We start from the raw sequence: 72,089 nt of genomic DNA on the forward strand, positions 1-72,089 counted from the left end.
AATTATAAAGATTAGTTATTAGTTATATTTGGATAAATAAATATAAAAATATTGATATCCTTAACGATTACTTTAAAGTTTATAATGACTAATTGATAATGTTCATGATCTTTTTAGAATTAGGATTATAATCGTGGCATGGATAAATGTTCAGAATTTTTGTGGACACCTGTTTAGGATGATTAATTGGGCTGATCATGACGTTTGCTACTAGTACTATTACTAGTACGATTGTTGCACCGCTTCTTAATGCGGTTTGTACTCATGCTTAAAGACCTGAAAAGATCACTATGTGTGAACTTTAAACGTTGACAGTGAAAGATATTCTCTTTTTCCTGACTATTGAACCTTGCGAGGTTCTCGACTGAACCTTGGGGTGTTCTCGACAGAACCGATTTCCAAGTTGCGGAAGGGAACATGATGCTCAAATTGTGAGCGCGATTAAAGTTTGGAATCATTTGAATTCCTTGTGCATAACTATTTCTTGAATACATGAACATCTTATTTAGCTCTACAAATAAGTCCCAATAAAGAAAAGAAAACGAGAGTGAATCTGTTGAAAAATCTTGATTAAATAAACCCTGAGCTACCTTGAGGCTTGAATGGTTTGAATTTTCTAAGATGCCTAGCTTGTTATGTATCACTCATAAATAAATGGTTTTAGACGATAACGCATATGTTTATTAAAGTGTTATCTTTTATGTACTTCAGATTGTAACTTGTTTGCAGGTAATATAATTTGATTATCTTGCTGAAATATAACTCATTATTTGCTTATCTTATTTGAATTTTTAGTATGAATCTTGCTGAAATACATCATCAATTAAATGGTAAAGACCTATGTATTGTAGATAGTGGTAACATACACACTATGATCAAATCTAAGAAATATTTCATTGATTTAAATCAAATGAAGGAATTATAAATACTATATCAGGTCCTGCAAACTTGAAGGAACAGAAAAGGCAAAAATTCATATTACCAAATGGTACAAATTTTCTGATAAACAATGCATTGTTTTCTCAAAATCAAAGAGAAATTGATTGAGTTTCTCTGATATATATATCATAATGGATATGATTATCAGTAAATGATAACAGATAATGAGAAATATCTATGTAGCACCGAAAAGCGCATATGATGAAAAGCGCAGCGCATATGATTAAAAGCGCATATGATAAAAAGCGCATATGATGAAAAGCTATGATGAAAAGCGCAGCGCATATGATTAAAAGCGCATATAATGAAAAGTGCATATGATTAAAAGCGCATATGATAAAAAGCGCATATGATGAAAAGCGCATATGATGAAAAGCGCAGCGCATATGATTAAAAGTGCATATGATGAAAAGTGCATATGATGAAAAACGCAGCACATATGATTAAAAGCGCATATGGTGAAAAGGATATATGATGAAAAGCGCATATGGTGATTAATAAAAAAGCACATACGGTGATTAATGAAAAGCACATATGGTGATTAATGAAAAAGCATATATGGTGATTAATGAAAAGCACATATGGTGATCAATGAAAAGCACATATGGTGATTAATGAAAAACACATTGAGAAAGAATCACCAATGTTTCTTGAAAGAATTCAAGGTGATATATATGGGGACATGCAAATTTACATGCTGCGATATTATTTCACATTAGACAAAGTGCAACTCATAAATATTCTCCCCTACAACTTGATTTTGGCAGAGAGCCAAATATTTCCCACCATTAGAACATTTGATTGTGCAATGTATGTTCTAGTTGCACAACCATAACACACTAAAATGGGTCCTCAAAGGAGGATGGGGATATATATATTAAATATGAAACATCTTCAATTATAAGATATATTGAACCTATAACGGGTGATGTTTTTACAGCACGTTTTGCTGATTATCAATGTTCCCTAGATTAGGGGGAGAAATGAAAAATAAAGAAAAATATGTTTCATGGTGTGAACATAAATTAATGTATCTTGATCATCGCACAAAAGAATGCGAAAAGAAAGTTAAAAAATAATGCATATGCAAGAACTTGCAAATAAATTACCTGATGCATTTACAGATACAAAAAGGGTGACTAAATCATATATACCAGCAGTAAATGCTTCAGCTAGAATTGAAATTCTAAAAGCTGGAAATGTCACTCATGAGTCTTTGCCACGCCTGAAACGTGGGAGACCAATTGGTTCCAAAGATAAAAAATCCCTGAAAAGAAAAATCAGCTGATAATGAGATAAAAGAAAGTGTTCAAGAAGAACCACAAATCAATATTCCTTCTGCAGAGGATATTGATAAATGTAAATACATAAATTGCAATAAATTATGCAATAATATGGAACCGAAATGAAATGAAAAATCTTGATGAGAAATTTTCATTTAATGTTGCATATGACATCATGAATAATGATGATGATCCAGAACCAACATCTATGGTTGAATGTCAAAATAGACATGATTGGGCTCAATGGAAAGAAGCAATACGAGCTGAATTAGAATCACTCAATAAAAGAAAAGTTTTCGGATCCATCATTCTCACTCCTAAAGATGTGAAACCTGTAGGATACAGATGGATTTTTGTCCGAAAAAGAAATGAGAAAAATGAAGTTACAAGGTATAAAGCTAGACTTGTAGCTCAAGGTTTTTCTCAAAGACCGGGAATTGATTATGAAGAAACTTATTCTCCTGTTATGGATGCAATTACTTTTAGGTACTTAATCAGTCTGGCAGTTTCTAAAAATTTAGAAATGCATCTCATGGATGTTGTGACTGCTTATCTATATGGATCACTTGATAGTGATATATATATGAAGTTACCTGAAGGATTTAAGGTACCAGAAGCATCAAATGCAAAACCCAAAGAAATGTATTCGATTAAATTACAAAGATCTTTATATGGGTTAAAACAATCGGGACGTATGTGGTATAACCGATTAAGTGATTACTTGATAAGCAAAGGGTATACAAATAATCTTACTTGCCCTTGTGTTTTCATTAAGAAAACAACATCCGGATATGTGATCATAGCTGTTTATGTTGATGATCTTAACATCATAGGTACAAATAAAGAGATCCATGAAGCCATTCAACTTCTAAAGAAAGAATTTGAAATGAAAGATCTCGGAAAAACCAAGTATTGCCTTGGTTTACAAATTGAGCATATGCCTAATGGTTTACTTGTACATCAAACAACATATACTGAAAAGATTTTGAAACGTTTCAATATGGACAAGGCAAAACCATTAAGTACTCCTATGGTTGTTAGATCACTCAATGTTGAAGCTGATCCATTTCGTCCATGTGAAGATCAAGAAGACATTCTTGGACCAGAAGTACCATATCTTAGTGCAATTGGAGCTCTTATGTATCTTACAAATTGTACAAGACCTGACATTTCTTTTGCAGTTAATTTGTTGGCAAGGTTCAGCTCTGCTCCTACCAAAAGACACTGGAATGGGATCAAACACATATTTCGATACCTTCGAGGAACTACTGATTTAGGATTATTTTATTCTAACGAATCAAAACAAGATTTGGTTGGTTATGCAGATGCAGGTTATTTATCTGATCCACATAAAGCTAAATCTCAAACTGGATATGTATTCCTAAATGGAGGTACTGCAATATCATGGCGTTCTCAAAAACAAACACTTGTTGCTACATCGTCAAATCATGCCGAAGTGATTGCATTACATGAAGCTACTCGAGAATGTTTTTGGTTGAGATCAATGACACAACTCATTACTGATTCTTGTGGACTAGAACGCGATAAAAGTCCAACAACTATCTATGAAGATAATGCAGCTTGCATAGCACAGATGAAAGAAGGGTATATCAAAAGTGACCGAACAAAACACATACCACCTAGATTCTTCTCATACACTCAAAATCTCATTAAGGACAACCAGATTGAAATGAGATATGTGCAATCTAGCAAAAACTCTGCTGATCTTTTCACGAAAGCACTTCCAACTGCTATTTTCAGAACACACGTTCATAACATTGGCATGAGACATGTTCAAAAGATGTAACAGCTGAAGCGATGTCTACTTGAGGGGGAGTCAACTCCATGCTGCACTCTTTTTCCCTTAGCTAAAGTTTTTTCCCACTGGGTTTTCTTTAGCAAGGTTTTTAACGAGGCAGTAATTTATAGTTGATCTTCAACAAAATAAAATTGCTATCCAAGGGGGAGTGTTATAATAATAATAATAATATAGATATGGATAGTCAATTTTGGTGTATACATATAGTCAATTTTGGTACACAAAGTATGTATTTTTATATTGAGATTTTAAGCTATAAATACTCATGAATGCAAGCATTAAACTTGCACCATTTCTCACACTTACAAAGTGTTTCTTTCTTTCTCTCCATTATCATCTTTGTTCTTACACTTCATTATTAGTATTCTAAATCAAGAATCAAATCACTAAAGGTAGTTATAAGCCTACTGAATTATAACATCAAGAATCAAACCACTAAAGGTAGTTATAAGCCTACTGAATTATAACATCAAGAATCAAACCACTAAAGGTAGTTATAAGCCTACTGAATTATAACAATTATTATTATTATTATTATTATTATTATTATTATTAATATTATCATTATGATTAATATTTTTATTATTTATATCATTGAAATAGTTATTAGTATTATTATTATGATAATTATTATTATTAGTATTATTATCATTAAAAATTGATATTAGTATCATCTAACTATTATGACTAATATTATTATCGTTATTATGAATACGATATAAAAGACGACTAAAAGATATTTTACAAATTGATTAGAAAATAATGATTATGAGTATCATGATGAAATTAAAATATTATAAGATATTGAATTAGATAAAATTATCGTTCTTATTATTTTTATCAATTTATTAAAAGAATTATTAATATTATCATTTTTACTAAAATTATCATTTTTAATAGAAATATCATTGTTATTATAAAATATCATTATTATTATCAGCTTAGTACTATTATTAATAAAAATTATAATTTTAATTTCATTTTTAGTAAATATAAATATAGATATTTTATTAGCAGAACAATAATAACTATTATTACAAAATAATACAAATTATAATTATTATTGTTATTATCGTTATTATTTTATCAAATAAATATGTAATACAAAGATATTTTATTACACGTAATATAATTACATGAATAATACCTATCATTATATTTCTATGATATTAAATGAACTTTATAAATTTATTTACTTAAAATACATAAAAGTATATTTCTATTTTAATATAAACTTTTATTAATAAATGACTTTTATTAATTACTTTAACAAAATCTATTAAATATATTTAAATATATATAAGTTGAATATATTTAAGTTATATAATAATCATGTATGGATTTTGGAAACCATTTTGGGTCAAATTAACTTTTGTTGACTTTTGCATATTTAGTCTCGAGCATTAGGATTGTGGTACACTATGACATAACCTAATTTGTTAGACAAATATTGACCAATATATAAATATATATAATTAATATAGGTTCGTAAATCCGAGGCCAACCCTGCACTTGTTCAATGACGTTATATGTATTTTTACTACGAAATACAGTATGGTGAGTTTCATTTGCCTTTTTACCCTTTATATTTTTGGGCTGAGAATACATGCAAAATTTTTATAAATGTTTTATGAAATAGACACAGTAATTAAAACTACATTATATGGGTGAATGATCGAAGCCGAATACACCCCTTTTGCTTGGTAGCCTAAGAATTAGTAAACTGATCTACTAATTGACGCGAATTCTAAAGATAGATCTATTGGGCCTAACGAACCCCATCCAAAGTACCGGATGCTTTAGTACTTCGAATTCATTTTTATCATGTCCGAAGGATTTCCCGGAATGATAGGGGATATTATTATATGCATCTTGTTAATGTCGGTTACCAGGTGTTCACCATATGAATGATTTTTGTCTCTATGCATGGGACGTATATTTATGAGAACTGGAAATGAAATTCTTGTGGTCTATTAAAATAATGGAAATGAATGATTATGATAAACTAATGAACTCACCAACCTTTTGGTTGACACTTTAATGCATGTTTATTCTCAGGTGTTAAAGAAATCTTCCGCTGTGCATTTGCTCATTTTAGAGATATTACTTGGAGTCATTCATGGCATATTTTGAAAGACGTTGCATTCGAGTCGTTGAAATTCATCAAGATTATTATTAAGTCAATTATAGTTGGATGTATTATGAAATGGTATGCATGCCGTCAACTTTCGTTGTAAAGAAAGTTTGTCTTTTAGAAACGAATGCAATGTTTGTAAAATGTATCATATAAAGGTCAAATACCTCGCGATGTAATCAACTATTGTGAATCGTTTATAATATATATGAACGGGTCCTTTCAGTTAGTATCAGAGCGGTGGTCTTAGCGAACCAGGTCTGCATTAGTATGTCTAACTGATAAGTCGTTAGGATGCATTAGTGAGTCTGGACTTCGACCGTGTCTGCATGTCAAAAGTTTTGCTTATCATTTTTAGTCGAAAATCATCTACTTATCATCTTTAGGAAATTACCTGCTTATCATTATTAGTCTAGACACGTCTTGCTACATTAATTGCATGAGTAGTGTATAGACAAAATTCATATCTTAGCGTATCTGCTAAATCATATCTTATCGTATCTGTTACTTTAAACTTTGCCTGACATATCCCGCAAATTCCTCCGTAATCTACGAAATCTTTTGTTCTATATCTATGGATATTCTATGTAATTAGAATACCATACGATAACCGAAAATCATTTCATATCGGAAAAAAATCCTTATTCAATCGTACGAAATGGAATTCATCATTAATTCAAGTTCCTCGGATTCCGAAATGGAATCCCACTCCAGCTCCGAAAGCAGTGTGACCGGAATGGATCAACCAATTAGCCATCATCTATTCTGGATGAATTGGGGATGGGTTCGTAGCCTCCTTAATCATTGGAGACAAGAAGAAGGTGATCCATTTCATCCACCACATTGCCCTCTTGGCGAAGAACCTGAAGCACTTACCGGCGAACCTGTTCGAGACACCATTTTCTCTCTCATTTCCAGAGTATCTCGTCACGATTACATACTACATCAAATTTTAGATTTTATTTATCCGCTCGTCCAAACTGACAATCACCCCGGTGTAATAGAAGAAGTCAACGAGCTTCGCGCTCGGGTAGTGGCTTTAGAGAATGTGGTGCAAAGGTTACAAACACCAGCAGCAGCACCAGCAACATAACCAGTACCACCATCATCAACGCCACCAGTACCATTACCACCTCCAACCACAACCGCGTCGTAAACCTCAACTTCACAATCTATCCCACGAGCATCAACATCATACGCTCTGTAGATACCAAGAGATACCACCAACAACAAACGATGAAGTGTTGATTCATAACTTCATTGGAGAAACATTTTGCAACGATTATATAATCTCTAAAGTCTTAGAGATTATCTATTCTAACCCTAACCAAAAATCAGATGACTGAACCAAAATGATAGAAGGAAGAGTAGAAACCCTGACAAGAATGATGCGTGATTCACAAGCTAGACTTGTTTTACCAACAGCATCAACAGTACCGTAGCATCACCAGCACCATCAGTATCGTCAGCTTCATCAGCCCTAGCAGCACCTATAACATCACAAGCTCCGACAGTTCAAGAATCACCATGGACATTATTACAAATCAACAACAAGTATGTCATATCAACAAGATATGAAGTATTAACTCATTTCCACTGAAGGATTTATATGTATATCTTATATATATAAATTTCCAAACCATAATAAATCTTTCCGTACTAAGCTATTATGTGTGAATCTTAACTACGCAGTTAATTCATATTACAAATATACAATAATGTACGTCCTTCGCCCGCAACTTAACTATCATTAACTACAATCTCTGTCTCAATTCAACAAATTCCAATTTCTAATAAATCAAGTATATATTTGATTTTACACTTTCATCATCGATGTAACCGAAACTTTTCAGATAACATCATTCGTACTTTGCGAAGTTCACAAGAATTTAACGAAAACCAACATCACGCCTCAACAAATAACGAAGTATTGATTCATAATTTTAATATTATTGAAGAAATACTTATGTAATCTCTAAAGCCTTCAAGGGATTATTCAATTCTGGTTCCAACCGTAAATCGAATGAGTTTAATTTAGTATTAACTCATTAAAATCTATGTTACATCTGAGTAGAATATATACATATATATTTTCATAAAGACTGTAATAAAATTCTTATGTACAAAATATTAATTGTGAAATTTGTTTAACGGGTAGGTAATACCCGAGAGATATATATATTCACAATTAATATGTTACATTCTTCGAATCAGATTAAATAAATTATCAACTATACTTCATACTTTCACAATAATATACATTCCTTTATAGAAATCAAAACAACCATACTCATTCAAACCCAATTACATATTCTGATTTTGAAACCTCAGAATTCAATTCGAGATATAACCGGTACCATCACTTTTAGATTCCTACATATTTCAAAGCTATACTTTGACTTCGAAACTGTGTTAGAACATCAAATGTATATTAACAATTACAATCTGTGTTTAAACCCTTCAAAAATTTCTGAAGACACTTTAAATAATGAGCAATCGAGATGATGATCCAACCACATATTACTCACAATTATGTACTTAAAAAGCTCTCGAAACCAAAGTCATAATTCAACACAAATTTGTGTCAGATCCTTTGGCATTTATTAGCAAAAATAACTTTGCAATTCCTTTTCAAAGTAGCAAATTCTATCACAGCTCCAGCAAGACAACTTCGATTTTTCATTCGGAGTGGTCTTATCATAATCTTGATATATATGATTACCCTTTTATTACCGGAGAACCTTTCATGTTCCACCACATTAGCAATAAACTTATTCACAACTTCACTGATCTTTGACCTTCCAAAGAATCATTATATTTACCGAAACCCCATCATTTACTCATTCGCATCTAGTAACGAGAATTGTCATACGAATCATCGGGAATTAGCAATCAGTATTTTGAAATCTCGTAGCATGTCTATGCCAACAGTTATATGTGTACGTACAACGTCTATCTCCAAGGCTTACATAATTCGAATGTGAAGTTTTTGAAAAACACCCTGAACTGCAGGATAATTCTCGAAATGTTGATGAAGCAGCAAAAACTATAAAACGACCTTAACAGTAAAAAGTTTGATGATAATGAATAGTGTGCTGGCAAAGCGCAGAAAAAGAGAAATTTTAGAACTGGAAAACGGATTGAGCAAAGTATGAAAGAGGTTGTGGACAAATCATAAGGACGAAACTTACATTCAAAGAATCCAAATGATTCAGTATTTGCTGAAGTCATTAACAAATATCTTGCTCCTGATCATAAAACCCTGCGGATAATATTCTTCATCATCCTCTGATATTAGAAATCCTAAAATATCATCATATCTTTCATTATAAATATCCTCCATATTTCTGAAGATATTTTCATAATTATTCTTATCAAAAATCATTTACCTCTTCGCGCTATCTGTATTACATCATAAAAGAAACTATTTTAGTTTCTAAATTCTGAAACATTCGAGTTTAAAATAGGAATATTTTTGAAGTAGTGTTGGGAGCTGAAGCATGAGTTAGTATAATATAATGACACTTGATCAACGTGATTATATTACAGTAAGTCGTGCTGAGTTTCTAAATGGAACATGATGATTCACAGATCATAACATCATCATGTATCATGTTACACGACTCTTGTATTCTCTTTAACCTCTAAAATATCAAGAAAATATTTCTTGATGATTCGGCCTTTTCCGAGGTATTCTAGCAATTTGACAAGTCAAGATCGTGCCATTACAATTTCCTTCTTAGAACATTGACAATGTTCATTCCGAAATTCATATTTGCGAATTATGGACCATTATAAGTGGAACTTACTCGCAAGAAGAAGAAACAAAAGGACAAAGCTCCGAAACAAAAATTGGGGTATAAATCGCAGCAAATAAAAGAAAGTATTAACTGGGGATGACAATGATTATAGAAGACAAAAGCAGGAACATCGAAGTATAAGGGAAGATATAAAACCCAACAACCACCCAGAAATTATAAACCGTATATGTCGATGCATATAGCAATATAAAGACACGGGAGAACTAGAAACACTATAAACCCAAGAGTATAGTAGAAGTAAATAGATTCTTCCGACAGTAGATGAAAAAGAAGAATGACCGATATGAAAGTTAGAAGTATATCGAGAATCAGAACTGGATGGAGCATATTGATGAGTTCTTTAAAATATGAGTTGAGGGGGAAAGAATAGAAGGTGTGAGTTGTAAGGAAATGAAGGAGGTGGATTTATAGGAAAATCTCCGACAGAGCAAATCAAAATGGATGATCGCATTTAAAGCGGATCCCAAATTTCCTTAATCAAATCCTATTACGAAGATTTTCTCCAAATCTATTGAACTTGGAAATCCACCCTATCTACGTTAAAAGATATGACGAATCTATACCTACTCATTTCACTCTTTTGGTAATAGCTTCACTCGTACTCTTTATTAAATCAAATAATTTTATCCATATTACTCAATGATGATAAAACCATAATCTTCAGCTTATATGCGTCATGAAAACATACTTATTGTCAGCCATGACCATCCCAATCAAATTTCGGGACAAAATTTCTTTAACGGGTAGGTATTGTGACAACCCGGAAATTTCCGACCAAATTTAAACTTTAATCTTTATATATTCCCGACACGATAAGCAAAGTTTGTAAGTTGAATCTCAAGAGTTTTAAACTGCGTTCATACATTCATTTAACCTCGACCAAATTCCAAAGATTCACGAACCATTATAGGAACGAATATGATTATATATGTATATATTATAACTTGAAAACATTAACAAAGTATTAGACATATAATACTTTACATAAACGTATTTGTTTCTTAATGTATTCAAATAGTTATCGATGGAATTAAAAGATATATCAAATGATTAATTCATCAGTTACCTTGAATTATGATTATGAGTCTCTGTTAAGAGGTCCACTTTGATTCAGAAAACCTTTTCTTTTTAATGGTATTCGGAATAATTGGTAAAGTGATTTATTAGAAAGAACAAAAGTGTCAATTAATGGGAACTAGACAAGGGTTAGTGGAGATTCCCGTTTGATTTTCAATTTATGCTTTACAATAATTGTCTCGTGACTTTTGATAAGATAAACTATTAAACTTGTATATTAATGAACGTGGAAGTAATATTGTAGAATATAGATAACTTAGAAGATGGATATCGACAAGTTAAGTAAATTAACGTTTTACATTTAAATGATTTTATACGTTTACCTAACCTTTAGACTTTATATCACGTTGCACCAACAAACATTAAAAACTTGAAACCTATGAAAAGTATATTTAATCTTACTTCTCTAAAATGTTTTACGATATAACAACTTCTACTAATATAACCTTTTTAGCAAAATGATTCTTTAATATACTTAGTTTTGAAAAACAAAGTTTTCATATTTATTTATTATTGTTTCAAACGTACAAAAACATTTTTTAAAGAACTTTATTAGTGAAACGTTTTATAAAATAAATTGTTCACAGGTTTTAAGGAACTAATTAAAGCTTGTATCATAAATTTTATATATATATATATATATATATATATATATATATATATATATATATATATATATATATATATATATATATATATATATATAATTTCAAAAACGTAAAACGTGATATGACATGATATTTCTGTTACTTAAACGTTTTGAACTTTAAAATATAATTAGATAGATATTTCAATTATATATGAGATATACAAAATTATATTTTAAGTAAGAATATATATATATTTTACAAACGCGTTAATGTATAATTTAAAACGTTTCGATATTATTAAATGTATTTTAATAATCAAACGAGACTTTGATTTATAGAAGCAAATAACCACAACACTCAAATGCATAAGTTACACTTTGTGTAATATTGTTTGTTAATGATTTAAGACTATATTTTGATAAGGGTACACGTCGCGTAACGTAAAAAGCTAGTTTTCTAAACGTACGAAAGTGCGTTCGATAAACCGAAAGTGGTACATGAGTCAAGTGACAACGTACGTGTCATTTGAGTAAAAATTACATTTTTACTATGCTCGTAAATATAATATAATATATATATAATTATATAAATTAAATATATTATATATAAAATATTAATATAAACCGTTGGCACAACAAGTTAAGCGATTATGAGCTGTCTTTAGGGGCCATGCGATCGCATGGAATCCCCCTCACAAAACCATGCGATCGCATGGGGTGAGCTAGATGGCCAAGTGTGTTTAAAAGCTTGATCGTCTCATTTTCTGATTCATTTTCATTTTCAATCTCTCGCATATCTCTACATATATATATATATATATATATATATATATATATATATATATATATATATATATATATATATATATATATATATATATATATATATATATATATATATATATATATATATATATATATAATTTAAATATTTTTATTATTATTATTATTATTAATCTTTATATTATTTAGTATTAGTATTAGTATTAGTATTAGTATTATTAGGTAGTGTTACTAGTAGTATTATACATAAAATATTACGACGAGGTCATGAGCGAGTTGTTTTCAAAATGATTGTTCGAGTGGGATAGGGCTAAGGAAATTATGGGTTATAGCTATGTAGGTGATGGGTATGGTTCATGGGTATGCTCGTGAGGTCAATTTAGTGTTTATCATCTCCGTTGCGTCTACGTACCTTTCCTGCAATATTGAATCTCAATATTGATACGTGAGTACTCATAATTTAACTTTTATATATTAATAGGGTATCCCTGACTAGTGCTCGAGAATATAGGATTATGCATGCTTGTACTTTTGATATTGTCAGTAGATAGGATATGTTGAATCCTGAACTAGTTACGTATGTGGTTGAGATAAGGTATAAGATATGCATGTCGTTGGAAAACTAGCGAAAAATTAAGAACTTTTCATTTAGAACTCGAATGATTTCGATGAACAGATTACAAATTATAGTCAACTGAATTTTAGTATTATTGTTAAAATGATTATTACTACTATCGTCGTTATTATCGTCGTTATTATCGTCGTTACTATTTTTATCTATTAATTATTATTATTATTATGATTAATAATATTATCATTTTTAATATAAGTATAATTAGTAAAAGAATTTTTTTATTATTATTAATATTATTATTATTATTATTATTATTAATATTATCATTATGATTAATATTATTATTATTTATATCATTAAAATAGTTATTAGTATTATCATTATGATAATTATTATTATTAGTATTATTATCATTAAAAATTGATATTAGTATCATCTAACTATTATGACTAATATTATTATCATTATTATGAATACGATATAAAAGACGACTAAAAGATATTTTACAAATTGATTAAGAAATAATGATTATGAGTATCATGATGAAATTAAAATATTATAAGATATTGAATTAGATAAAATTATCGTTCTTATTATTTTTATCAATTTATTAAAAGAATTATTAATATTATCATTTTTACTAAAATTATCATTTTTTAATAGAAATATCATTGTTATTATAAAATATCATTATTATTATCAGCTTAGTACTATTATTAATAAAAATTATCATTTTAATATCATTTTTAGTAAATATAAATATAGATATTTTATTAGCAGAACAATAATAACTATTATTACAAAATAATACAACTTATAATTATTATTGTTATTATCGATATTATTTTATCAAATAAATATGTAATACACAGATATTTTATTACATGTAATATAATTACATGAATAATACCTATCATTATATTTCTATGATATTAAATGAACTTTATAAATTTATTTACTTAAAATACATAAAAGTATATTTCTATTTTAATATAAACTTTTATTAATAAATGACTTCTATTAATTACTTTAACAAAATCTATTAAATATATTAAAATATATATAAGTTGAATATATTTAAGTTATATAATAATCATGTATGGATTTTGAAAATCATTTTGGGTCAAATTAACTTTTGTTGACTTTTGCATATTTAGTCTCGAGCATTAGGATTGTGGTACACTATGACATAACCTAATTTGTTAAACAAATATTGACCAACATATAAATATATATAATTAATATAGGTTCGTGAATCCGAGGCCAACCATGCACTTGTTCAATGACGTTATATGTATTTTTACTACGAAATACAGTATGGTGAGTTTCATTTGCCTTTTTACCCTTTATATTTTTGGGCTGAGAATACATGCGAAATTTTTATAAATGTTTTACGAAATAGACACAAGTAATTGAAACTACATTATATGGGTGAATGATCGAAGTCGAATATGCCCCTTTTGTTTGGTAGCCTAAGAATTAGTAAACCGATCTACTAATTGATGCGAATCCTAAAGATAGATCTATTGGGCCTAACGAACCCCATCCAAAGTACCGGATGCTTTAGTACTTCGAATTTGTTTTTATCATGTCCGAAGGATTTCCCGGAATGATAGGGGATATTCTTATATGCATCTTGTTAATGTCGGTTACCAGGTGTTTACCATATGAATGATTTTTGTCTCTATGCATGGGACGTATATTTATGAGAACTGGAAATGAAATTCTTGTGGTCTATTAAAATAATGGAAATGAATGATTATGATAAACTAATGAACTCACCAACCTTTTGGTTGACACTTTAAAGCATGTTTATTCTCAGGTGTTAAAGAAATCTTCCGTTGTGCGTTTACTCATTTTAGAGATATTACTTGGAGTCATTCATGGCATATTTTGAAAGATGTTACATCCGAGTCGTTGAAATTCATCAAGATTATTATTAAGTCAATTATAGTTGGATGTATTATTAAATGGTATGCATGCCGTCAACTTTCGTTGTAAAGAAAGTTTGTCTTTTAGAAACGAATGCAATATTTGTAAAATGTATCATATAGAGGTCAAATACCTCGCGATGTAATCAACTATTGTGAATCGTTTATAATGTATATGAATGGGTCCTTTCAAACCCGTGACACCATGGTGGTTCCCATTCGGCCAAAACCCCGTCCCCACCCCTTTTATTTTTAATTTTTGCAAATTGAGGGGCTTATGTGCTAAATTGTAACATTAGGGCTTAATATAAATACTAAGTAAAACCCTAAATTACTAAAAACCCTCCCCCCATTATTTTCAGTCGACTTTTTCTTCTGGCTCCTCCCTCCCCATCTTCGATCAGCCATCACCATCCCATCACTTCAATTTTTGCCCAATTGATAAAACTTTCTACACGAACGTTGCAATTCCCTTCGACCTCTACGCGTTGGTATAAACGATTTCTTGATCAAAGGTATAATTAGCTAAACCCTAATCTTAAAAATCTAATTTTTATTGATGTTTCATAGTTATGTTGTGTGATGACCCGGAAAATTCTGACCAAATTTAAACTTAATCTTTAACGTTTCCGACATGATAAGCAAAGTCTGTAAAACTGAATCTCAAAACTTTTGAACTATTCAATTACCCTTCATTTATTCACGATGATGCACGAATAATTATATGTAAATAGATACATATACTATAACTTGAAAACGTAACAAAGTGTTGAATATATGATACTGTGCATTAAACTTATTGATTTGATTATCTGATTGATATATTTAACTACGGAGTTAAAAGAGTATGCCAAACGATTGAATTAAATGATATTTATTGAGTCCCTTAAGGATTATGATATTATTACAGGTCTCTGTTGTGAGGTCCACGTTGATTTGGGAAATCATTCATTTTTAACGGTATTCGGAATAAATGGTAAATTGTTTATTTAAATAACGTAATTTGGACACATACAATAATAAGGAATATTAACTGTTAATAACTTGCGATATGTATTTTAAAACGTGTTTATTAATATTGAAAATATATATTTAACAATATGATAAAATGTAATATTAATTTGGTTATAAAACGTTTGATAATACTATTATATTAGTAAATAACAAGAAGTTGATTTATAGAATTAAATGACCAAAACACGCAAGTGTATAAGTTACAATTCTATTGATATAGTTTATGGATAATTTAAGTATATAATTTGACAAAGGTACGTGTCACGAAACATAAAGAGCGAGTTTTCTCAGTGTATGAAGGGACATGATGATGTTATGACGTACAACTTATCGGAACAAAAGTTACAAGTTAACTACACACGTAAATATAATATAATATATAAATAATTATATAAATTAAATATATTATATATATTATATTTAAATATGTCGACAAGCGTTAGAACAAAAACATGTGAGCTGGAAAAATAGGGCCATGCGATCGCATGGCAGTGGCCTTCAAACCCATGCGATCGCATGGGAGGTCTGGCCAGGAGAGGTCTATAAATCTCGTCGATTTCGGGCTCAGTTTACACACATATATATTCATTTTACTCCGTATTTATATTATTATTATTATTATTATTATTATTATTATTATTATTAAGATTAATATTATTATTAATCTTATTATTATTAGTATTATTAATTAGTATTATACATAAAATACTAGGACAAGGTTATGAGCGTGTCACTTTCAAAAATGGGTTTTCGAGCGGGATAGAGCTAAGGAAACTATGGGTTATAACTATGGAGGTTATGGGTAATGTTCATGGGTATTATTCGCAAGTCAAACCTATTTTTTATCATCTCTGTTGCGTCAACGTACTTTCCTGCAATATTGAATCACAATATTGAAACGTGAGCATTCATATCTTATCTTTTATATATTATTTGTCTATCCATGTCTAGTGCTCGAGTATATATATTTATGCATGCTTGTATGCTAAATTTCGTCGTTAAACAGTTTATGATGAATCACGAATTAAATACATATATTACTGATAAAAGGTATATGATATGCATGTTTTTGGAAAGCTGGAGAAAAATCAATAACTTTTCATTTAGAAATCGCGTAATTTCGATGAACGAATCAAAAGATATAGTCAACTAAATTATGATTGGCGTTAATTGGAATTGCTTTTGAATCTGCAATTAATATTTAAACAACTTGTTTATAAGATTGATAAATTGGATTTTTGAATATTACCAACCGAGTAAATGAATCCTTATATAAGGTACGTCTCGTTTTGTTGAACTATTGTCAAAATTGACCTTTTGAAACGACTTTGGATAACTTTTGTATGTCGATCTCGAGCATTAGGATTGTGATTGTTGAAATGTCCCGTTCTTATTGATTAAAAACGTTCCATATTAATTGATTTCGTTGCGAGGTTTTGACCTCTATATGAGACGTTTTTCAAAGACTGCATTCATTTTAAAACAAACCATAACCTTTATTTCATCGATAAAGGTTTAAAAAGCTTTTACGTAGATTATCAAATAATGATAATCTAAAATATCCTGTTTACACACGACCATTACATAATGGTTTACAATACAAATATGTTACATCGAAATCAGTTTCTTAAATGCAGTTTTTACACAATATCATACAAACATGGACTCCAAATCTTGTCCTTATTTTAGTATGCAACAGCGGAAGCTCTTAATATTCACCTGAGAATAAACATGCTTAAAACGTCAACAAAAATGTTGGTGAGTTATAGGTTTAACCTATATATATCAAATCGTAATAATAGACCACAAGATTTCATATTTCAATACACATCCCATACATAGAGATAAAAATCATTCATATGGTGAACACCTGGTAACCGACATTAACAAGATGCATATATAAGAATATCCCCATCATTCCGGGACACCCTTCGGATATGATATAAATTTCGAAGTACTAAAGCATCCGGTACTTTGGATGGGGTTTGTTAGGCCCAATAGATCTATCTTTAGGATTCGCGTCAATTAGGGTGTCTGTTTCCTAATTCTTAGATTACCAGACTTAATAAAAAGGGGCATATTCGATTTCGATAATTCAACCATAGAATGTAGTTTCACGTACTTGTGTCTATTTTGTAAATCATTTATAAAACCTGCATGTATTCTCATCCCAAAAATATTAGATTTTAAAAGTGGGACTATAACTCACTTTCACAGATTTTTACTTCGTCGGGAAGTAAGACTTGGCCACTGGTTGATTCACGAACCTATAACAATATATACATATATATCAAAGTATGTTCAAAATATATTTACAACACTTTTAATATATTTTGATGTTTTAAGTTTATTAAGTCAGCTGTCCTCGTTAGTAACCTACAACTAGTTGTCCACAGTTAGATGTACAGAAATAAATCGATAAATATTATCTTGAATCAATCCACGACCCAGTGTATACGTATCTCAGTATTGATCACAACTCAAACTATATATATTTTGGAATCAACCTCAACCCTGTATAGCTAACTCCAACATTCACATATAGAGTGTCTATGGTTGTTCCGAAATATATATAGATGTGTCGACATGATAGGTCGAAACATTGTATACGTGTCTATGGTATCTCAAGATTACATAATATACAATACAAGTTGATTAAGTTATGGTTGGAATAGATTTGTTACCAATTTTCACGTAGCTAAAATGAGAAAAATTATCCAATCTTGTTTTACCCATAACTTCTTCATTTTAAATCCGTTTTGAGTGAATCAAATTGCTATGGTTTCATATTGAACTCTATTTTATGAATATAAACAGAAAAGTATAGGTTTATAGTCCGAAAAATAAGTTACAAGTCGTTTTTGTAAAGGTAGTCATTTCAGTCGAAAGAACGACGTCTAGATGACCATTTTAGAAAACATACTTCCACTTTGAGTTTAACCATAATTTTTGGATATAGTTTCATGTTCATAATAAAAATCATTTTCTCATAATAACAACTTTTAAATCAAAGTTTATCATAGTTTTTAATTAACTAACCCAAAACAGCCCGCGGTGTTACTACGACGGCGTAAATCCGGTTTTACGGTGTTTTTCGTGTTTCCAGGTTTTAAATCATTAAGTTAGCATATCATATAGATATAGAACATGTGTTTAGTTGATTTTAAAAGTCAAGTTAGAAGGATTAACTTTTGTTTGCGAACAAGTTTAGAATTAACTAAACTATGTTCTAGTGATTACAAGTTTAAACCTTCGAATAAGATAGCTTTATATGTATGAATCGAATGATGTTATGAACATCATTACTACCTTAAGTTCCTTGGATGAACCTACTGGAAAAGAGAAAAATGGATCTAGCTTCAATGGATCCTTGGATGGTTCAAAGTTCTTGAAGCAGAATCATGACACGAAAACAAGTTCAAGTAAGATCATCACTTGAAATAAGATTGTTATAGTTATAGAAATTGAACCAAAGTTTGAATATGATTATTACCTTGTATTAGAATGATAACCTACTGTAAGAAACAAATATTTCTTGAGGTTGGATGATCACCTTACAAGATTGGAAGTGAGCTAGCAAACTTGAAAGTATTCTTGATTTTATGAAACTAGAACTTTTGGAATTTATGAAGAACACTTAGAACTTGAAGATAGAACTTGAGAGAGATCAATTAGATGAAGAAAATTGAAGAATGAAAGTGTTTGTAGGTGTTTTTGGTCGTTGGTGTATGGATTAGATATAAAGGATATGTAATTTTGTTTTCATGTAAATAAGTCATGAATGATTACTCATATTTTTGTAATTTTATGAGATATTTCATGCTAGTTGCCAAATGATGGTTCCCACATGTGTTAGGTGACTCACATGGGCTGCTAAGAGCTGATCATTGGAGTGTATATACCAATAGTACATACATCTAAAAGCTGTGTATTGTACGAGTACGAATACGGGTGCATACGAGTAGAATTGTTGATGAAACTGAACGAGGATGTAATTGTAAGCATTTTTGTTAAGTAGAAGTATTTTGATAAGTGTATTGAAGTCTTTCAAAAGTGTATAAATACATATTAAAACACTACATGTATATACATTTTAACTGAGTCGTTAAGTCATCGTTAGTCGTTACATGTAAGTGTTGTTTTGAAACCTTTAGGTTAACGATCTTGTTAAATGTTGTTAACCCAATGTTTATAATATCAAATGAGATTTTAAATTATTATATTATCATGATATTATCATGTATGAATATCTCTTAATATGATATATATACATTAAATGTCTTTACAACGATAATCGTTACATATATGTCTCGTTTAAAAATCATTAAGTTAGTAGTCTTGTTTTTACATATGTAGTTCATTGTTAATATACTTAATGATATGTTTACTTATCATAGTATCATGTTAACTATATATATATCCATATATATGTCATCATATAGTTTTTACAAGTTTTAACGTTCGTGAATCACCGGTCAACTTGGGTGGTCAATTGTCTATATGAAACATATTTCAATTAATCAAGTCTTAACAAGTTTGATTGCTTAACATGTTGGAAACATTTAATCATGTAAATATCAATCTCAATTAATATATATAAACATGGAAAAGTTCGGGTCACTACAGTACCTACCCGTTAAATAAATTTCGTCCCGAAATTTTAAGCTGTTGAAGGTGTTGACGAATCTTCTGGAAATAGATGCGGGTATTTCTTCTTCATCTGATCTTCACGCTCCCAGGTGAACTCGGGTCCTCTACAAGCATTCCATCGAACCTTAACAATTGGTATCTTGTTTTGCTTAAGTCTTTTAACCTCACGATCCATTATTTCGACGGGTTCTTCGATGAATTGAAGTTTTTCGTTGATTTGGATTTCATCTAACGGAATAGTGAGATCTTCTTTAGCAAAACATTTCTTCAAATTCGAGACGTGGAAAGTGTTATGTACAGCCGCGAGTTGTTGAGGTAACTTAAGTCGGTAAGCTACTGGTCCGACACGATCAATAATCTTGAATGGTCCAATATACCTTGGATTTAATTTCCCTCGTTTACCAAATCGAACAACGCCTTTCCAAGGTGCAACTTTAAGCATGACCATCTCTCCAATTTCAAATTCTATATCTTTTCTTTTAATGTCAGCGTAGCTCTTTTGTCGACTTTGGGCGGTTTTCAACCGTTGTTGAATTTGGATGATCTTCTCGGTAGTTTCTTGTATAATCTCCGGACCCGTAATCTGTCTATCCCCCACTTCACTCCAACAAATCGGAGACCTGCACTTTCTACCATAAAGTGCTTCAAACGGCGCCATCTCAATGCTTGAATGGTAGCTGTTGTTGTAGGAAAATTCTGCTAACGCTAGATGTCGATCCCAACTGTTTCCGAAATCAATAACACATGCTCGTAGCATGTCTTCAAGCGTTTGTATCGTCCTTTCGCTCTGCCCATCAGTTTGTGGATGATAGGCAGTACTCATGTCTAGACGAGTTCCTAATGCTTGCTGTAATGTCTGCCAGAATCTTGAAATAAATCTGCCATCCCTATCAGAGATAATAGAGATTGGTATTCCATGTCTGGAGATGACTTCCTTCAAATACAGTCGTGCAAACTTCTCCATCTTGTCATCTTCTCTTATTGGCAAGAAGTGTGCTGATTTGGTGAGACGGTCAACTATTACCCAAATAGTATCAAAACCACTTGCAGTCCTTGGCAATTTAGTGATGAAATCCATGGTAATGTTTTCCCATTTCCATTCCGGGATTTCGGGTTGTTGAAGTAGACCTGATGGTTTCTGATGCTCAGCTTTGACCTTAGAACACGTCAAACATTCTCCTACGTATTTAGCAACATCGGCTTTCATACCCGGCCACCAAAAATGTTTCTTGAGATCCTTGTACATCTTCCCCGTTCCAGGATGTATTGAGTATCTGGTTTTATGAGCTTCTCTAAGTACCATTTCTCTCATATCTCCAAATTTTGGTACCCAAATCCTTTCAGCCCTATACCGGGTTCCGTCTTCCCGAATATTAAGATGCTTCTCCGATCCTTTGGGTATTTCATCCTTTAAATTTCCCTCTTTTAAAACTCCTTGTTGCGCCTCCTTTATTTGAGTAGTAATGTTATTATGAATCATTATATTCATAGATTTTACTCGAATGGGTTCTCTGTCCTTCCTGCTCAAGGCATCGGCTACCACATTTGCCTTCCCCGGGTGGTAACGAATCTCAAAGTCGTAATCATTCAATAATTCAATCCACCTACGCTGCCTCATATTCAGTTGTTTCTGATTAAATATGTGTTGAAGACTTTTGTGGTCGGTATATATAATACTTTTGACCCCATATAAGTAGTGCCTCCAAGTCTTTAATGCAAAAACAATCGCGCCTAATTCCAAATCATGCGTCGTATAATTTTGTTCGTGAATCTTCAATTGTCTAGACGCATAAGCAATCACCTTCGTTCGTTGCATTAATACACAACCGAGACCTTGCTTTGATGCATCACAATAAATCACAAAATCATCATTCCCTTCAGGCAATGACAATATAGGTGCCGTAGTTAGCTTTTTCTTCAATAACTGAAACGCTTTCTCTTGTTCATCATTCCATTCAAATTTCTTCCCTTTATGCGTTAATGCAGTCAAGGGTTTTGCTATTCTGGAAAAGTCTTGGATGAACCTTCTGTAGTAACCAGCTAGTCCTAAAAACTGGCGTATGTGTTTCGGAGTTTTCGGGGTTTCCCACTTTTCAACAGTTTCTATCTTTGCCGGATCCACCTTAATACCTTCTTTGTTCACTATGTGACCGAGGAATTGAACTTCTTCCAACCAAAATGCACACTTTGAAAACTTAGCGTACAATTCTTCCTTCCTCAATACTTCTAACACCTTTCTCAAATGTTCACCGTGTTCTTGGTCATTCTTTGAGTAAATAAGTATGTCATCAATGAAAACAATGACAAACTTGTCAAGGTATGGTCCACACACTCGGTTCATAAGGTCCATGAACACAGCTGGTGCATTAGTTAAACCAAACGGCATGACCATAAACTCGTAATGACCGTAACGTGTTCTGAAAGCAGTCTTTGGAATATCATCTTCTTTCACCCGCATTTGATGATACCCGGAACGTAAGTCAATCTTTGAATAAACAGACGAGCCTTGTAGTTGATCAAATAAGTCATCGATTCTCGGTAGTGGGTAGCGGTTCTTGATGGTAAGTTTGTTCAACTCTCGGTAGTCGATACACAACCTGAATGTACCATCTTTCTTCTTGACAAACAAAACAGGAGCTCCCCACGGTGATGTGCTTGGTCGAATGAAACCACGCTCTAAAAGTTCTTGTAATTGGCTTTGTAGTTCTTTCATCTCGCTGGGTGCGAGTCTGTAAGGAGCACGAGCTATTGGTGCAGCTCCTGGTACAAGATCTATTTGAAATTCAACGGATCGATGTGGGGGTAATCCCGGTAATTCTTTCGGAAATACATCGGGAAATTCTTTTGCAATGGGAACATCATTGATGCTCTTTTCTTCAGTTTGTACTTTCTCGACGTGTGCTAGAACAGCATAGCAACCTTTTCTTATTAGTTTTTGTGCCTTCAAATTACTAATAAGATGTAGCTTCGTGTTGCCCTTTTCTCCGTACACCATTAAGGGTTTTCCTTTTTCTCGTATAATGCGAATTGCATTTTTGTAACAAACGATCTCCGCTTTCACTTCTTTCAACCAGTCCATACCGATTATCACATCAAAACTCCCTAACTCTACTGGTATCAAATCAATCTTAAATGTCTCGCTAACCAGTTTAATTTCTCGATTCCGACATATATTATCTGCTGAAATTAATTTACCATTTGCTAATTCGAGTAAAAATTTACTATCCAAAGGCGTCAATGGACAACTTAATTTAGCACAAAAATCTCTACTCATATAGCTTCTATCCGCACCCGAATCAAATAAAACGTAAGCAGATTTATTGTCAATAAGAAACGTACCCGTAACAAGCTCCGGGTCTTCCTGTGCCTCTGCCGCATTAATATTGAAAACTCTTCCACGGCCTTGTCCATTCGTGTTCTCCTGGTTCGGGCAATTTCTAATAATGTGGCCCGGTTTTCCACATTTATAACAAACTACATTGGCATAACTTGCTCTGACACTACTTGCTCCGCCATTACTCGTTCCGACACCATTTGTTCCTTTCGTTCTATTAACCCCTGGTCCGTAGACCTCACACTTTGCCGCGCTATGACCATTTCTTTTACACTTGTTGCAAAATTTGGTGCAGAACCCCGAGTGATTCTTTTCACACCTTTGGCATAGCTGCTTCTGATTGTTGTTGTTGTTGTGGTTATTATTGTTGTTGGGATGATTGTTGTAGTTGCTGTTGTTGTTGTTGTTGTTGTTGTTGTTGGGCCGTTTGTTGTAGTTGCGATTGATGTTGCGATTGTTGGGATAATTGTTGCGATTATTGTTGTAATTGCTGTTGTTGTTGTATTGGTGATTCTTATCACCGTTTTCCTCCCACTTTCTTTTGACTTGCTTCACATTGGCCTCTTCAGCAGTCTGTTCTTTAATTCTTTCTTCAATTTGGTTCATGAGTTTGTGAGCCATTCTACATGCCTGTTGTATGGAGGCGGGCTCGTGTGAACTTATATCTTCTTGGATTCTTTCCGGTAATCCTTTCACAAACGCGTCGATCTTCTCTTCCTCATCTTCGAATGCTCCCGGACACAATAGGCACAATTCTGTGAATCGTCTTTCGTACGTGGTAATATCAAATCCTTGGGTTCGTAACCCTCTAAGTTCTGTCTTGAGCTTATTGACCTCGATTCTGGGACGGTACTTCTCGTTCATCAAGTGCTTGAATGCTGACCACGGTAGTGCGTACGCATCGTTTTGTCCCACTTGCTCTAGATAGGTATTCCACCATGTTAACGCAGAACCTGTGAAGGTATGCGTAGCGTACTTTACTTTGTCCTCTTCAGTACACTTACTTATGGCAAACACCGATTCGACCTTCTCGGTCCACCGTTTCAATCCGATCGGTCCTTCGGTTCCATCAAATTCCAAAGGTTTGCAGGCAGTGAATTCTTTGTAGGTGCATCCTACACGATTTCCTGTACTGCTAGATCCAAGGTCATTGTTGGTATGTAGCGCAGCATGTAATGCGGCTATGTTTGAAGCTAGAAAAGTACGGAATTCCTCTTCATTCATATTCACGGTGTGTCGAGTAGTCGGTGCCATTTCCTTCAAAATAGTTAAATGGAACAAGTTAATCATACAGAATATTAAGAGTAGTTAATAGTATTTCGTAGCATAATATGAACTCATTTATAAAAGCTTTTTCTTCATATTAGCGTTTTATAAGTTTAAATTCGGGTAGTACCTACCCGTTAAGTTCATACTTAGTAGCTAATATACAATTCAACTACTACAATTCTATATGAAAAACTGATTATAATAATATTTCGCGTTCAAACTTTTATACAGTATTTTACAAACTTACAATACCGCTTATTTTACATAAAGCATGAAATATAGCACACAATAACTTTGATACAAGATAGTTGTGAAGATAATTCTAGCTAGTACACAAGTCGTTCAGCAAAGGCAATAAAGACACGTAATTCATACGTCCAGAAACAAGTCATGCATTCTGGTTTTACTAGGACTACTTCCCATCCTTGGTCTTGTGCAACATAACCGTTATGGCCGTTGATAAGACAGCGTGTTGTAACGTCGTCAAAGGGACGAGGGTTACGTAATGTCCAACAGTCCCGTAATAATCTAAAAACCTCATTTCTTACCCCAATTACCGACTCCGTCACTTGTGGAAACGTTTTGTTTAATAGTTGTAGCCCGATGTTCTTGTTCTCACTTTGGTGAGAAGCGAACATTACTAATCCGTAAGCATAACATGCTTCTTTATGTTGCATGTTAGCCGCTTTTTCTAAATCACGAAGTCCAATATTCGGATATATTGAGTCAAAATAATTTCTTAACCCGTTGCGTAAAATAGCATTTGGGTTCCCCGCAATATATGTGTCAAAGTAAACACATCGTAACTTATGGGTTTCCCAATGTGATATCCCCCATCTTTCAGACGAAAGTCTCTTATAAACCAAGACATTCTTGGAACGTTCTTCGAATGTCTTACAAACTGATCTCGCATTAAATAGTTGTGCCGAGGAATTCTGGCCGACTCTAGACAAGATTTCATCAATCATGTCTCCGGGTAGGTCTCTTAAAATATTGGGTTGTCTATCCATTTTGTGTTTTTAAACTGTAAAATAGACAAGAGTTAGATTCATAAAAAAATACTTATTAATACAAGCAATTTTTACATATATCATAAAGCATAAGAACACTATATTACATATATTACACCACACGAATACAACTATCTTATTCCGACTCGCTCGTTTCTTCTTCTTCGGTTTTGGTTCGTTTTGCCAAGTTTCTAGGGATATATGATGTTCCCCTAATACGAGCCATCGTTGTCCACATTGGTTTAGAAAAACCTGGTGGTTTAGAGGTTCCCGGGTCATTGTTACAACTTAAGGACTTCGGGCGTTGACGATACATATAAAGTTCATCGGGGTTGGAATTAGATTTCTCTATTTTTATGCCCTTTCCCTTATTATTTTCTTTTGCCTTTTTAAATTCAGTTGGGGTAATTTCTATAACATCATCGGAATTCTCGTCGGAATCCGATTCATCGGAGAATTGGTAATCCTCCCAATATTTTGCTTCCTTGGCGGAAACACCATTGACCATAATTAACCTTGGTCGGTTGGTTGAGGATTTTCTTTTACTTAACCGTTTTATTATTTCCCCCACCGGTTCTATTTCTTCATCCGGTTCCGATTCTTCTTCCGGTTCCGATTCTTCTTCCGGTTCCGACTCTTCTTCCGGTTCCTCTTCGGGAACTTGTGAATCAGTCCACAAATCATTCCAATTTACATTTGACTCTTCATTATTATTAGGTGAGTCAATAGGACTTGTTCTAGAGGTAGACATCTATCACATAATATCAAACACGTTAAGAGATTAATATATCACATAATATTCATATGTTAAAAATATATAGTTTCCAACAAAAATGTTAAGCAATCATTTTTAAAGAAAACACGGTCGAAGTCCAGACTCACTAATGCATCCTAACAAACTCGATAAGACACACTAATGCAAATTTTCTGGTTCTCTAAGACCAACGCTCTGATACCAACTGAAATGTCTTATTGATTAAAAACGTTCCATATTAATTGATTTCGTTGCGAGGTTTTGACCTCTATATGAGACGTTTTTCAAAGACTGCATTCATTTTAAAACAAACCATAACCTTTATTTCATCGATAAAGGTTTAAAAAGCTTTTACGTAGATTATCAAATAATGATAATCTAAAATATCCTGTTTACACACGACCATTACATAATGGTTTACAATACAAATATGTTACATCGAAATCAGTTTCTTAAATGCAGTTTTTACACAATATCATACAAACATGGACTCCAAATCTTGTCCTTATTTTAGTATGCAACAGCGGAAGCTCTTAATATTCACCTGAGAATAAACATGCTTAAAACGTCAACAAAAATGTTGGTGAGTTATAGGTTTAACCTATATATATCAAATCGTAATAATAGACCACAAGATTTCATATTTCAATACGCATCCCATACATAGAGATAAAAATCATTCATATGGTGAACACCTGGTAACCGACATTAACAAGATGCATATATAAGAATATCCCCATCATTCCGGGACACCCTTCGGATATGATATAAATTTCGAAGTACTAAAGCATCCGGTACTTTGGATGGGGTTTGTTAGGCCCAATAGATCTATCTTTAGGATTCGCGTCAATTAGGGTGTCTGTTTCCTAATTCTTAGATTACCAGACTTAATAAAAAGGGGCATATTCGATTTCGATAATTCAACCATAGAATGTAGTTTCACGTACTTGTGTCTATTTTGTAAATCATTTATAAAACCTGCATGTATTCTCATCCCAAAAATATTAGATTTTAAAAGTGGGACTATAACTCACTTTCACAGATTTTTACTTCGTCGGGAAGTAAGACTTGGCCACTAGTTGATTCACGAACCTATAACAATATATACATATATATCAAAGTATGTTCAAAATATATTTACAACACTTTTAATATATTTTGATGTTTTAAGTTTATTAAGTCAGCTGTCCTCGTTAGTAACCTACAACTAGTTGTCCACAGTTAGATGTACAGAAATAAATCGATAAATATTATCTTGAATCAATCCACGACCCAGTGTATACGTATCTCAGTATTGATCACAACTCAAACTATATATATTTTGGAATCAACCTCAACCCTGTATAGCTAACTCCAACATTCACATATAGAGTGTCTATGGTTGTTCCGAAATATATATAGATGTGTCGACATGATAGGTCGAAACATTGTATACATGTCTATGGTATCTCAAGATTACATAATATACAATACAAGTTGATTAAGTTATGGTTGGAATAGATTTGTTACCAATTTTCACGTAGCTAAAATGAGAAAAATTATCCAATCTTGTTTTACCCATAACTTCTTCATTTTAAATCCGTTTTGAGTGAATCAAATTGCTATGGTTTCATATTGAACTCTATTTTATGAATATAAACAGAAAAGTATAGGTTTATAGTCCGAAAAATAAGTTACAAGTCGTTTTTGTAAAGGTAGTCATTTCAGTCGAAAGAACGACGTCTAGATGACCATTTTAGAAAACATACTTCCACTTTGAGTTTAACCATAATTTTTGGATATAGTTTCATGTTCATAATAAAAATCATTTTCTCAGAATAACAACTTTTAAATTAAAGTTTATCATAGTTTTTAATTAACTAACCCAAAACAGCCCGCGGTGTTACTACGACGACGTAAATCCGGTTTTACGGTGTTTTTCGTGTTTCCAGGTTTTAAATCATTAAGTTAGCATATCATATAGATATAGAACATGTGTTTAGTTGATTTTAAAAGTCAAGTTAGAAGGATTAACTTTTGTTTGCGAACAAGTTTAGAATTAACTAAACTATGTTCTAGTGATTACAAGTTTAAACCTTCGAATAAGATAGCTTTATATGTATGAATCGAATGATGTTATGAACATCATTACTACCTTAAGTTCCTTGGATGAACCTACTGGAAAAGAGAAAAATGGATCTAGCTTCAATGGATCCTTGGATGGTTCAAAGTTCTTGAAGCAGAATCATGACACGAAAACAAGTTCAAGTAAGATCATCACTTGAAATAAGATTGTTATAGTTATAGAAATTGAACCAAAGTTTGAATATGATTATTACCTTGTATTAGAATGATAACCTACTGTAAGAAACAAATATTTCTTGAGGTTGGATGATCACCTTACAAGATTGGAAGTGAGCTAGCAAACTTGAAAGTATTCTTGATTTTATGAAACTAGAACTTTTGGAATTTATGAAGAACACTTAGAACTTGAAGATAGAACTTGAGAGAGATCAATTAGATGAAGAAAATTGAAGAATGAAAGTGTTTGTAGGTGTTTTTGGTCGTTGGTGTATGGATTAGATATAAAGGATATGTAATTTTGTTTTCATGTAAATAAGTCATGAATGATTACTCATATTTTTGTAATTTTATGAGATATTTCATGCTAGTTGCCAAATGATGGTTCCCACATGTGTTAGGTGACTCACATGGGCTGCTAAGAGCTGATCATTGGAGTGTATATACCAATAGTACATACATCTAAAAGCTGTGTATTGTACGAGTACGAATACGGGTGCATACGAGTAGAATTGTTGATGAAACTGAACGAGGATGTAATTGTAAGCATTTTTGTTAAGTAGAAGTATTTTGATAAGTGTATTGAAGTCTTTCAAAAGTGTATAAATACATATTAAAACACTACATGTATATACATTTTAACTGAGTCGTTAAGTCATCGTTAGTCGTTACATGTAAGTGTTGTTTTGAAACCTTTAGGTTAACGATCTTGTTAAATGTTGTTAACCCAATGTTTATAATATCAAATGAGATTTTAAATTATTATATTATCATGATATTATCATGTATGAATATCTCTTAATATGATATATATACATTAAATGTCTTTACAACGATAATCGTTACATATATGTCTCGTTTAAAAATCATTAAGTTAGTAGTCTTGTTTTTACATATGTAGTTCATTGTTAATATACTTAATGATATGTTTACTTATCATAGTATCATGTTAACTATATATATATCCATATATATGTCATCATATAGTTTTTACAAGTTTTAACGTTCGTGAATCACCGGTCAACTTGGGTGGTCAATTGTCTATATGAAACATATTTCAATTAATCAAGTCTTAACAAGTTTGATTGCTTAACATGTTGGAAACATTTAATCATGTAAATATCAATCTCAATTAATATATATAAACATGGAAAAGTTCGGGTCACTACAATTGTAACATCCCGCATTTTTCCGTTAAATTATTTTAACGCCCGTCTTTTTCTTTTTAAAAATACCCTTCGTGTCTAGATTCGTATCCTTTGTTAAGTAACATTTTAAATATTCTCGTTATCGGATTTTAATATCTCCCGTACTCCCGTGAAATTTAAAATAATTCGTTCGGTTATTTCCCGCACCCGATTCATGGTTGAGGGACCAAACTTGCCAAGGGTTCAAACCTTTGACTAGGTCAAAGGGTCAAACCCTTTCCACCCTTTCATTATCACCTCCTCCATTTTATTACTTCCTCCATTTTCTCTCTAACTCCAAACACAAAGATTCATCATCCATTTATGATCTAGCGGGTATTTTGCAAAACAAATTACATATTTGAGCTCCTTACAACTTCCTCTTCGTTTTGGTACCAACTTCATCTCATTTGGGTAACATTTCTAAAACACTAGATTTCTTTAAATTCGTGTTCTTGACTTATAAAGTAGTTAATTAGTGTCTATGGCTCATTGTGATGTCGTGTATGTAATTTGTATGCTCGATTTGTTGTTTTTGGTGTAACTAGTTCATTATGAAAATTGCTTGCTAAATCTTTGATTTTGGATGATTAAAAGTTGTTTAATTGTTAAAGTTCATGTATTAAATGTGTTACTAGCGTCATTAGCTTCAATTTGATGTGTAGGTTGATTAAGAAAACTTCAAAAACATGATTATTGATTTTGAGATGTTTGACTAGGGTTTGATAGTTCTTGACATGAATTTTTGGATGCTTGAATGCCATGAAATGTTAATTGTTAGTGTTTAGTAGTAATGTATGCTTCATTACCTTCAAAACGGCATATCACATGTGTGAATTGGATTCCCGAAACTTAAAATGCATTTGATGAACTTGAAACTTTGAAAATGGATTCTTAATGATCACTTGACGGAAAATCGGTTATTGAAATTGATGTTTTTGTTTGATGAAACGTGTTTAGTTGTTTTCCTTGTCAAATTACCTTTCCAACGATATATAGTATGCATTTTGGATGTTTTCGGTTCATAAAATATGTTAATTTGAGTTTTGGTTCGTGACTTGGTCTATTTTTCTGCAAACAGCAAAAATTCCAGGTATGCGCGCCGTGCAACCTCAGCGCGCCGCGCAAAACAGAAATCCCAGATATTTGCCCCCTTTAGTTGAGTTCTGACCCGGATTTACACTAGGGTGCGCGCCGCGCAACCCATAGCGCGCCGCGCATATGCCCAGCTCATTTTTGTTTTTATTTTTCCTTTCACAAAATGTTTCCCGCTTAACCGTAACTCCGATTAACATGAAACTTGGCCATTCTGCTCATAAATGATTTCTCATCATGGGAAAATTGTCGGATACCCGACCCCGTTGAAACTTGACTTTGACCAAGTTTGACTTTTAGTCAAACTTAACCAAACAATTATACGATCGTTCTAACATGCTTAATTACTTGTATCGTGCATGAAACTTGACTAATTGATTCACATGCTACATAATCGAGTCGTAACGAGCCATAGGACTAATTGAACATCTTTGACCGTTTGTGTTTACCGTTATTGATATAACCTATATGTTTAGGTCAAGACTAGCTTTGTCTTTGCACGCGTTTACTTGTTGAAGTACTTTATTAACTCTTACACGCAAGGTGAGATCATAGTCCCACTTTTTACTCATTTGAACTTACTTTTGGGATGAGAAAACATAAACGATTCTTTTGAACTAAGTGAACACAAGAACGGGAAAACAAACATTCTACATACGAGTTTAGAACAAAATCCTCAATTCAATTATCATTAGTTACATTTGCAGGGTGTAAGTGTAGGCGTGAACTTATGTTGTATGGCCATATGGGTTTGACAACCCTCATCTTTGACGGTTCGCTACCGTCTACGGATGAAATATATTTTCGGGAAACAGTGTTGTTCTAGCACTAATTAATGGGGTATTCAACGGACGGAATGTTAAGCTTTGATAATTGGGTGCTCGTGAATATTAACTTTAGAATGTATTACTATTATTTCAACTTTGCAAACCTTGTGGTTCGACTTACTTACTTTTACTCACTTACTTACTTAAACCTATGATTTCACCAACGTTTTTCGTTGACAGATTTCTATGTTTTTCTCAGGGCTTGCACGATATGTGAAACATGCTTCCGCTCACTATTTGATACTTGCATTGGATGTCGAGTATACATGCATTTCATGGAGCGTCTTTGACTTTACTTTAAACCGTGTCGCCTAGATTTCATTTGTACTTATAACCTTGTAACTTAACCTATGGTTGAACTATTCTTGTAAACTTTGAAAACAATCTTTATTTTGAAATGAAGGCGACATATTTTGGTCAAACGTTGTCATAAAGACTTATGACCAGGTAATGGGACCCACGTAGACGACGCCGTCACTTGACGATTTGTCGGGGTCGCTACAAGTGGTATCAGAGCCTTGGTTGTAGGGATTTAGAGTTCATTTGTGTCCACCCCGAGTCATAGGGTACATAGGTGAATCTAGACTACAACCGGCATATAGACTGAAGTAGGAATTACTTGACTATTTGTGCATTTATACTCGAACTCTTCTATCATATCTAACTCGTATTCGATCTTGATCTTACGTTGATAAATTTTGTTGACGCGCCACCTTGACTTTATAAAGTAATGTTAAATGCACATGTAAATCAGGGTAATATAATTTCCGGGATTATATTACGGTGATTCACATGGACGTTCCGACATTATGACGTAAAGAATTTAAGGCGAGTTAAGGAAAAATTTCCTCTCTATCCTTATTCCATACTCCGGTTAGTATTGTTGAAAATACTAACCAACGATATTCTTGTGTCATGAAGGAACAATGGCTCACCAAGGTCAACACAATACTCCTCTCGAAACCCTAGAACAAGCTCTTCAATGAATGATAACCACCGCCGTGGGTACGGCCGTGGCCGATCACTTTTCTAACAACAACAATCATGGAGCCGGTAATTCAATCGAAGGTTGCTCCTACAAGAACTTCATGAAGTACAATCCTCCCACTTTCGATGGAACTGGGGGACCGGTTACTCTCACCCGATGGTTTGAACAAATGGAGACCGTTTTTAACACAAGCGGTTGTCAAGACCAAGATAAGGTCAAGTTTTCCACCCTCACTTTCACCGGTATTGCTCTCTCATGGTGGAACACGTATGTACGATTAGTGGGAAGCGATGAAGCCCACACACTCTCTTGGACCGAATTAAGAGAAAGAATGATCACCGAATACTTCCCGCGCGACGAGACTCGAAGGCTCGAACAGGGTCTAAGGAATTTAAAAACGGTCGGAAATGACCTCGAAGCTTATAATCAACGGTTTATCGAACTAGTCTCAATGTGTCCAAATCTCACGACTCCCGAATCCCTAAGGGTCGAACTTTACATGGATGGCCTCCCTAAGAGCATTCAACACGGGGTAATAATATCCCAACCCCCTAACCTACAAGAGGCTTTAACAACGGCCCGCCAAACTTTAGGAACGACGAATGAAATGAAAGCACCGACACCAATGGTCGAGAGCCACCCGAGTAACAACAAAAGGAAATGGGAAGCCTCGCAACCAAGCAACCACAACAATAATAACATCTCCAAGAAGCCTTTCACCCTCGGCCGCAAGAAGGGGTACGCCGAAAATCTACCTTATTGTAACAAGTGTCGCAAACATCATTTTGGTGAGTGTGGCAAACCATTTTGCATCAAGTGTCACCGAAGTGGCCATGTGGCCCATGCCTATAAGAGTACCGCTACCGTCGCTCGAAAGGAGCCCAATGCGCCCACGACGGGTGTTTGCTTTGAATGTGGCCAACCGGGTCATTTTAGGAGTGCATGCCCAAATAAGAAAATCAACCCCAACGCACGCCGTTGAACTTTCAACATCAACGCCTAGGATGCCCGAGACGACGATGGACTAGTCACGGGTACGTTTCTTCACAACAAACCGTATATTTCATACTTATTCGATTCGATTACCGCTAGACGTTTTACAACCGAGACTTTGACCTGTACTCTTTACATTTCACCTTTTTCCCTAGATACTACTTAGACGATTTAAGTGACTAACGGAAAAATATTGTGTGCCTATAAATTTTATCGGAGGATATGTGTTAAGAAATTGGACTCGGCACCTATAGAACTAAGGAACTCAAAACCTATTCATTAAGGAGAAATTGCTTCCCTACAATTTTGTGTAGATTATTGTGAACTAAGAAATTTTTGGTTGAAACCGATACCCTCTCCCTCGCATCCATGACCTCATGATTAATTGCATGAATCTCGTATGTTCCAAATCGACCTCCGTTCCGGTTATCATCAATTGGGGGTTAAGGGAGACGATGTCTCCTAAGCCATTTTTTTTTCCGAACTCGCAACGTTAGTTGTAAATCTCTCTTAGTACCGTTTGATTTATTTAGGACTCCGTCCGTATTCATGAACCTCCTAAACCACGTATACAACTTATCTAGACAAATCTGTTATCGTATTTATAGATGACATCTTAACTTATTCAAGTAAAGAAGGAAAACGAACAACATCACCATCTTACGCTCGAACTTTTGAGAAAAGAGCAACTCTATACCAAATTCTCCGAGTGGGAATTTTTGTTGAACGAAGTCCAATTTTTCTAGACCATGACGTTAATGGTCAAGGCATTACAATCAATCTCGAAATCAAGCCACATGTAATCAGGAAACTCTCCCAACTCAGACTTGTATTCGTAAAATCTTAGATCTCGCCTGTTATCACCGAAAATTCATTTCTGACTTTTCTCGTGTTACACGACTTTAACCTCGTTAACTCACTAAGGAAAACTTTAAACCTCTCCGTGTTTGAACCTTAAACGTAATTTTGCATGCAAACCTTTCTAGCTAAATTCGTATAGCACATAACGGAACTCAATATGGAAATAATTCTACTTAAACGCCCGAAAGGCATACTCTCTCGACTCGAAATCAACGGAACTGAAATTCGTTATTTTTGCACGAAGAATTCGAATACATAATTGTTGATCCGATCAACTTTTCTCGTCATCACGTACCACACTACGTACCTCTGTTATTCCACCGTTACCGTCTGATATTACTGGAACTTAAGATAACCCGCAATCCAAGGATACATCACTCTTATTTGACATAACGTCCTTGTGTTTCTGATAATCGGCCAACTACTATTCAACCCCGAACTATACAACTACGTGTACTATCTCGATTTTCTTTCAAACTTCAACTTTTGACAATTAGATGCACAATACGGCGACCTTGAGATGTAAACTCATCCTATTCTAAGACCTCATTTCACTCCTATCTTTATCGCTCGCACTTCCGTTTAAGGAAACTCCTTGTGACATTTCTCCATGGATAGAGAAACTCCTCATATTACCTTAACATTCACCACGAGGGTGAATAGTCCTAACGAACATATTTCGAACCCTAACTGACTTGTTCAAACATATCTTAAGAGATTCTATTCCAGTACGGTGTATCTTCATCATTTATCCTGTATCGAAATACTCGTTTCACTTCTAGTGTTACAAGAAACCTTGGGAACTCGCTTAGACACATGTACCGCGTATCTCCCACAACCGACGAACCGAGCAAACGTACGATTCAATCTTGGAAAGACATGTTACAGACTGGTATTGTTACCTTTAGTAGTTCCTCTTACAACGACAGCTATCACTCGTATATTAACGCCGCACCTCCGAAACCCTATATGACCGCAAATGTCATACCCCTGTTCATTTAACCAAAGCATGTGGCAAGCAAATCACCGAATCCGAACCCCATCAAGAAACAACAATTGAGATCGTTCAAGTCCGAGAAGGGCTCGAGATGACCCGTAGTCGCCAGAAGAGTTATACCAAACTTAGATGAAAACCTCACAAATCCCAGTGTGTAACCACGTAATATTGAGAACCTGCACCTTGGAAGGGTGTAATCCGTTTCGGGAATCAGGGAAAGTTAAACCCGCGACATGTTAACCCTTTTGAAACCTTGGGGCGTATTGGAACCGCTTCCTACCGTTTAGAACTTCCGACTCAATTAAGTTTCCGTTTACCCTACATTTCGTGTAACAAACTTAGAAACGTGTCCTGCGGAACAGGAACGTGCAATCCTGCTAGATACATCAACTATCGATGACAAACTACTCTTCATAGGAAAACCAGTTGAAACCAGGGATCGTAAAAACCAAACCTTAATACAACGTGAAACCTTTAGGTTAACGATGTAAGTGTATAAATACATATTAAAACACTACATGTATATACATTTTAAAACACTACATGTATATACATTTTAACTGAGTCGTTAAGTCATCGTTAGTCGTTACATGTAAGTGTTGTTTTGAAACCTTTAGGTTAACGATCTTGTTAAATGTTGTTAACCCAATGTTTATAATATCAAATGAGATTTTAAATTATTATATTATCATGATATTATCATGTATGAATATCTCTTAATATGATATATATACATTAAATGTCTTTACAACGATAATCGTTACATATATGTCTCGTTTAAAAATCATTAAGTTAGTAGTCTTGTTTTTACATATGTAGTTCATTGTTAATATACTTAATGATATGTTTACTTATCATAGTATCATGTTAACTATATATATATCCATATATATGTCATCATATAGTTTTTACAAGTTTTAACGTTCGTGAATCACCGGTCAACTTGGGTGGTCAATTGTCTATATGAAACATATTTCAATTAATCAAGTCTTAACAAGTTTGATTGCTTAACATGTTGGAAACATTTAATCATGTAAATATCAATCTCAATTAATATATATAAACATGGAAAAGTTCGGGTCACTACAATTGTAACATCCCGCATTTTTCCGTTAAATTATTTTAACGCCCGTCTTTTTCTTTTTAAAAATACCCTTCGTGTCTAGATTCGTATCCTTTGTTAAGTAACATTTTAAATATTCTCGTTATCGGATTTTAATATCTCCCGTACTCCCGTGAAATTTAAAATAATTCGTTCGGTTATTTCCCGCACCCGATTCATGGTTGAGGGACCAAACTTGCCAAGGGTTCAAACCTTTGACTAGGTCAAAGGGTCAAACCCTTTCCACCCTTTCATTATCACCTCCTCCATTTTATTACTTCCTCCATTTTCTCTCTAACTCCAAACACAAAGATTCATCATCCATTTATGATCTAGCGGGTATTTTGCAAAACAAATTACATATTTGAGCTCCTTACAACTTCCTCTTCGTTTTGGTACCAACTTCATCTCATTTGGGTAACATTTCTAAAACACTAGATTTCTTTAAATTCGTGTTCTTGACTTATAAAGTAGTTAATTAGTGTCTATGGCTCATTGTGATGTCGTGTATGTAATTTGTATGCTCGATTTGTTGTTTTTGGTGTAACTAGTTCATTATGAAAATTGCTTGCTAAATCTTTGATTTTGGATGATTAAAAGTTGTTTAATTGTTAAAGTTCATGTATTAAATGTGTTACTAGCGTCATTAGCTTCAATTTGATGTGTAGGTTGATTAAGAAAACTTCAAAAACATGATTATTGATTTTGAGATGTTTGACTAGGGTTTGATAGTTCTTGACATGAATTTTTGGATGCTTGAATGCCATGAAATGTTAATTGTTAGTGTTTAGTAGTAATGTATGCTTCATTACCTTCAAAACGGCATATCACATGTGTGAATTGGATTCCCGAAACTTAAAATGCATTTGATGAACTTGAAACTTTGAAAATGGATTCTTAATGATCACTTGACGGAAAATCGGTTATTGAAATTGATGTTTTTGTTTGATGAAACGTGTTTAGTTGTTTTCCTTGTCAAATTACCTTTCCAACGATATATAGTATGCATTTTGGATGTTTTCGGTTCATAAAATATGTTAATTTGAGTTTTGGTTCGTGACTTGGTCTATTTTTCTGCAAACAGCAAAAATTCCAGGTATGCGCGCCGTGCAACCTCAGCGCGCCGCGCAAAACAGAAATCCCAGATATTTGCCCCCTTTAGTTGAGTTCTGACCCGGATTTACACTAGGGTGCGCGCCGCGCAACCCATAGCGCGCCGCGCATATGCCCAGCTCATTTTTGTTTTTATTTTTCCTTTCACAAAATGTTTCCCGCTTAACCGTAACTCCGATTAACATGAAACTTGGCCATTCTGCTCATAAATGATTTCTCATCATGGGAAAATTGTCGGATACCCGACCCCGTTGAAACTTGACTTTGACCAAGTTTGACTTTTAGTCAAACTTAACCAAACAATTATACGATCGTTCTAACATGCTTAATTACTTGTATCGTGCATGAAACTTGACTAATTGATTCACATGCTACATAATCGAGTCGTAACGAGCCATAGGACTAATTGAACATCTTTGACCGTTTGTGTTTACCGTTATTGATATAACCTATATGTTTAGGTCAAGACTAGCTTTGTCTTTGCACGCGTTTACTTGTTGAAGTACTTTATTAACTCTTACACGCAAGGTGAGATCATAGTCCCACTTTTTACTCATTTGAACTTACTTTTGGGATGAGAAAACATAAACGATTCTTTTGAACTAAGTGAACACAAGAACGGGAAAACAAACATTCTACATACGAGTTTAGAACAAAATCCTCAATTCAATTATCATTAGTTACATTTGCAGGGTGTAAGTGTAGGCGTGAACTTATGTTGTATGGCCATATGGGTTTGACAACCCTCATCTTTGACGGTTCGCTACCGTCTACGGATGAAATATATTTTCGGGAAACAGTGTTGTTCTAGCACTAATTAATGGGGTATTCAACGGACGGAATGTTAAGCTTTGATAATTGGGTGCTCGTGAATATTAACTTTAGAATGTATTACTATTATTTCAACTTTGCAAACCTTGTGGTTCGACTTACTTACTTTTACTCACTTACTTACTTAAACCTATGATTTCACCAACGTTTTTCGTTGACAGATTTCTATGTTTTTCTCAGGGCTTGCACGATATGTGAAACATGCTTCCGCTCAATATTTGATACTTGCATTGGATGTCGAGTATACATGCATTTCATGGAGCGTCTTTGACTTTACTTTAAACCGTGTCGCCTAGATTTCATTTGTACTTATAACCTTGTAACTTAACCTATGGTTGAACTATTCTTGTAAACTTTGAAAACAATCTTTATTTTGAAATGAAGGCGACATATTTTGGTCAAACGTTGTCATAAAGACTTATGACCAGGTAATGGGACCCACGTAGACGACGCCGTCACTTGAAGATTTGTCGGGGTCGCTACAGTGATACACTATGACCTGACCTAGCTTGATAGACATTTATTGACCAACATATGTTCTCTAGGTTGAGATCTACGGTTATTTGGTATTCCGAGTTTCGGTCACATTTCGGTGAACGACTTTATATGCTGCTAAGGTGAGTTTCATATGCTCCCTTTTTAATTGCTTTTGCAATATATATTTTTGGGCTGAGAATACATGCAATTTATTTTAAATGCAATGGATATAAGTACATACTAAATTCTACACCGAGTTTGAACCGAAAATCCCTTAGCTTTGGTAACTAGTAACTGCCGGTTATAAGAACCGGTGGGCGCGAATAGTTGTATATGGATCCATAGGGCTTGACATCCCCGTCTGTTCCAGGTATAGAAACCCTAGCCTGAACTATATAACAGACGTATGCTATTTGAGTTTAGTACACGTTGGATTGCGTGTATTGTAAATGTTGGTTGCATGTATGTTAAAACAGGGGTACTTATTATAGACGTTAAAGTTTAGTTACCAGGGTGCTCAATCTTGTAGAATATTTTGATAAATATTTCTGGATGAAACAACTGAAATCTTGTTATCCACCTTTATATACAGATTATACGATACATTAAAACTATGAACTCACCAACCTTTGTGTTGACACTTGTTAGCATGTTTATTCTCAGGTTCCCTAGAAGTCTTCCGCTGTTTACTTATATGTTAGACAAGCTTTGTGCATGGAGTCATACATGCTTTATTCAAGAAAACGTTGCATTCACAAAACCATCATCATGTATCTATTTTGACTGCATTGTCAACGGAAGTATTATTGTAAACTATTATTTACGGTGATTGTCAATATGTAGAAATCATCAGATGTCGAAAAACCTTGGATTTAAATATTCATTATGGTATACCTTTTCCAAAGAATGCGATGTTTATAAAACGTATCATATAGAGGTCAAATACCTCGCAATGAAATCGATGAATGACGTATTCGTCCATATGGATTTGGAGCGATCGTCACAGTTGGTATCAGAGCGTTGGTCTTAGCGAACCAGGTCTTGCATGAGTGTGTCTAACTAATAGTTGTTAGGATGCATTAGTAAGTCTGGACTTCGACCGTTTCTGCATGTCCAAAGTTTTGCTTATCGTTTCTTGTCAGAAATTACTTGCTTATCATTCTTAAGCCTAGATACGTTTCCTGCATTTATTGCATACATAGTGTACAGACGAATTTGTATCTTAGCGTATCTATTACTGTAAACTTTGCTTGACATCTTTCGAAAATTCCTTTGTGATTTATGGAATTTTGGTATTATATATACATATGTAAATTATGTATTGATGAGTACCAATCTAAATTCTATAATCTATTTCACATCAAAAATCATCTCCCTAATTATACAAGATGGATCCCGTATCTAGTTCAAATTCCTTAAACTCCGACAACTATTCCGATATGGATATTCACCTGAATTCCGAAGACAGTGTAACCGGAATGGATTAACCAATCAGCCATCACCTATTCTGGATGAATTGGGGATGGGTTTGTAGCCTACTTAGTCATTGAAGACAAGAAGAAGGTGATCCCTTCCATCCACCACATTCTCCTCTTGGCGAAGAACCTGAAGCACTTACCGGCGAACCTGTTCGTAATACCATTTTCTCTCTCATCTCCAGAGTATCTCGTCATGATTATATAATATATCAAATTTTAGATCTTATTCGTCTGCTCGTCCGAACCGACAATCACCCCGATGTAATAGAAGAAGTCAACGAACTTCGCGCTCGGGTAGTGGCTTTGGAAAATATGGTGCAAAGGTTACAAGCACCAGCAGCATCACCGACATCAGCAGTACCACCATCATCAACACCAACAGTACCATTACCACCACCAACAACAACCTCCGCATCCCACACCTCAACATCACAATCTGTACCTCGAACAACAACGTCATAGATACCAAGGAATACCAACAACAACAAACGATGAAGTATTGATTCATAATTTCATCGAAGAAATATTCTGCAGAGAATATGTAGTTTCTAAAAGTTTTAGAGATTACTTATTCTAGTTCTAATTGTAAATCAGATGAGTGAGCGAATAGAAATGATAAAATAAAACCCTGATCGGAATGGTGCACGATATACAAGTTAGATCTGTTTTACCAGCAGCATCAACATTACCGTCAGCAACACCAACATCGTCAGTACCGTCAGCATCGTCAGCATCAGCAGCATCTACAACATCACAAGCTCTGCCAGATCCATAATCACCGCAAACATCATCAACAACGCGTATATCGTATCAACGAGTTATGAAGTATTAACTCATTCCCTCTGAAGAAATTATATGTATATTCTATATATATATATATATATGAATTTTGAGATCAAAATAAATATTTTCGCACTAAGCTATTACATGTGAATCATAACTGGTAGGTACTACTCGGTTAGTTCATGTTACTAATATGCTATACATCCTTCATTAATGACTTAACAATCGTTAAGTATAATCTCTGTTTCGACTTAATAGATTCCATTTCATAATAAATCAAGTGTATTATTCAAATACATGATTGATTTTACACTTTCATTTTCAATGTACTTGAAACTTTCAAGAAAACATCATTCATACCTTGCGAAGTTAGCAAGAGTTCCATAAGCACCAACATGATTCACTGAGGAAATATCAATAAAACTGAATAACGAAGTATTGATTTCATTAGTGAAATACTCCGCGAAGATTATGTAATCTCTAATGTTTTAGAGATTAATCATTTCTAAGTGAAGCCGAAAATCAAATGAGCTTAATATGATATTAACTCATTAAATCTGTATTACATTTGAAGAAAATATACATATATATTTTTTCGTAAAGACTGTAAAAAAAATCTTTTGTACAAAATATTAATTGTGAAATCTTTAACGGGTAGGTAATACTCGGGAAATATATAGGTTCACAATTAATATGTTACACTGTACATTCTTCAATTTTGATTCAAAAATCATTAACTATACTTACTATCTTCACAGCAATGTACAATCATTTCATACAAATTCAATAACATATTCTGATATTGACGGATCAGATTCCAAGTCATAACTCTGAACCAGTGACATCATTCTTAGATCTTTACATCTTTCAAAACTATACTCTGACTTCAAAACTGTAAAAGATCCTTTAGCATTGTTATTACCGAAAATAATCTTGCAATCCCTTTTCAAAGTATCCAGTTTTATCACACTTCCAACCAGTCAACTTCTACTTTTCAGATTAGCCTTATTATAACCTTGACATATACGTTTTTGTTACTGGAGAACCTTTCATGTTCCACCACATTAGCAGTAAATTTATCAACAACTTCATTGATCCTTGACCTTCCGAAAAATCCTTATACTCATTGAAACCCTATCATGTACACATCTACATCTTGTAACAATAATTGCCATACCAACTACCAGGAATTAGCAATCAGTATTTAGAATTTCACAGCAATTCTACGCCAACAGTTATATATATACATATAATGGCTATCTTCTAAACTTACCTACTTTGAATGTGAAGTTTGTGAAAAACACCCCAAACTGCGAAACTAGTTCTCCGAAATTGGAAAAATACCGATGAAGCAGCAAAAACTGTAAACGACCTTAACAGTCAAAAGTTTGATGATAAAGAATAGTATGGTGGTAAAGCTGAGAAAAAGAGAAGGTTTGGAACTGGAAAATGGATTGAGCAGACCATGAAGGAGGCTGTGGACAAATCACAAAGACTAAACCTGCCTTCAAAGAATCCAAATGATTCAGTGTCTGCTGAAGTCAATAACGAATACCTTGCTCCTTACTCTAAAACCCTTGCGGACAATATTCTTCATCATCATCTTATCTTAAATATTCTAAGATATCATCGTATCTTCCATTATAAATATCCTCCATATTTCTGAAGATATTTTTTGAAACCATTCTTATCTGAAATCATTACCTCTTCGCGCTATCTGTATTACATCATAAAAGAAACTATTTTAGTTTCTAAATTCTGAAACCTTCAAGTTTAAAATATGAATGTTTTGAAGTAGTGTTGGGAACTGAAGCATGAATTAGTATAATATAATGACACTTGATCAACGTGATTATATTACAGTAAGTCATGCTGAGTTTCTAAAGGAACGTGATAAAGGTTCACATATCCCACCCTCATCATGAACCATGTTACATAACTCTTTCATTCTATATATCTCTAAATATATCAAGAAAATATATTTCTTGATGATTCGGTCTTTTCCAGATATTCTGGTAATTTGATAAATCAAGATCGTGCCATTACAATTCCCTTCATAGAAAATTAACTATGTTCATTTCAAAATCTATACCTACGAATTCTGGACCATTATTCGCTTGACTTAAAGTCAGGAAGAGAAAACGAAAGCATGAAGCTCCGAAATATAATGGAGAATATAAAGCCCGATAACAACCCCGAAATTTACAAACCGTGTATATCAATGCGTATAGCAATATAAAGACACGGGAGAATGAAAAACACTATAACCCCAAGGTAATGGTAGAAGAAAATAACTTCCTCTGGTGGTAGATGAAAAAGAAGAATGACAGATATGAAAGTTAGGAGTATATCAAGAATCAGAACTGGATGAAGCATTTTCACAATCTATTAGGAAATATGAAATAAGGAATAAGATTATAGGAGTGGTGAAAATAATGGAACGGAAATGGATAATTTATAGCGAAATAACAGACAGAGCAATCGAGGCAGATGACCACATTTAATTAAAGAAGATCTCAATCTCCGTAAATTCCGAAGAATTAAATCTTATTTAAATTATGAAGATTTTCTATTCCTTAAATTCCAGAAATCAATCGTTACTACGTCAAGAGATAAGATGAATCTCTATTCTCCATTTCACTCTATTACGATAACTTCCCTCATACGCTTCGAGTAATTGGATTGTTTTATCCATATTATTCAACGGTGATAAAACTCTGTTTATCGACTCCTATTCGTCATGAAAACATTTTAATTGTTAGCCATGATGACCTCACTCAAATTTCGGGACGAATTTTCTTTAACGGGTATGTACTGTGATGACCCGGAAAATTCTGACCAAATTTAAACTTAATCTTTAACGTTTCTGACACGATAAGCAAAGTCTGTAAAACTGAATCTCAAAACTTTTGAACTATTCAATTACCCTTCATTTATTCATGATGATGCACGAATAATTATATGTAAATAGATACATATACTATAACTTGAAAACGTAACAAAGTGTTGAATATATGATACTGTGCATTAAACTTATTGATTTGATTATTTGATTGATATATTTAACTACGGAGTTAAAAGAGTATGCCAAACGATTGAATTAAATGATATTTATTGAGTCCCTTAAGGATTATGATATTATTACAGGTCTCTGTTGTGAGGTCCACGTTGATTTGGGAAATCATTCATTTTTAACGGTATTCGGAATAAATGGTAAATTATTTGTTTAAATAACGTAATTTGGACACATACAATAATAAGGAATATTAACTGTTAATAACTTGCGATATGTATTTTAAAATGTGTTTATTAATATTAAAAATATATATTTAACAATATGATAAAATGTAATATTAATTTGGTTATAAAACGTTTGATAATACTATTATATTAGTAAATAACGAGAAGTTGATTTATAGAAGTAAATGACCAAAACACTCAAGTGTATAAGTTACAATTCTATTGATATAGTTTATGGATAATTTAAGTATATAATTTGACAAAGGTATGTGTCACGAAACATAAAGAGCGAGTTTTCTCAGCGTATGAAGGGACATTTGAAAAACCGAAAACGGGACATAAGTCGAGTAACGACGTACAACTTATCGGAATAAAAGTTACAAGTTAACTATGCACGTAAATATAATATAATATATAATAATTATATAAATTAAATATATTATATATATTATATTTAAATATGTCGACAAGCGTTAGGACAAAAACATGTGAGCTGGAAAAATAGGGCCATGCGATCGCATGGCCAGTGGCCTTCAAACTCATGCAATCGCATGGGAGGTCTGGCCAGGAGAGGTCTATAAATCTCGTTGATTTCGGGCTCAGTTTACACACATATATATTCATTTTACTCCGTATTTATATTATTATTATTATTATTATTATTATTAATATTATTATTATTATTATTATTATTATTATTATTATTATTAAGATTAATATTAATATTATTATTAATCTTATTATTATTAGTATTATTAATTAGTATTATACATAAAATACTAGGACGAGGTTATGAGCGTGTCACTTACAAAAATGGGTTTTCGAGCGGGATAGAGCTAAGAAAACTATGGGTTATAACTATGGAGGTTATGGGTAATGTTCATGGGTATTATTCGCAAGTCAAACCTAGTGTTTATCATCTCTGTTGCCTCTTCGTACTTTCCTGCAATATTGAATCACAATATTGATACGTGAGCATTCATATCTTATCTTTTATATAATATTTGTGTATCCATGTCTAGTGCTCGAGTATATATATTTATGCATGCTTGTATGCTAAATTTCGTCGTTAAATAGTATATGATGAATCACGAATTAAATACATATATTACTGATAAAAGGTATATCATATGCATGTTTTTAGAAAGCTGGCGAAAAATCAATAACTTTTCATTTAGAAATCGCGTAATTTCGATGAACGAATCAAAAGATATAGTCAACTGAATTATGATTGACGTTAATTGGAATTGCTTTTGAATCTGCAATTAATATTTAAACAACTTGTTTGTAATATTAATAAATTGGATTTTTGAATATTACCAATCGAGTAAATGAATCCTTATATAAGGTACGTCTCGTTTTGTTGAACTATTGTCAAAATTGACCTTTTGAAACGACTTTGGATAACTTTTGTATGTCGATCTCGAGCATTAGGATTGTGATACACTATGACTTGACCTAGCTTGATAGACATTTATTGACCAACATATGTTCTCTAGGTTGAGATCTACGGTTATTTGGTATTCCGAGTTTCGGTCACATTTCGGTGAACGACTTTATATGCTGCTAAGGTGAGTTTCATATGCTCCCTTTTTAATTGCTTTTGCAATATATATTTTTGGGCTGAGAATACATGCAATTTATTTTAAACGCAATGGATACAAGTACATACTAAATTCTACACCGAGTTTGAACCGAAAATCCCTTAGCTTTGGTAACTAGTAACTACCGATTATAAGAACCGGTGGGTGCAAATAGTTGTATATGGATCCATAGAGCTTGACATCCCCGTCTGTTCCAGGTATAGAAACCCTAGCCTGAACTATAAAACAGACGTATGCTATTTGAGTTTAGTACACGTTGGATTGCGTGTATTGTAAATGTTGGTTGCATGTATGTTAAAACAGGGGTACTTATTATAAACGTTAAAGTTTAGTTACCAGGGTGCTCAATCTTGTAGAATATTTTGATAAACGTTTCTGGATGAAACAACTGAAATCTTGTGATCCACCTTTATATACAGATTATATGACACATTAAAACTATGAACTCACCAACCTTTGTGTTGACACTTGTTAGCATGTTTATTCTCAGGTTCCCTATAAGTCTTCCGATGTTTGCTTATATGTTAGACAAGCTTTGTGCATGGAGTCATACATGCTTTATTCAAGAAAACGTTGCATTCACAAAACCATCATCATGTATCTATTTTTACTGCATTGTCAACGGAAGTATTATTGTAAACTATTATTTACGGTGATTGTCTATATGTAGAAATCATCAGATGTCGAAAAACCTTGGATTTAAATATTCATTATGGTATACCTTTTCCAAAGAATGCAATGTTTATAAAACGTATCATATAGAGGTCAAATACCTCGCAATGAAATCGATGAATGATGTATTCGTCCATATGAATTTGGAGCGATCGTCACATGTTGTCAATTGCTCAAGTCTATACGCGTACATGTTAATTGTTATCGTTAATTTGATCATTTGATGCGTTAGGGTTTAAAACCGAATTTGTTTCTTGTGTGTACAGTGATTTTTGATTTTTCAAATGTATGATATTATATTATAAATAGATTCCTTGTGGAAAACTATTGATTTTAGGCTTTGGATTCGCTTGATTTCGTTTCCGGATGATCAAGTTATGACCAATTGAAATTAACGTTGTGTTTTTGTGTGTAATCAGAAATCTGGGTTTGATAGATCACGAATTGGCATGTGAAACTTATACCACTAGAAATATAATTTAAAAACACAAAATTTAGACTAGGATATCATGTCGTTAGCTTATGTCTAACTCGAGATATGCTTGATTTAGTGTAAAAGTGGAATTATACAGTACTTGCATGAAAACAGCCTTGTATGAAAAAATGTGTTAACTTCTGTGTTTAAAGCTTTGAATATTTGAAATTTAAACAAAAAGTACTTCACCTTTCATGTAGATATCATTGGCTAATTGTATCTAGATCTTCGGATAATCGCGTGCGAATGTGACTAGCTAAACTAGAATCGAATCTGTACATTGCTCTCTGTTTTATACTCTGTGGATTGTGTTTATTGAATGAGCATGTAATCTTCTGGAATATGAATTTTCACATGATATGTGACTTATGGTTAGTTTATTTCAAACTCTAAAACTTTATGTATTGGGCACACTAGTGTCATACTTTGTGTAACTTCTGAATTGAGCTGAAAAACTGAACATTCAACTTGCATGAATAAACTGTACAAATTGGCTAAACAAAAATTGCTCGATTTTTTATATGTATTAGTTTGACTTGTCCTTGAACTATGGTAACTGGTCTTGTATCAATTGCATGTTCCTAGCTCCGGTTATAGCCAAAACGAAATCAGTGCGCGGTCAGAAACTGACTTGGCAAACTACAAATGTACCCCTTCTGATTCCTGACTTTTACTTATCGTATGAGACCCTGGCCGGACTTTTTGGAATCTATTTTTAGTATACTTAGGATCTGGAGTTTTCCATGTTTACTTGAATTTTGTACTATGAGATTATATGTTCATGAACTTTGTGCACACCGATAAATTGAATTTGTGAAATTTACCATTTATGACCTAAAATGTGTTGTTTGACTTAGGTTTCACATGTTGACCAACATTTGACATGAACCTACTAATGTTGACTTTAGTTGACCACATTGACCAAGTTTGACTTTCAGTTTGACGTCGATTGACTTTGTTTGACTTGCATGAATTACATGACTATATGTTGACTTTTACTTTGAAACGCGTCGAGTCGAGCAATAAGACAACTTATACTATGAAACCACCCTTATTTAAGATACATATATTGACCAACCTAAATACGTATACTTAGGTTGCATTACTCAGCTGTAAACCGTACAAGTTTTTGTCTATCATCCGAGCTTTATTCAAAGGTGAGTCTACAGTCCCGCTTTTTACATGTTTTCAGGGATGAGAATACATGCTGTTATACTTACTTTATCAAATGCTTTTGTATTGACACGAGTACTATATATGCGTACTGAGTTTGTTCACAAAGCCTCTAGCTTGAATACTTTTAATACCATCGGTGTAAGCACAATTTAGATGGACGGATCCGTTAGGTTGACAACCTCACCCTGCAATATTAACTGTGGTGCATTTACTTTGAACATTAGATACACTCGAACAAGTGTATAACAATTTACGAGGTAAGGGCGGGTATAGTAGTTTCTGTACTCGGGTCATTGCTAGTATTCAGGTGCTCAGATTATGCAAACGTTTTACAACTTGGAGTTGTACTTGTAAAATCTCGTGGTCAAGGAAACTAAACTATTTTTCTGATAACTGTTTTTCAGATACTGTTACAATACTTTAAACTTGCAGATTCACCAACATTATTGTTGACCTGTTTTTGCGTGTTTTTATTCTCAGGTATTAATTGCTTCCGCTGTAGAATATTGCTGTTACATAGAAGTCAAGCCAAGCAATGGGACCAGAGTTAACATTCTGTAAAAGGGATTTTTGACGGGGTGTTAAAGATGGTATCAGAGCTTTAGCTATAGGGAACTAGGATACATTAGTGTGTCTAACCGTAGGTCGCATTAGTGAAGTTTAGTCTATAGCCTTGTGTCTTGGATGACTTTCATACACCATACATGCACTATCTATTTCACAATGTGACATGTAGGGCTACACATTACATCACGTATATATACACCCTATACCTATATGATATGGACTTGAACTAAATGCTATGCTACGAATCACATATGTACCCGCAACGAGAGGTTTAACTAAATTAAGTTGACTACGCCATCTTGAACTTATGGAGTGATGTCGAATGGAAATGTGAGATAGCGTAATGTAATGACCGGGATTACATTGCGGTAACTCATATAGAAGTTCTGACATTGCAAAATAAGGAATTGGGGCCGAGTCAAGTAGGTTACTTGGATAAACAACATTTAGAAAACAAACCGTGTAATCTTAAATGTGAGTAGAAACTTACACTGTGCAAATTAAATGTACTATATGAAATGTCCCGTTCTTATTGATTAAAAACGTTCCATATTAATTGATTTCGTTGCGAGGTTTTGACCTCTATATGAGACGTTTTTCAAAGACTGCATTCATTTTTAAAACAAACCATAACCTTTATTTCATAAATAAAGGTTTAAAAAGCTTTACGTAGATTATCAAATAATGATAATCTAAAATATCCTGTTTACACACGACCATTACATAATGGTTTACAATACAAATATGTTACATCGAAATCAGTTTCTTGAATGCAGTTTTTACACAATATCATACAAACATGGACTCCAAATCTTGTCCTTATTTTAGTATGCAACAGCGGAAGCTCTTAGTATTCACCTGAGAATAAACATGCTTTAAACGTCAACAAAAATGTTGGTGAGTTATAGGTTTAACCTATATATATCAAATCGTAACAATAGACCACAAGATTTCATATTTCAATACACATCCCATACATAGAGATAAAAAAATCATTCATATGGTGAACACCTGGTAACCGACATTAACAAGATGCATATATATAAGAATATCCCCATCATTCCAGGACACCCTTCGGATATGATATAAATTTCGAAGTAATAAAGCATCCGGTACTTTGGATGGGGTTTGTTAGGCCCAATAGATCTATCTTTAGGATTCGCGTCAATTAGGGTGTCTGTTCCCTAATTCTTAGATTACCAGACTTAATAAAAAGGGACATACTCGATTTCGATAATTCAACCATAGAATGTAGTTTCACGTACTTGTGTCTATTTTGTAAATCATTTATAAAACCTGCATGTATTTTCATCCCAAAAATATTAGATTTTAAAAGTGGAACTATAACTCACTTTTACAGATTTTTACTTCGTCGGGAAGTAAGACTTGGTCACTGGTTGATTCACGAACCTATAACAATATATACATATATATCAAAGTATGTTCAAAATATATTTACAACGCTTTTAATATATTTTGATGTTTTAAGTTTATTAAGTCAGCTGTCCTCGTTAGTAACCTACAACTAGTTGTCCACAGTTAGATGTACAAAAATAAATCGATAAATATTATCTTGAATCAATCCACGACCCAGTGTATACGTATCTCAGTATTGATCACAACTCAAACTATATATATTTTGGAATCAACCTCAACCCTGTATAGCTAACTCCAACATTCACATATAGAGTGTCTATGGTTGTTCCGAAATATATATAGATGTGTCGACATGATAGGTCGAAACATTGTATACGTGTCTATGGTATCTCAAGATTACATAATATACAATACAAGTTGATTAAGTTATGGTTGGAATAGATTTGTTACCAATTTTCACGTAGCTAAAATGAGAAAAATTATCCAATCTTGTTTTACCCATAACTTCTTCATTTTAAATCCGTTTTGAGTGAATCAAATTGCTATGGTTTCATATTGAACTCTATTTTATGAATCTAAACAGAAAAAGTATAGGTTTATAGTCGGAAAAATAAGTTAAAAGTCATTTTTGTAAAGGTAGTCATTTCAGTCGAAAGAACGACGTCTAGATGACCATTTTAGAAAACATACTTCCACTTTGAGTTTAACCATAATTTTTGGATATAGTTTCATGTTCATAATAAAAATCATTTTCCCAGAATAACAACTTTTAAATCAAAGTTTATCATAGTTTTTAATTAACTAACCCAAAACAGCCCGCGGCGTAAATCCGACGGCGTAAATCTGGTTTACCGTGTTTTTCGTGTTTCTAGGTTTTAAATCATTAAGTTAGCATATCATATAGATATAGAACATGTGTTTAGTTTATTTTAAAAGTCAAGTTAGAAGGATTAACTTTTATTTGCGAACAAGTTTAGAATTAACTAAACTATGTTCTAGTGATTACAAGTTTAAACCTTCGAATAAGATAGCTTTATATGTATGAATCGAATGATGTTATGAACATCATTACTACCTCAAGTTCCTTGGATAAACCTACTGGAAATGAGAAAAATAGATCTAGCTTCAAAGGATCCTTGGATGGCTTGAAAGTTCTTGAAGCAGAATCATGACACGAAAACAATTTCAAGTAAGATTTCCACTCGAAATAAGATTGTTATAGTTATAGAAATTGAATTAAAGTTTGAATATGATTATTACCTTGTATTAGAAAAATAACCTACTGTAAGTAACAAAGGTTTCTTTATCTTGGATGATTACTTGGAATGGATTTAGAAAACTTGGAAGTAAACTTGCAATCTTGGAAGTATTCTTGATTTTATGAAACTGGAACTTTTGGAATTTATGAAGAACACTTAGAACTTGAAGATAGAACTTGAGAGAGATCAATTAGATGAAGAAAATTGAAGAATGAAAGTGTTTGTAGGTGTTTTTGGTCGTTGGTGTATGGATTAGATATAAAGGATATGTAATTTTGTTTTCATGTAAATAAGTCATGAATGATTACTCATATTTTTGTAATTTTATGAGATATTTCATGCTAGTTGCTAAATGATGGTTCCCACATGTGTTAGGTGACTCACATGGGCTGCTAAGAGCTGATCATTGGAGTGTATATACCAATAGTACATACATCTAAAAGCTGTGTATTGTACGAGTACGAATACGGGTGCATACGAGTAGAATTGTTGATGAAACTGAACGAGGATGTAATTGTAAGTATTTTTGTTAAGTAGAAGTATTTTGATAAGTTTCTTAAAGTCTTTCAAAAGTGTATGAATACATATTAAAACACTACATGTATATACATTTTAACTGAGTCGTTAAGTCATCGTTAGTCGTTACATGTAAATGTTGTTTTGAAACCTTTAGGTTAACGATCTTGTTGAATGTTGTTAACCCATTGTTTATTATAACAAATGAGATGTTAAATTGTTATATTATCATGATATTATGATATATAATATATCTTAGTATGATATATATACAGTTAAATGTCGTTACAACAATAATCGTTACATATATGTCTCGTTTCAAAATCATTAAGTTAGTAGTCTTATTTTTACATATGTATTTCATTGTTAATACACTTAATAATATATTTAATTATCATTTAACATAATTAACCAAGTGTATCATTATCTTAATATGATTCATATGTACCTAGTAAGACGTTGTTATAACGATAATCGTTATATATATCGTTTCCGAGTTTCTTAAATTAATAGTCTCATTTTTATGTATATAACTCATTGTTAAAATACCTAATGAGATACATACTTATAATAAAATCATGTTAACTATATATATAACCATATATATGTCATCGTATAGTTTTTACAAGTTTTTAACGTTCGTGAATCACCGGTCAACTTGGGTGGTCAATTGTCAATATGAAACCTATTTCAATTAATCAAGTCTTAACAAGTTTGATTGCTTAACATGTTGGAAACACTTAATCATGTAAATAACAATTTCATTTAATATATATATAAACATGGAAAAGTTCGGGTCACTACAGTACCTACCCGTTAAATAAATTTTGTCCCGAAATTTTAAGCAGTTGGAGGTGTTGACGTATCTTCTGGAAATAAATGCGGGTATTTCTTCTTCATCTGATCTTCACGCTCCCAGGTGAACTCGGGTCCTCTACGAGCATTCCATCGAACCTTAACAATCGGTATCTTGTTTTGTTTAAGTCTCTTAACCTCACGATCCATTATTTCGACGGGTTCTTCAATGAATTGAAGTTTTTCATTGATTTGGATTTCGTCCAACGGAATAGTGAGATCTTCTTTAGCAAAACATTTCTTCAAATTTGAGACGTGGAAAGTGTTATGTACAGCCGCGAGTTGTTGAGGTAGCTCCAGTTGGTAAGCTACTGGTCCGACACGATCTATAATCTTGAATGGTCCAATGTACCTTGGATTTAGTTTCCCCCGTTTACCAAATCGAACAACGCCTTTCCAAGGTGAAACCTTAAGCATGACCATTTCTCTAATTTCAAACTCTATATCTTTTCTTTTACTGTCCGCGTAGCTCTTTTGTCGACTCTGGGCGATTTTCAATCTTTGTTGAATTTGGATGATTTTCTCGGTAGTTTCTTGTATTATCTCCGGACCCGTAATCTGTCTATCCCCTACTTCACTCCAACAAATCGGAGACCTACATTTTCTACCATAAAGTGCTTCACACAGCGCCATCTCAATGCTTGAATGGTAGCTGTAGTTGTAGGAAAATTCTGCTAACGGTAGATGTCGATCCCAACTGTTTCCGAAATCAATAACACAAGCTCATAGCATGTCTTCAAGCGTTTGTATCGTCCTTTCGCTCTGCCCATTAGTTTGTGGATGATAGGCAGTACTCATGTCTAGACGAGTTCCCAATGCTTGCTGTAATGTCTGCCAGAATCTTGAAATAAATCTGTCATCCCTATCAGAGATAATAGAGATTGATATTCCATGTCTGGAGACGACTTCCTTCAAATACAGTCGTGCTAACTTCTCCATCTTGTCATCTTCTCTTATTGGCAGGAAGTGTGCTGACTTGGTGAGACGATCAACTATTACCCAAATAGTATCATAACCACTTGCAGTCCTTGGCAATTTAGTAATGAAATCCATGGTAATGTTTTCCCATTTCCATTCCGGGATTTCAGGTTGTTGTAGTAGACCTGATGGTTTCTGATGTTCAGCTTTGACCTTAGAACACGTCAAACATTCTCCTACATATTTAGCAATATCGGCTTTCATACCTGGCCACCAAAAATGTTTCTTAAGATCCTTGTACATCTTCCCCGTTCCAGGATGTATTGAGTATCTGGTTTTATGAGCTTCTCTAAGTACCATTTCTCTCATATCTCCAAATTTTGGTACTCAAATTCTTTCAGCCCTATACCGGGTTCCGTCTTCCCGAATATTAAGATGCTTCTCCGATCCTTTGGGTATTTCATCCTTTAAATTTCTCTCTTTTAAAACTCCTTGTTGCGCCTCCTTTATTTGAGTAGTAAGGTTAGTGTGAATCATTATATTCATAGATTTTACTCGAATGGGTTCTCTGTCCTTTCTGCTCAAGGCATCGGCTACCACATTTGCCTTCCCCAGGTGGTAACGAATCTCAAAGTCGTAATCAGTCAACAATTCAATCCACCTACGCTGCCTCATATTCAGTTGTTTCTGATTAAATATGTGTTGAAGACTTTTGTGGTCGGTATATATAATACTTTTGACCCCATATAAGTAGTGCCTCCAAGTCTTTAATGCAAAAACAACCGCGCCTAATTCCAAATCATGCGTCGTATAATTTTGCTCGTGAATCTTCAATTGTCTAGACGCATAAGCAATCACCTTCGTCCGTTGCATTAATACACAACCGAGACCTTGCTTTGATGCGTCACAATAAATCACAAAATCATCATTCCCTTCAGGTAATGACAATATAGGTGCCGTAGTTAGCTTTTTCTTCAATAATTGAAACGCCTTCTCTTGTTCATCCTTCCATTCAAATTTCTCCCCTTTATGCGTTAATGCAGTCAAGGGTTTTGCTATTTTGGAGAAATCTTGGATGAATCTTCTGTAGTAACCAGCCAATCCTAAAAATTGACGTATATGCTTCGGAGTTTTTGGGGTTTCCCACTTTTCAACGGTTTCGATCTTTGCCGGTTCCACCTGGATACCTTCTTTGTTCACTATGTGACCGAGGAATTGAACTTCTTCCAACCAAAATGCACACTTTGAAAACTTAGCGTACAGTTTTTCTTTCCTCAATACTTCTAGCACTTTTCTCAAATGTTCTTCGTGCTCTTGATCATTCTTTGAGTAAATAAGTATGTCATCGATGAAAACAATGACAAACTTGTCAAGATATGGCCCACACACTCGGTTCATAAGGTCCATGAACACAGCTGGTGCGTTAGTCAATCCAAACGGCATAACCATAAACTCGTAATGACCATAACGCGTCCTAAAAGTAGTTTTTGGAATATCATCCTCCTTTACTCGCATTTGATGATATCCAGAACGTAAATCGATCTTCGAATAAACCGACGAGCCTTGTATGTAGTGACCCGAACTTTTCCATGTTTATATATATTAATTGAGATTGATATTTACATGATTAAATGTTTCCAACATGTTAAGCAATCAAACTTGTTAAGACTTGATTAATTGAAATATGTTTCATATAGACAATTGACCACCCAAGTTGACCGGCGATTCACGAACGTTAAAACTTGTAAAAACGACATGACGATATATATATGGATATACATATGGTAAACATGAGATTATGATAATTAAGTATCTCCATAAGTATATTAACAATGAGTTATATACATATAAACAAGACTACTAACTTAAGGATTTCGAAACGAGACATACATGTAACGATTATAGTTGTAACGACATTTAAATGTATATATATCATATTAAGATATATTAATATATCATAATATCATGATAATATAATAATTTAACATCTCATTAGATATAATAAACAATGGGTTAACAACATTAATTGAGATCGTTAACTTAAAGGTTTCAAAACAACACTTACATGTAACGACTAACGATAACTTAACGACTCAGTTAAAATGTATATACATGTAGTGTATTTAGATGTATTAAAATACTTTTGGAAGACTTCAAGACATATATCAAAACACTCATACTTAACGAAAATGGTTACAGTTACTTTCCCATTCTTTTCTTTCATCAAGAATTCTAGTCGTATTCTTACCCGTATTATACACAGCTTCAAAACGTACTTACTATGGGTATATACCAATAGGAACTAGCATGGGATTCCACTCTTGATTATGTCATGTATGACTAATCAATTTTAACTTCTACCATGAGCTAGTCAACTAACTAGAACTCCTTTTAACCCCACTCACCACTCACCAATTACCACTCATCATTCACTCCATTTCACTTCCAATTCTCTTTCTAATTCTCTCTCAACACACACACACTATTATGAACGTATTTTTCCAGTAGTTAATCATCATCTTCATCAAAAATCACTTCAAGAATCAAGCTATAATCATCATAGGAAGAACACTTCAAGAACACTTCAAAAATCCCTTCAAGTTTACTAATTTACTTCCAAGCTTTCTAATCCATTCCAAGTAATCATCTAAGATCAAGAAAACTTTGTTATATACAGTAGGTTATCTTTCTTATTCAAGGTAATATTCATATTTAAACTTTGATTCAATTTCTATAACTATAAACTATCTTAATTCGAGTAAAAATCTTACTTGAACTTGTTTTTGTGTCATGATCCTACTTCAAGAACTTTCAAGCCATCCAAGATCCTTTGAAGCTAGATCATTTCTTGTCACTTCCAGTAGGTTTACCTACTAAACTTGAGGTAGTAATGATGTTCGTAACATCATTCGATTCATATATATAAAACTATCTTATTCGAAGGTTTAAACTCGTAATCACTAGAACATAGTTTAGTTAATTCTAAACTTGTTCGCAAACAAAAGTTAATCCTTCTAACTTGACTTTTAAAATTAACTAAACACATGTTCTATATCTATATGATATGCTAACTTAATGATTTAAAACCTGGAAACACGAAAAACACCGTAAAACCGGATTTACGCCGTCGTAGTAACACCGCGGGCTGTTTTGGGTTAGTTAATTAAAAACTATGATAAACTTTGATTTAAAAGTTGTTATTCTGAGAAAATGATTTTTATTATGAACATGAAACTATATCCAAAAATTATGGTTAAACTCAAAGTGGAAGTATGTTTTCTAAAATGGTCATCTAGACGTCGTTCTTTCGACTGAAATGACTACCTTTACAAAAACGACTTTTAACTTATTTTTCCGACTATAAACCTATACTTTTTCTGTTTAGATTCATAAAATAGAGTTCAATATGAAACCATAGCAATTTGATTCACTCAAAACGGATTTAAAAATGAAGAAGTTATGGGTAAAACAAGATTGGATAATTTTTCTCATTTTAGCTACGTGAAAATTGGTAACAAATCTATTCCAACCATAACTTAATCAACTTGTATTGTATATTATGTAATCTTGAGATACCATAGACACGTATACAATGTTTCGACCTATCATGTCGACACATCTATATATATTTCGGAACAACCATAGACACTCTATATGTGAATGTTGGAGTTAGCTATACAGGGTTGAGATTGATTCCAAAATATATATAGTTTGAGTTGTGATCAATACTGAGATACGTATACACTGGGTCGTGGATTGATTCAAAATAATATTTATCGATTTATTTCTGTACATCTAACTGTGGACAACTAGTTGTAGGTTACTAACGAGGACAGCTGACTTAATAAACTTAAAACATCAAAATATATTAAAAGTGTTGTAAATATATTTTGAGCATACTTTAATATATATGTATATATTGTTATAGGTTCGTGAATCAGCAGTGGCCAAGTCTTACTTCTCGACGAAGTAAAAATCTGTGAAAGTGAGTTATAGTCCCACTTTTAAAATCTAATATTTTTGGGATGAGAATACATGCAGGTTTTATAAATGATTTACAAAATAGACACAAGTACTTGAAACTACATTCTATGGTTGAATTATCGAAATCGAATATGCCCCTTTTTATTAAGTCTGGTAATCTAAGAATTAGGGAACAGACACCCTAATTGACGCGAATCCTAAAGATAGATCTATTGGGCCTAACAAACCCCATCCAAAGTACCGGATGCTTTAGTACTTTGAAATTTATATCATATCCGAAGGGTGTCCCGGAATGATGGGGATATTATTATATATGCATCTTGTTAATGTCGGTTACCAGGTGTTCACCATATGAATGATTTTTATCTCTATGTATGGGATGTGTATTGAAATATGAAATCCTGTGGTCTATTGTTACGATTTGATATATATAGGTTAAACCCATAACTCACCAACATTTTTGTTGATGTTTAAAGCATGTTTATTCTCAGGTGAATATTAAGAGCTTCCGCTATTGCATACTAAAATAAGGACAAGATTTGGAGTCCATGTTTGTATGATATTGTGTAAAAACTGCATTCAAGAAACTGATTTCGATGTAACATATTTGTATTGTAAACCATTATTTAATGGTCGTGTGTAAACAGGATATTTTAGATTATCATTATTTGATAATCTACGTAAAGCTTTTTAAACCTTTATTTATGAAATAAAGGTTATGGTTTGTTTTAAAAATGAATGCAGTCTTTGAAAAACGTCTCATATAGAGGTCAAAACCTCGCAACGAAATCAATTAATATGGAACGTTTTTAATCAATAAGAACGGGACATTTCAGTTGGTATCCGAGCGTTGCTCTTAGAGAACCAAAATTTTGCATTAGTGTGTCTTATCGAGTTTGTTAGGATGCATTAGTGAGTCTGGACTTCGACCGTGTTTACTTGAAAAATGATTGCTTAACAAATTTTGTTGGAAACTATATATTTTTAACATGTGAATATTATGTGATATATTAATCTCTTAACGCATTTGATATTATGTGATAGATGTCTACCTCTAGAACAAGTCCCATTGACTCACCTAATAATAATGAAGAGTCAAATGCAAATTGGAATGATTCGTGAACTGATTCACAAGTTCCCGGAGAGGAACCGGAAGAAGAGTCGGAATAAGATAGTTGTATTCGTGTGGTGTAATATATGTAATATAGTGTGCTTATGCTTTATGATATATGTAAAAATTGCTTGTATTAATAAGTATTTTTTTTTATGAATCTAACTCTTGTCTATTTTACAGTATAAAAACACAAAATGGATAGACAACCCAATATTTTAAGAGACCTACCCGGAGACATGATTGATGAAATCTTGTCTAGAGTCGGTCAGAATTCTTCGGCACAACTATTTAAGGCGAGATCAGTTTGTAAGACATTCGAAGAACGTTCCAAGAATGCCTTGGTTTATAAAAGGCTTTCGTTTGAAAGATGGGGGATATCACATTGGGAAATCCATAAGTTACGATGTGTTTACTTTGACGCATATATTGCGGGGAACCCAAATGCTATTTTACGCAATGGGTTAAGAAATTATTTTGACTCAATATATCCGAATATTGGACTTCGTGATTTAGAAAAAGCAGCTAACATGCAACATAAAGAAGCATGTTATGCTTACGGATTAGTAATGTTCGCTTCTCACCAAAGTGAGAACAAGAACATCGGCCTACAACTATTAAACAAAACGTTCCCACAAGTAACGGAGTCGGTAATTGGGGTAAGAAATGAGGTTTTTAGATTGTTACGGGACTGTTGGACATTACGTAACCCTCGTCCCTTTGACGACGTTTCAACACGCTGTCTTATCAACGGCCATAACGGTTATGTTCCACAAGACCAAGAATGGGAAGTAGTCCTAGTAAAACCAGAATGCATGACTTGTTTCTGGACGTATGAATTGCGTGTCTTTATTGCCTTTGCTGAACGACTTGTGTACTAGCTAGAATTATCTTCACAACTATCTTGTATCAAAGTTATTGTGTGCTATATTTCATGCTTTATGTAAAATAAGCGGTATTGTAAGTTTGTAAAATATTGTATAAAAGTTTGAACGCGAAATATTATTATAATTAGTTTTTCATATAGAATTGTAGTAGTTGAATTGTATATTAGCTACTAAGTATGAACTTAACGGGTAGGTACTACCCGAATTTAAACTTATAAAACGCTAATATGAAGAAAAAGATTTTATAAATGAGTTCATATTATGCTACGAAATACTATTAACTACTCTTAATATTCTGTATGATTAACTTGTTCCATTTGACTATTTTAAAGGAAATGGCACCGACTACTCGACACACCGTGAATATGAATGAAGAGGAATTCCGTACTTTTCTAGCTTCAAACATAGCCGCAGTATAGGCTGCGCTACATACCAACAATAACCTTGGATCTAGCAGTACAGGAAATCGTGTAGGATGCACCTACAAAGAATTCACTGCCTGCAAACCTTTGGAATTTGATGGAACCGAAGGACCGATCGGATTGAAACCGTGGACCGAGAAGGTCGAATCGGTGTTTGCCTTAAGTAAGTGTACTGAAGAGGACAAAGTAAAGTACACTACGCATACCTTCACAGGTTCTGCGTTAACATGGTGGAATACCTATCTAGAGCAAGTGGGACAAGACGATGCGTACGCACTACCGTGGTCAGCATTCAAGCACTTGATGAACGAGAAGTACCGTCCCAGAACCGAGGTCAATAAGCTCAAGACAGAACTTAGAGGGTTACGAACCCAAGGATTTGATATTACCACATACGAAAGACGATTCACAGAATTGTGCCTATTGTGTCCGGGAGCATTCGAAGATGAGGAAGAGAAGATCGACGCGTTTGTGAAAGGATTACCGGAAAGAATCCAAGAAGATATAAGTTCACACGAGCCCGCCTCCATACAACAGGCATGTAGAATGGCTCACAAACTAGTGAACCAGATTGAAGAAAGAATTAAAGAACAGACTGCTGAAGAGGCCAATGTGAAGCAAGTCAAAAGAAAGTGGGAAGAAAACGGTGATAAGAATCACCAATACAACAACAACAGCAATTACAACAATAATCGCAACAATTATCCCAACAATCGCAACATCAATCGCAACTATAACAAACGGCCCAACAACAACATCAACAACAACAACAACTACAACAATCATCCCAACAACAATAATAACCGCAACAACAACAACAATCAGAAGCAGCTATGCCAAAGGTGTGAAAAGTATCACTCGGGGTTCTGCACCAAATTTTGCAACAAGTGTAAAAGAAATGGTCATAGCGCGGCGAAGTGTGAGGTCTACGGACCAGGGGTTAATAGAACGAAAGGAACAAATGGTGTCAGAACGAGTAATGGCGGAGCAAGTAGTGTCGGAGCAAGTTATGCCAATGTAGTTTGTTATAAATGTGGAAAACCGGGCCACATTATTAGAAATTGCCCGAACCAGGAGAACACGAATGGACAAAGCCGCGGAAGAGTTTTCAATATTAATGCGGCAGAGGCACAGGAAAACCCGGAGCTTGTTACGGGTACGTTTCTTATTGACAATAAATCTGCTTACGTTTTATTTGATTCGGGTGCGGATAGAAGCTATATGAGTAGAGATTTTTGTGCTAAATTAAGTTGTCCATTGACGCCTTTGGATAGTAAATTTTTACTCGAATTAGCAAATGGTAAATTAATTTTAGCAAATAATATATGTCGGAATCGAGAAATTAAACTGGTTAGCGAAACATTTAAGATTGACTTGATACCAGTAGAGTTAGGGAGTTTTGATGTGATAATCGGTATGGACTGGTTGAAAGAAGTGAAAGCAGAGATCGTTTGTTACAAAAATGCAATTCGCATTATACGAGAAAAAGGAAAACCCTTAATGGTGTACGGAGAAAAGGGCAACACGAAGCTACATCTTATTAGTAATTTGAAGACACAAAAACTAATAAGAAAAGGTTGCTATGCTGTTCTAGCACACGTCGAGAAAGTACAAACTGAAGAAAAGAGCATCAATGATGTTCCCGTCGCAAAAGAATTTCCCGATGTATTTCCGAAAGAATTACCGGGATTATCCCCACATCGATCCGTTGAATTTCAAATAGATCTTGTACCAGGAGCTGCACCAATAGCTCGTGCTCCTTACAGACTCGCACCCAACGAGATGAAAGAACTGCAAAGCCAATTACAAGAACTTTTAGAGCATGGTTTCATTCGACCAAGCACATCACCGTGGGGAGCTCCTGTTTTGTTTGTCAAGAAGAAAGATGGTACATTCAGGTTGTGTATCGACTACCGAGAGTTGAACAAACTTACCATCAAGAACCGCTACCCACTACCGAGAATCTACGACTTATTTGATCAACTACAAGGCTCGTCTGTTTATTCAAAGATTGACTTACGTTCCGGGTATCATCAAATGCGGGTGAAAGAAGATGATATTCCAAAGACTGCTTTCAGAACACGTTACGGTCATTACGAGTTTATGGTCATGCCATTTGGTTTAACTAATGCACCAGCTGTGTTCATGGACCTTATGAACCGAGTGTGTGGACCATACCTTGACAAGTTTGTCATTGTTTTCATTGATGACATACTTATTTACTCAAAGAATGACCAAGAACACGGTGAACATTTGAGAAAGGTGTTAGAAGTATTGAGGAAGGAAGAATTGTACGCTAAATTTTCAAAGTGTGCATTTTGGTTGGAAGAAATTCAATTCCTCGGTCACATAGTGAACAAAAAAGGTATTAAGGTGGATCTGGCAAAGATAGAAACTGTTGAAAAGTGGGAAACCCCGAAAACTCCGAAACACATACGCCAGTTTTTAGGACTAGCTGGTTACTACAGAAGGTTCATCCAAGACTTTTCCAGAATAGCAAAACCCTTGACTGCATTAACGCATAAAGGGAAGAAATTTGAATGGAAGGATGAACAAGAGAAAGCGTTTCAGTTATTGAAGAAAAAGCTAACTACGGCACCTATATTGTCATTGCCTGAAGGGAATGATGATTTTGTGATTTATTGTGACGCATCAAAGCAAGGTCTCGGTTGTGTATTAATGCAACGAACGAAGGTGATTGCTTATGCGTCTAGACAATTGAAGATTCACGAGCAAAATTATACGACGCATGATTTGGAATTAGGCGCGGTTGTTTTTGCATTAAAGACTTGGAGGCACTACTTATATGGGGTCAAAAGTATTATATATACCGACCACAAAAGTCTTCAACACATATTTAATCAGAAACAACTGAATATGAGGCAGCGTAGGTGGATTGAATTATTGAATGATTACGACTTTGAGATTCGTTACCACCCGGGGAAGGCAAATGTGGTAGCCGATGCCTTGAGCAGGAAGGACAGAGAACCCATTCGAGTAAAATCTATGAATATAATGATTCATAATAACCTTACTACTCAAATAAAGGAGGCGCAACAAGGAGTTTTAAAAGAAGGAAATTTAAAGGATGAAATACCCAAAGGATCGGAGCAGCATCTTAATATTCGGGAAGACGGAACCCGGTATAGGGCTGAAAGGATTTGGGTACCAAAATTTGGAGATATGAGAGAAATGGTACTTAGAGAATCTCATAAAACCAGATACTCAATACATCCTGGAACGGGGAAGATGTACAAGGATCTCAAGAAACATTTTTAGTGGCCGGGTATGAAAGCCGATGTTGCTAAATACGTAGGAGAATGTTTGACGTGTTCTAAGGTAAAAGCTGAGCATCAGAAACCATCAGGTCTACTTCAACAACCCGAAATCCCAGAATGGAAATGGGAAAATATTACCATGGATTTCATCACTAAATTGCCAAGGACTGCAAGTGGTTTTGATACTATTTGGGTAATAGTTGATCGTCTCACCAAATCAGCACACTTCCTGCCAATAAGAGAAGATGACAAGATGGAGAAGTTAGCACGACTGTATTTGAAGGAAGTTGTCTCCAGACATGGAATACCAATCTCTATTATCTCTGATAGGGATGGCAGATTTATTTCAAGATTCTGGCAGACATTACAGCAAGCATTAGGAACTCGTCTAGACATGAGTACTGCCTATCATCCACAAACTGATGGGCAGAGCGAAAGGACGATACAAACGCTTGAAGACATGCTACGAGCATGTGTTATTGATTTCGGAAACAGTTGGGATCGACATCTACCGTTAGCAGAATTTTCCTACAACAACAGCTACCATTCAAGCATTGAGATGGCGCCGTTTGAAGCACTTTATGGTAGAAAGTGCAGGTCTCCGATTTGTTGGAGTGAAGTGGGGGATAGACAGATTACGGGTCCGGAGATTATACAAGAAACTACCGAGAAGATCATCCAAATTCAACAACGGTTGAAAACCGCCCAAAGTCGACAAAAGAGCTACGCTGATATTAAAAGAAAAGATATAGAATTTGAAATTGGAGAGATGGTCATGCTTAAAGTTGCACCTTGGAAAGGCATTGTTCGATTTGGTAAACGAGGGAAATTAAATCCAAGGTATATTGGACCATTCAAGATTATTGATCGTGTCAGACCAGTAGCTTACCGACTTGAGTTACCTCAACAATTCGCGGCTGTACATAACACTTTCCACGTCTCGAATTTGAAGAAATGTTTTGCTAAAGAAGATCTCACTATTCCGTTAGATGAAATCCAAATCAACGAAAAACTCCAATTCATCGAAGAACCCGTCGAAATAATGGATCGTGAGGTTAAAAGACTTAAGCAAAACAAGATACCAATTGTTAAGGTTCGATGGAATGCTCGTAGAGGACCCGAGTTCACCTGGGAGCGTGAAGATCAGATGAAGAAGAAATACCCGCATCTATTTCCAGAAGATTCGTCAACACCTTCAACAGCTTAAAATTTCGGGACGAAATTTATTTAACGGGTAGGTACTGTAGTGACCCGAACTTTTCCATGTTTATATATATTAATTGAGATTGATATTTACATGATTAAATGTTTCCAACATGTTAAGCAATCAAACTTGTTAAGACTTGATTAATTGAAATATGTTTCATATAGACAATTGACCACCCAAGTTGACCGGCGATTCACGAACGTTAAAACTTGTAAAAATGACATGAAGATATATATATATGGATATACATATGGTTAACATGAGATTATGATAAGTAAGTATCTCCATAAGTATATTAACAATGAGTTATATACATATAAACAAGACTACTAACTTAAGGATTTCGAAACGAGACATATATGTAACGATTATAGTTGTAACGACATTTAAATGTATATATATCATATTAAGATATATTAATATATCATAATATCATGATAATATAATAATTTAACATCTCATTAGATATAATAAACAATGGGTTAACAACATTAATTGAGATCGTTAACTTAAAGGTTTCAAAACAACACTTACATGTAACGACTAACGATGACTTAACGACTCAGTTAAAATGTATATACATGTAGTGTATTTAGATGTATTAAAATACTTTTGGAAGACTTCAAGACATATATCAAAACACTCATACTTAACGAAAATGGTTACAGTTACTTTCCCATTCTTTTCTTTCATCAAGAATTCTAGTCGTATTCTTACCCGTATTATACACAGCTTCAAAACATACTTACTATGGGTATATACCAATAGAAACTAGCATGGGATTCCACTATTGATTATGTCATGTATGACTAATCAATTTTAACTTCTACCATGAGCTAGTCAACTAACTAGAACTCCTTTTAACCCCACTCACCACTCACCAATTACCACTCATCATTCACTCCATTTCACTTCCAATTCTCTTTCTAATTCTCTCTTAACACACGCACACTATTATGAACGTATTTTTCCAGTAGTTAATCATCATCTTCATCAAAAATCACTTCAAGAATCAAGCTATAATCATCATAGGAAGAACACTTCAAGAACACTTCAAAAATCCCTTCAAGTTTACTAATTTACTTCCAAGCTTTCTAATCCATTCCAAGTAATCATCTAAGATCAAGAAACCTTTGTTATATACAGTAGGTTATCTTTCTTATTCAAGGTAATATTCATATTTAAACTTTGATTCAATTTCTATAACTATAAACTATCTTAATTCGAGTAAAAATCTTACTTGAACTTGTTTTTGTGTCATGATCCTACTTCAAGAACTTTCAAGCCATCCAAGATCCTTTGAAGCTAGATCATTTCTTGTCACTTCCAGTAGGTTTACCTACTAAACTTGAGGTAGTAATGATGTTCGTAACATCATTCGATTCATACATATAAAGCTATCTTATTCGAAGGTTTAAACTTGTAATCACTAGAACATAGTTTAGTTAATTCTAAACTTGTTCGCAAACAAAAGTTAATCCTTCTAACTTGACTTTTAAAATCAACTAAACACATGTTATATATCTATATGATATGCTAACTTAATGATTTAAAACCTGGAAACACGAAAAACACCGTAAAACCGGATTTACGCCGTCGTAGTAACACCGCGGGCTGTTTTGGGTTAGTTAATTAAAAACTATGATAAACTTTGATTTAAAACTTGTTATTCTGAGAAAATGATTTTTATTATGAACATGAAACTATATCCAAAAATTATGGTTAAACTCAAAGTGTAAGTATGTTTTCTAAAATGGTCATCTAGACGTCGTTCTTTCGACTGAAATGACTACCTTTACAAAAACGACTTGTAACTTATTTTTCCGACTATAAACCTATACTTTTTATGTTTAGATTCATAAAATATAGTTCAATATGAAACCAAAGCAATTTGATTCACTCAAAACGGATTTAAAATGAAGAAGTTATGGGTAAAACAAGATTGGATAATTTTTCTCATTTTAGCTACGTGAAAATTGGTAACAAATCTATTCCAACCATAACTTAATCAACTTGTATTGTATATTATGTAATCTTGAGATACCATAGACACGTATACAATGTTTCGACCTATCATGTCGACACATCTATATATATTTCGGAACAACCACAGACACTCTATATGTGAATGTTGGAGTTAGCTATACAGGGTTGAGGTTGATTCTAAAATATATATAGTTTGAGTTGTGATCAATACTGAGATACGTATACACTGGGTCGTGGATTGATTCAAGATAATATTTATTAATTTATTTCTGTACATCTAACTGTGGACAACTAGTTGTAGGTTACTAACGAGGACAGCTGACTTAATAAACTTAAAACTTCAAAATATATTAAAAGTGTTGTAAATATATTTTGAACATACTTTGATATATATGTATATATTGTTATAGGTTCGTGAATCAACCAGTGGCCAAGTCTTACTTCCCGATGAAGTAAAAATCTGTGAAAGTGAGTTATAGTCCCACTTTTAAAATCTAATATTTTTGGGATGAGAATACATGCAGGTTTTATAAATGATTTACAAAATAGACACAAGTACGTGAAACTACATTCTATGGTTGAATTATCAAAATCGAATATGCCCCTTTTTATTAAGTCTGGTAATCTAAGAATTAGGGAACAGACACCCTAATTGACGCGAATCCTAAAGATAGATCTATTGGGCCTAACAAACCCCATCCAAAGTACCTGATGCTTTAGTACTTCGAAATTTATATCATATCCGAAGGGTGTCTCGGAATGATGGGGATATTCTTATATATGCATCTTGTTAATGTCGGTTACCAGGTGTTCACCACATGAATGATTTTTATCTTTATGTATGGGATGTGTATTGAAATATGAAATCTTGTGGTCTATTGTTACTATTTGATATATATATAGGTTAAACCTATAACTCACCAACATTTTTGTTGACGTTTAAAGCATGTTTATTCTCAGGTGAATATTAAGAGCTTCCGCTGTTGCATACTAAAATAAGGACAAGATTTGGAGTCCATGTTTGTATGATATTGTGTAAAAACTGCATTCAAGAAACTGATTTCGATGTAACATATTTGTATTGTAAACCATTATGTAATGGTCGTGTGTAAACAGGATATTTTAGATTATCATTATTTGATAATCTACGTAAAGCTTTTTAAACCTTTATTGATGAAATAAAGGTTATGGTTTGTTTTAAAAATGAATGCAGTCTTTGAAAAACGTCTCATATAGAGGTCAAAACCTCGCAACGAAATCAATTAATATGGAACGTTTTTAATCAATAAGAACGGGACATTTCAGTTGGTATCCGAGCGTTGGTCTTAGAGAACCAGAATTTTGCATTAGTGTTTCTTATCGAGTTTGTTAGGATGCATTAGTGAGTCTGGACTTCGACCGTGTTTACTTGAAAAATGATTGCTTAACAAATTTTGTTGGAAACTATATATTTTTAACATGTGAATATTATGTGATATATTAATCTTTTAACGCGTTTTATATTATGTGATAGATGTCTACCTCTAGAACAAGTCCCATTGACTCACCTAATAATAATGAAGAGTCAAATGTAAATTGGAATGATTCGTGGACTGATTCACAAGTTCCCGAAGAGGAACCGGAAGAAGAGTCGGAACCGGAAGAAGAATCGGAACCGGAAGAAGAATCGGAACCGGATGAAGAAATAGAACCGGTGGGGGAAATAATAAAACGATTAAGTAAAAGAAAATCCTCAACCAACCGACTAAGGTTAATTATGGTCAATGGTGTTTCCGCCAAGGAAGCAAAATATTGGGAGGATTACCAATTCTCCGATGAATCGGATTCCGACGAGAATTCCGATGATGTTATAGAAATTACCCCAACTGAATTTAAAAAGGCAAAAGAAAATAATAAGGGAAAGGGCATAAAAATAGAGAAATCTAATTCCAACCCCGATGAACTTTATATGTATCGTCAACCCCCGAAGTCCTTAAGTTGTAACAATGACCCGGGAACCTCTAAACCACCAGGTTTTTCTAAACCAATGTGGAAAACGACGGCTCGTATTACGGGAACATCATATATCCCTAGAAACTTGGCAAAATGAACCAAAACCGAAGAAGAAGAAACAAGCGAGTCGGAATAAGATAGTTGTATTCGTGTGGTGTAATATATGTAATATAGTGTGCTTATGCTTTACGATATATGTAAAAATTGCCTGTATTAATAAGTATTTTTTTTTATGAATCTAACTCTTGTCTATTTTACAGTATAAAAACACAAAATGGATAGACAACCCAATATTTTAAGAGACCTACCCGGAGACATGATTGATGAAATCTTGTCTAGAGTCAGTCAGAATTCTTCGGCACAACTATTTAAGGCGAGATCAGTTTGTAAGACATTCGAAGAACGTTCCAAGAATGCCTTAGTTTATAGAAGGCTTTCGTTCGTAAGATGGGGGATATCACATTGGGAAATCCATAAGTTACGATGTGTTTACTTTGACGCATATATTGCGGGGAACCCAAATGCTATTTTACGCAATGGGTTAAGAAATTATTTTGACTCAATATATCCGAATATTGGACTTCATGATTTAGAAAAAGCAGCTAACATGCAACATAAAGAAGCATGTTATGCTTACGGATTAGTAATGTTCGCTTCTCACCAAAGTGAGAACAAGAACATCGGGCTACAACTATTAAACAAAACGTTCCGACAAGTGACGGAGTCGGTAATTGGGGTAAGAAATGAGGTTTTTAGATTGTTACGGGACTGTTGGACATTACGTAACTCTCGTCCCTTTGACGACGTTACAACACGCTGTCTTATCAACGGCCATAACGGTTATGTTCCACAAGACCAAGGATGGGAAGTAATCCTAGTAAAACCAGAATACATGACTTGTTTCTGGACGTATGAATTACGCGTCTTTATTGCCTTTGCTGAACGACTTGTGTACTAGCTAGAATTATCTTCACAACCATCTTCTATCAAATTTATTGTGTGCTATATTTCATGCTATATGTAAAATAAGCGGTATTGTAAGTTTGTAAAATATTGTGTAAAAGTTTGAACGCGAAATATTATTATAATCAGTTTTTCATATAGAATTGTAGTAGTTGAATTGTATATTAGCTACTAAGTATGAACTTAACGGGTAGGTACTACCCGAATTTAAACTTATAAAACGCTAATATGAAGAAAAAGCTTTTATAAATGAGTTCATATTATGCTACGGAATACTATTAACTACTCTTAATATTCTGTATGATTAACTTGTTCCATTTGACTATTTTGAAGGAAATGGCACCGACTACTCGACACACCGTGAATATGAATGAAGAGGAATTCCGTACTTTTCTAGCTTCAAACATAGCCGCAGTACAGGCTGCTCTACATACCAGCAATAACCTTGGATCTAGCAGTACAGGAAATCGTGTAGGATGCACCTACAAAGAATTCACTGCCTGCAAACCTTTGGAATTTGATGGAACCGAAGGACCGATCGGATTGAAACGGTGGACCGAGAAGGTCAAATCGGTGTTTGCCATAAGTAAGTGTACTGAAGAGGACAAAGTGAAGTACGCTACGCATACCTTCACAGGTTCTGCGTTAACATGGTGGAATACCAATCTAGAGCAAGTGGGACAAGACGATGCGTACGCACTACCGTGGTCAGCATTCAAGCACTTGATGAGCGAGAAGTACCGTCCCAGAACCGAGGTCAATAAGCTCAAGACAGAACTTAGAGGGTTACGAACCCAAGGATTTGATATTACCACGTACGAAAGACGATTCACAGAATTGTGCCTATTGTGTCCGGGAACATTCGAAGATGAGGAAGAGAAGATCGACGCGTTTGTGAAAGGATTACCAGAAAGAATCCAAGAAGATATAAGTTCACACGAGCCCGCCTCCATACAACAGGCATGTAGAATGGCTCACAAACTAGTGAACCAGATTGAAGAAAGAATTAAAGAACAGACTGCTGAAGAGGCCAATGTGAAGCAAGTCAAAAGAAAGTGGGAGGAAAACGGTGATAAGAATCACCAATACAACAACAACAGCAATTACAACAATAATCGCAACAATTATCCCAACAATCGCAACATCAATCGCAACTACAACAAACGGCCCAACAACAACAACAACAACAACAGCAACTACAACAATCATCCCAACAACAATAATAACCGCAACAACAACAACAATCAGAAGCAGCTATGCCAAAGGTGTGAAAAGTATCACTCGGGGTTCTGCACCAAATTTTGCAACAAGTGTAAAAGAAATGGTCATAGCGCGGCGAAGTGTGAGGTCTACGGACCAGGGGTTAATAGAACGAAAGGAACAAATGGTGTCGGAACGAGTAATGGCGGAGCAAGTAGTGTCGGAGCAAGTTATGCCAATGTAGTTTGTTATAAATGTGGAAAACTGGGCCACATTATTAGAAATTGCCCGAACCAGGAGAACACGAATGGACAAGGCCGCGGAAGAGTTTTCAATATTAATGCGGCAGAGGCACAGGAAGACCCGGAGCTTGTTACGGGTACGTTTCTTATTGACAATAAATCTGC

This window comes from Rutidosis leptorrhynchoides, chromosome 4 (assembly GCF_046630445.1).
Source record: "Rutidosis leptorrhynchoides isolate AG116_Rl617_1_P2 chromosome 4, CSIRO_AGI_Rlap_v1, whole genome shotgun sequence".
Lineage (NCBI taxonomy): Eukaryota > Viridiplantae > Streptophyta > Magnoliopsida > Asterales > Asteraceae > Rutidosis > Rutidosis leptorrhynchoides.